We start from the raw sequence: 72089 nt of genomic DNA on the forward strand, positions 1-72089 counted from the left end.
CATTACTTGTTTTTTTGTTTAGGCTAAATAATTTTTTTTTAAATAAGTCGAACCACTAAAAACTTACAAAGCTACATAGAAAACGAACACTTAGAAAAATCAATTTTATTTTTTTATAACAACAGTAAACAAGTGAAAACATATTTAAAAACTATTATGGGATGTCTATTCTCTTTTTAAAACAATATCTCCTTCAAGTTCGGTCATAGAATGTATTTTCAATCGTTATTTATTCAATAATGGACCAGTTTTCCTACCTAGCGGAAATGGGCGAGTTTTCTTTGGACGAATTTTCCGGCGACGTGTTTTCCGGTGACGAGTTTTCCGGGCACTATATATATATATATATATATATATATATATATATATATATATATATATATATATATATTCATCGCAATAGATCTCAGATTTTCCTCCCCCACATCTATACTATTCACTCTCTATCGAACATAACCCAATATTTCTTTCCTTAATGTGCCTATCGCTATCGATACCTAGCACGCCATCTCCTCTTCTGATGAGAAGCATTAGGCTTTAAAATACTTAAGTATTAACAGCATTTATTTATATCCCTTACTCTTATTGATGTAATCATTTATTTGATTGATGATTAAATCTATATCCACGAGAATATATATTTTCTATTGCTGACATTTTCATTTTGTGTGTGTGTGTGTATGTATATATATATATATATATATGTGTGTGTGTATGTGTGTGTATGTGTGTGTGTATGTGTGTGTATACATATATGTGTGTGTCATTTTTGCTGTCGGGCTGATCAGACCTTTTCTCCTAGCTCTTGTGTGGAGCAAGTTTATCGCATGTTGTCTGGTGGGGTCTTCACCGAGGAATATCTAGGGATTTTTATCATCAGCTCCCCCAAATCAACAGAGATAAGACCAGTGGTCGGTAACCTTTTGGAGAGTGAGGGACAAACAGCTCTGGCTCGAAAGTTATAGAGGAGAACAATGCAAATAAATGTTCTTGGCGTTTAAAGAAAACAAGAATTCAATATGATAGAATTGTATTTATACAATAGCCCTTGTTTTGCAACATGAATAACAATAAAAAAATAAAATACAAACACATTTTGTAAAAATAAAAGCTCCTTATTTCACTGCATGAATAAAAAAATATCACAATCAACAACAAAAAACAAAGAAGCAAATTTCTTGCTACAAACGAAATAATCTCAGAAACAGTAAATGCTTTAATGAGAAACCTTTTTCTGCTTATTGTGTGATAACTTCTCTAAATCAGGTGAAATATTTGTCAATGACAGGAGCAAAACATCAGGTGGTCGTCACGCAATCTTGTTCTTAAATGACTTTTAGTATATTTCATTTTGCAAAAAGTTGTTCACAAGCATATGTAATTTCAAATAATGACATTATCAGTTTCGCATTAGCCATGATATTTTTATATTTTCTGCTTGGCAATATATATTTCTTGTAGAACTCAGCAGTGGATTCAAAATGAAATTACGATTTCAAAGATTCGTTGCACTGTAGGTGAATCAACTCCATTCAAGTCAATCAACTCCATTCAAGTCAATCAACTCCGTTCAAGTCAATCAACTCCATTCAAGTCAATCAACTCCATTCAAGTCAATTAATTCCATTCAAGTTAATCAACTCCATTCAAGTCAATCAACTCCATTCAAGTCAATCAACTCCATTCAAGTCAATCAACTCCATTCAAGTCAATCAACTCCGTTCAAGTCAATCAACTCCATTCAAGTCAATCAACTCCGTTCAAGTCAATCAACTCCATTCAAGTCAATCAACTCCATTCAAGTCAATCAACTCCGTTCAAGTCAATCAACTCCATTCAAGTCAATCAACTCCGTTCAAGTCAATCAACTCCATTCAAGTCAATCAACTCCATTCAAGTCAATCAACTCCATTCAAGTCAATCAACTCCGTTCAAGTCAATCAACTCCATTCAAGTCAATCAACTCCGTTCAAGTCAATCAACTCCATTCAAGTCAATCAACTCCGTTCAAGTCAATCAACTCCATTCAAGTCAATCAACTCCATTCAAATCAATCAACTTCATTCAAGTAAATCAACTCCGTTCAAGTCAATCAACTCCATTCAAGTCAATCAACTCCGTTCAAGTCAATCAACTCCATTCAAGTCAATCAACTCCATTCAAGTCAATCAACTCCATTCAAGTCAATCAACTCCATTCAAGTCAATCAACTCCATTCAAGTCAATCAACTTCATTCAAGTCAATCAACTCCGTTCAAGTCAATCAACTCCATTCAAGTCAATCAACTCCGTTCAAGTCAATCAACTCCATTCAAGTCAATCAACTCCATTCAAGTCAATAAACTCCGTTCAAGTCAATCAACTCCATTCAAGTCAATCAACTCCATTCAAGTCAATCAACTCCATTCAAGTCAATCAACTCCATTCAAGTCAATTAATTTCAACTGATATTCTTCTGCCACTTGTTTCGTAATGAGTACCAAAATAACTCAAACAAAATTCAATATTTCCGGAAGTCAGCAAAACGAGAGGAAAACTAATAGAACTCACAAAGATATCTGGTATTATATCTCTCTTGTGATTTTGGAGATTTGGGAAATGAGAGTAGTTACCTTTTTGAAGCTGTGATTCCCACAGTTGAAGCTTTCTCTCAAAAACAGTAATTTGACCAAACATCTCAAATACAACCTTTTCCTTTCCTTGAAGCTTAAGATTCAAAGTGTTCATGTGGTTCGTGATGTCCACTAAAAAGCTAACTTTACAACCCACTGTGGATCTTGAAATGAGAATTATCTTGTTCTTAACTCTATAAAAACATGAAAATCTCTTCTCTCAATTCATGCACTCGTTTTAGCATTTTTTCCGCGGGTAAACCATCGAACATTTGAAAAATATGTAAGGTCACCATACTCTGCTTCGATTTGTCTAAAAAATTCTTAAAACTGGCGATGATTTAGTCCTCTTGACGATATAAAATTTACTGTTTTTACAACCACTACCGTATTGTCCTTAACATTCAGTGATTTTGCGCTTCTTAATGAAGAATGCAATGAAGTTTGATTATTATTTTATCAATGCTTTAATAGTTTTGAATCAATGGAACAAAATCCTTTTTCTGGTGCTCCATCTGTGATTACTCCAGAAAACTTTGATAAATCCAGATTCATCTCAGTAATCCATCTTATTATGCTTTGCAAAATATCTGCTCCAGTGTCTTTCATAGGAATCAATTTCACAATTTTTTTCACAACATCAAATGTTGGTGTTAACCCCCCCCCACAAACACTCCAAGCTTATAAGTATCCTTCATATGTTTGTTTTTTGCAATGAAATAATACTCAAGATTGTTTAGAATTTATAAGTTACTTCTTACATTTGCTTCCAGCTCTTCAATACGTTCAATGTTACTGTTTTTGCCGACAAGCTGAGAGTAGAAAATAATTCCCTTTTTTCTGGACAAACAACAACTTCTACCTTTGACAATAATTCTGTGAAGAACTTTCCATCAATAAAATATTTCCTCCTTTCTTCGACCATTTTTTTTTTAGAAGAAAGGATGGTTTCTTTGTTAAATTATTTCTCAGCCGTGCAACTTCTTGCTTTTGTGCTTTTCCAGCAAAACTGTTGTAATAATTATGATGAGTTTCATGATGGCGTTTAATATTTGCAACTTTTTTCATGGCAATGGTTTCTTGACAAATTAAGCAAACACATTTTGCAAAATTCTCTTAGTTTCCATGTGTTTTTGTCCAGGCAAAAAAGATTTCTGGAAGAGAAAAAGAACAAAAAGTACGGTAATCTCCATGCAAAAAAAAAAAAAAATAGTTTTTTTTTGTGTGTGTTTTTTAAAATTTCGATGTGATAATGTCAGGTTCCCAACTGTCACTTTGCTTTAGTTTGCCTAAATATAGATCCTGTCCAAAATTCACTCGTGGGCCAGATGTGGCCCGCGGGTCGGAAGTTGTCGACCCCAGGATTAGACCATTTCTGTAATGATCCGGTCCCTGTTGATTTACAGTGGGAGTTTAGTTCTGTTCAGTTCTAAGAGGTCCACCCTCGCAGGCCTTGTCTTCTTTCTTTGAGAAGGGGTTAATTTATTGCTTATCGCCTGAGAATCACTTATCGGGGAATGCCGACTGGTTTGCAAAGACATTTGTTTCAGGTCATAGTGGCTCTGTTTGGGGCGCTGGCTTCTTAATCTCTCTAAGTTTTTGTAGTGAGAGAGCAAAAACCGATTCAACGGAAAATGATGACGAGGCGAATCGGACTTATTTTTGCGAGGCAGGAGTGCTTTTCCTTTTGGGGCACTGGCTCATTCATACCACCTTCTGACCTTGTGTCACAGCTTCCTCGTGGTGGGAGAAAGGTAAATACTATGTGTGTGTGCGTTTGTGTCTGCTCTCGATTTAGTTGCATAATTATACATGGTCAAGTAGACAAGGAAGCAATTCTTAATATGGAGGTATGGGAGGCTATCACATTACGTAAGAGAAGATAATAAGTAATCATAACATCATCTTGCTTGTCAATCATAACTGAAAATAAATGTTAAATACTTGTTTCAGTCAAAATGGTAAGCTTTTTTTTTTACGGAAGCCACGCGCGATTATAATCCGTTAGTTTCGTGTGTTTGTCTTTTGTGGAGATATTCCATTTGCTGTTGGTAACAGTATCTGTTTTCTTCGTACTTTCGTCCCACCATACTTGATTTAAGGAAATAATCTTGATGTTGTAACGGATTCATTACAAACAAACAGAACAAATAAATAAATACTTTCGCCTTTTCGGGACAAGATCAAAGTGTAGTATCTGTTCTTCAGATGCTGCACTTCTATTTCTTGTTCTCTTTCGGTGGAGGAGAAATTCTTCACGACTGAGACAATTTTTATTTTTGTACCTTTTCTCCACGTTAAAAAACGACCCTGGTGTCTAACTCCGCCCCGTAGGGAGGCATAGTAAATAGGTACTATCCTCTCCATCTAGCCCATTGCTCGCTGGAAACATACATACATACACACATACACACATACAGACAACTCACTTTTATATAATAAATTCTTGACGAAAAGTCCGCATTTTCTTTCCGCATTTTCTTTCCAAATTATTACATAAAATGAACGAAAACCAACCTTCTTTGATAGATCAAAAACATACCACTTTTGTGAGTGTTTATTTTGTAGTTCTTAATTTTTACCTGCATATACATACCCATACACACATCTACACACATACATATGCTCACAGAAAACTGCCCTCTATATAATAGATTACGCACCTTTTTCACAGTGCGCCATCTATAACTATGCAGTTCCTCTAGCTATGCACTTAGAAAATAGTTATTAAACTTGACATAGTGATATGCAGCAAAGAGGAGGCAACTTCAGTAGAAGTTAGCGTCCTTAATGATACTTGGTTAAACAGAGCTGAGACGGAAAAACTAAAAAACGACATGAAAAGAAACTGGAATTTAAGGATGAACATCATTCCAGTTTATTATAGGAGCAACCGATCTTATGAAAAAGAATTAAAACAAAACTACCTCGCAAATATACCCGGTTAGCTAAGTACAAGAGAGATGCAAACAACTGCACTTAAATGGACGGTTAGAATCTTTAAGAGATCTCTCGATTGGAATGAATGAGATAGCGGGTGAATGCCTTACGCGCAGTAGAATGCTCCATCCCCAGCAAGAACATAAGATAAGAAAATTAAAGTCGGAGTCGACCGTCCAAACGAACGAAAGCCATTTCTGTCTCGTGACGAAGCCATGGCGGTTAGTGCCATCTGTTGCACGAGAAACGCGGATGGAAGCGGATGGTAAGTGAAGCGGAGAACTGGAACAGGGACAGGGACGATGGTGGAGAGAGAGAGAGAGAGAGAGAGAGAGAGAGAGAGAGAGAGAGAGAGAGAGAGAGATCGCGTAGTAAGGGGGGAGTGGTTAAGCTTGGTGTCGTTAGAACCGAGGCCAATTGGAGCAAGTGGATCAATTCTATTATCTGATTGGCGAGGCTCTAATGACGACGGCAAAACAAACAAAAAAAAAATATTCACAAAAAACTCACACGAAAAATAGAAAACAAAAATAAATTCACACACAAAAAAACTCACACACACACTCACACAAAAACTCTCTCTCTCTTACACACAAATTTGACACAAATCTTCCCAAAAACTCACAAAAAAAAACGTGATTCGCATTCTTGGCGGCCATTTTATGTTTCAAAATGGGTCGTTAATCGCGAAAGCCCGCGAAGTTCACTTCGTCGATTCCATTTTAATTGTCCCATTACGTGTTAGCAAAATGATAACAACAAGCACACACATTTTTGATATATTGTAATAATCTTAAGAAACAACTTTACATGTCTGTGTTTCCTGCGTCAACATAACTTTGATAATTAATTCGATAAATATCATTTCTTTTTCATCTACTATTAATCGAATATTTATTAAAATAATAACAATAAAAAATAATTTTTGAAAATCCTACGCAAAAATAATTTAGATAGGAAATTAAATCCACCATAATACATTTCTTGTCCTTCCTAGCCGACAACCATTTTAATTTCACATCGGTGTAAAAATTTTCGCCGATTTAAAATTTCAGTTTGAAAATGATAAACTGTGTTTTTGAAAATCTTTATTCATCAAAACAACGACCTTTGCGCTCTATAACTTGATTCCATCTACCAACAAGCTTATAAATGCCTCGCTTGTAAAAATCTGTAGATTTTGATGTGAAATACGAATCTATCTAATGTCCAATCTCATTTCGTGGTATTTATCTAAGGCTATCAAAATTGTTTTGTAATTCTCGAAATAAGTGATAATCCGAGGGTGTTAGATCTGGAGAATATGTCGGGTGGGGCACGGTTTTCCAACTAACTTCTCCTAAGAGATCTTTGGTCGGTAGTGATGTGTGAGGACAAGCATTATCATGATGGAAGATGGCCCCATTTCTGTTGACTAAAAGAAGATCATTCTGGGGTCAATATTAATGATAATATTGCAGAAAATATGAATGATGGAATAAATAAATCATGCTAAGTAACAACAATATGCATTAAATGAATTTCGACGGTTTAAAATGCTCCTCCTACTAAACAGGAAAAAAATTTTTACATGCCTCGCTTGTAAAATTCTATAGGTTTTGCTGTAAAATATGAATCTAGCTCATGTCCAATCTCCTTTTATATCGACCTGATATTTTGTTAATAGTCTGAGAAAAATGAAGTACTTCACGAAAGCCACATTTTTCATGGTCATGGTCATTATCTATATATCTATGAAAGTGAGAATGTATATGTGTGTAAGGACACTTCTCAACCTATATACTCAATGAATTTTTATCTACAGACTAAAAATTTTGGTATATAGGGTATTCAGACATGTGAAAAACGTTTTTGCAATTGTGTTTTCTTTTAGTTACGTCATCTTTGAATTTTAATGTAGAGTCATCAACGCTAAATCTATTGTAATCAATAAATTCTTGTCATATTGTTGTAATTAACATAAATTATCTTATTTAATACTAGCATTTCAGCCCGGTGTTGCCCGGGTGTTTGGATGTGTATGTTGAGCAAAAAAAAAAAAAAGAAAAGAAAAAAATGGTGGTAGTAGGAAGGCAGGCTCGAATCCGTACCGCAAAGGAGGAAAAGAACGGGGTAAAACCTAACATTTATGCTGTTACGACCACCGCCAAACCGGAAGCGACATTTTTTTAAAATTAAGGCTAGACAATCTAAAGGAGAGGATAACTTTAAAAAATATCGGCGAAAAAAGTGACTCCCCCTGTAGAAAAGTGCCTAGACACACAGATACACAGATACACAGACAGACACTTTCACTTTTATATATAGAGAGATAGATTTTATTTATGTATTATTTATAATTAGGTTATATTTATTTTCTTAGGTAATATTAATAACACGACGGATCAAAGCGAATGCTATGTAAAACTTTAACGTGAGAGACTTAGATATAATGCTTTTTCAGACTTAAGCATTACAGACCAAATAGTATGTTATTTTAAACTTAAACATGACAGATCAAAGAGAAGGTTATTTGAAACTTAAGCGTGACAGACCCAAGAAAATACTACTTAAAAACTTAAGCGTGAGAGACCAAAGAAAATGCTATTAAAAAGAACTTGACCGTACCGAACCAAAAACAATGCTATTTAAAACTTAAGCGTGACAGGCCAAAGAGAATGTGATTTCAAAGTTAAGCATGAGCGACCAAAGAAAATCCGATATCAAACGTAAGCGTGGCAAACCAACGGAAATACTGTGCAAAGTTAAGTATTACAGAACAAAGAAAATAGTATTTTAAGTTAAGCTTGACATACCAAAGAAAATGCTATTTTAAACTTACGTGTGATAAACGAATCAAAATGCTAGTTCATACTTAAGCGTGATAGGTCAACAAACCCACCGACCGACGGCCAGAGCATCTGATAGAACTATGTGGGCACATCAAATGGAATGCAGTCGAACGGTCTGAATGTTATGATGAGAATCTCAGGCTGAATTTTTGTTCCATCTTCTGAAAACCGTTTCAAGATTTTCGTGTGCACCCCACCCCTTTTCACCTTCAGTAATCCTGACCAATGGAATGCTGCCAATTTTTCACACATTCAAAATGGCGGACTCTTCGCGAAGAACATAAAATCGAGAGACGCTAAACTTTCTTTGGTTGTTTCTCGTTTGATGACCTGATTTTTTTTATTCCTATGGAAAGGTGTTTTTTTAACTTTTTTATTTTTAGTTTATTTATTTATTTATTTTTTTTAGTAAACGTGAAGTTTTGAAGATTCACTTATATGAGACTGACATGCGTCTCCATGACAACATATTTGTTGCAGATCAGTTTCGACAGCATCTTTCATTGTTTTATAAAAATTGCGACTCTCTTAATACTCATTAAATGGCCTTAGCAAATTAAACTTATTCGCTGATTGACACCACGCTCTTTAACAGGCACGAGGGAAAAATGAAATGACACATATCTAAGACAATGGCTGAAACTCTACAGAAAGATCTTCAGTCTGTTGTGGAATGAGGCGCGTAAATGGATGGCAACAGTCAATGCTGCCAAGACTAAGCTTCTTTGCTTTAAATACGAGGTGCCTTCAATAAGATTCCAGATTCTATTTTTTGTATAGGAACTTTTATTGATAGTACAACACATGAAATCCTATATGCACATGGTTGCAATAGCAGTAAAAACTTGAAAAATAAAATTTATTCATCGTAATTTTTGTTGTACTCTCAAGAAGAAACATTATAAAAAAAAAGCTAAAAACGGGGAAAATAGAACTCTTTGGTAATTTGGATTACTTAAGGAGACGGTTCATCAAAAATTTGTTTATGTTGAACTTGAATACTACCAAATTGTAGTCAGCTGGAAAACAGGAAAACGGAAGAGAGTTCCGCAGGCGTGCAGTTCTGCGAAAGAAGCTTTCTTCATGGAATCTACGTTTTTTTTTTATTTTACATAGGAGTCATTTTATCAAGGCCCAGAGGCCACTCGAGGATAAGGGTTAAACAGTGCACAGTAGTCAACAGGACAATATCACAGTAATAATTAATTTGGTAAATTGGATTACTTACGAGGAACAGCTCATCAAAAACTTGTTTACGTCGGACTTGAAGACGACCATATTGTAGTCAGTTGGAAAGCAGGCAAACGGAAGAGAGTTCCACCGGTGTGCAGTTCTTAGAAAGAAACTTTGTTCATGGAATCTACGTTTAGGTTTAGGCACAGATAAAGAATGGGGGAAATTATTGATAGTATTTTCAGCTAGATGAGTGTTTTTCTTTAAAGGTTGACGAGGGGAACCATAGATTGGAGCTCAGCTGAGCACTTGCCATGAAAATAACGATAAAACAAAGACAGGTTCGCAACGTCTCTTCTGTGGTAAGGAGGCTACAGGGAAGTGAAAAGGGCACACCCTACTAGGCTACAAAGTCTATTTAAAACTCTGTCAAGGTATGATAAGCTACTTCTAGCAGCTCTTGCCCAGACGTGGCAACAGTACTCCATCCTTGGACCTACTTGACTTTTATCTAGATAGAGAATTGTATGAGCAGTGAGATATTTAATGGAGCGGTAGGAGGATCCCACCATTTTCCCAGCGACCCCGGCAACAGATTTGATGTACGTGTTCCATTTCAGATCAGGACTAAAGGTTAAACCCAGAAACGTGTCAAAACATGGCGCCTCTCCAAGACAAGAGCAATTCATTTCAATTAATACCAGATGGGGAGCCGACTGTCGATGATATAAAGATAGAAGCTTGGTTTTAGATATATTAAAAGTAACCAGCCACCTCTTTCCCCATTGCATCGCGTGCTCAAGATCAGAGGAGAGAGAATCAGAGAGAACTTGGTCATTTACGGCCTTTGACGTGTTGCCATTGTTGGTAGTGTCATCAGCATAAATTAAAAATTGATAAATTATTATCAACAAAGAAATTTTGCCAATTAGAGCCCTCCATAGATACTGAAGTTAATTGTTTTAGGTGTTGTCTATTTAAAACTTATATGATTTTTTATATATATACGCATCATTATATGTCTTTATATAATATTTCAAACTAATGGTAAAACCTGTACTGTTATATTTCAATTGACTAATAATTGAGCCAAAACTTTAACAAGTTATCATGTACTAAGTTTTTTCCTATATTTTTAATGTTTAATTTGGCTGTTTTCCTTACATTTATGGAAAAAAAATTACCGCCGTTATTATTTTTTGTTATTTTTTAAGGTTGAACCCTTCACATCTTAGAAGGAAACCAGACTACTGCTGCGAGATAGAAGGCTAAATAATATGGAATGACCGATCAAAAGTTGTTATGACCAAATGGCGCTACAAAACTGACCCAACCATCTGCGAATGTGGACAGGAGAACCATACGATGCAACGTTGTCTATATTCTACTGTCCAACCGTCGCATCTTGAAAGATCTTGCAAATATAACAATAACGCCAAGATCTGCGTGTCGGCAAACGACAGTTTCACACTTTTAAAAGTTTGACCATACGATGTAACGGTTAAACAATTTATTTTTGGAGAAGATCTTAACACTTACACTTCCTAAAAGGTTGCAATCTATACAAGTACACCCCCCCCCCAAAAAAAGGAAAACGATTTATAAAGTAAAAATTAACGGACATACTTCATATTTCATCCTATTTTGTTTAAAACCCCAAAATTAAATTTTGGCGCCATTTTTTTTTTTTGCAACGAAGCTGTCTTGGCGCTGTCTTGGTTCAGTTCGTGCAGCTGTTAACCGTCTGGCGTTCGTCCAACAGATGACATCATCTGCAAAGATGAAAGCGAAAACAGAAAACAAAATTTGGCTGCCGGGTGACAAGTGAAGGCTAGTCGATTTGTTCGAAGGTCCGAACGTTACGGTGATCCGCGTAACAAACATTAAAAATCAAACTATGGACGAGGTTGATCAGTGCAAAAGGAGAAAGTATTCTTATAAAAAAATCAAAAAGGCGTTATGTTTGCGTAATACATATTTGAATGATTTGTTTTGAAATGCGTACTGATCCGTGTAAGATAGAAAAAACTGAGTGAGAAACAGAAATGGTGTGTGTGTGTGTGTGTGTGTGTGTGTGTGTGTGTGTGTGTGTGGAAAGAGAGAGAGAGAGAGAGAGGGGGAGAGAGAGAAAGACGGAAGAGATGATATGGTAAGAAAACAGGAAGAGAGAAAAGATATAGAAAGCAAGAAAAATAAAGAAACGAGGGGCACGTGATAAAACAAATAAGTAATCTAATATATAAAAGCTATATGTCTGTCTGTCCGTATGTCTGTCTGTCTGTCTGTCTGTCTGTCTCCCTATTTTTAAACTCTATCTCTCCTGAAACTAAAAGTCTCATAACGGCGCTAGGAGGCCCAAATGGTTGGACTTTTTTACGGACAGTTCTGTTATGGGTCTTTAGCCGGTTAAAATAGTTTTTGAGAAGCCAAAAAATGAGTCAAAATTGAAAAAATCGTTATACATTTTTGTACATTCATCCTTTTTATTAATAATCTTTAATCAGTTCATATGAGAGTCACTTTGATACAGTGGTAACGTCACCAGCTTTAAATGCTGCAATTTTACTTTCGGTTTCGATTCTAGTTGATGGGACTCAAGTACTTTTTTTTACTTTTGATATGACGATTCTATAATAATATATATGAAATGTTGACAAATTAAAATATCATATTTAAGCGTATTTTACGACCGAGCGGCCACCCCGCTAGTTTATCTCTCTCTCTCTCTCTCTCTCTGTATATATATATATATATATATATATATATATATATATATATATATATATATGTGTGTGTGTGTGTGTGTGTGTGTGTGTGTGTGTGTGTGTGTTTGTGCTGTGTTTTCTAACAGGATCTGTCTGTCAGCATTGTCCGGGAAGGAAGAAGAATTGCTTAAGTATATATAAAAAAATACCCGTAAAATATTTCATAGTCGTCTCAAAAGTAACACCTATTTTTTTTTTATTCCGCACAAAGGGATCAGACAGGATTGAAAATTGCATTGTTATGATGACTGAACTCATGCATTCATGACATGAACGCCTCATCTCTGTGTGTCACCGTCACTGCGATTCATTGCCGTAGCTGAGTACGACAGGGTTCGAATATACGATAATCATATCTGTAGTCGACTGCGTTAACTATTACGCAAAATTAAACTGCTTCAAATGACATTCTAATTTACCGCTTATCAATTTATGTTGTAATTTGGAAAAATTCTTTTTAGTAATTACATTACTACCGACATTATTAACTCTCTTGAACCTTGACTGACGGAACAAGAACAACATACTGCGCTAATTCTGAGTTCGGCAGGAGGCAACAAAAGAATGACGCTCAAAATTTTATCGCTCAAAACGTTCTACGAGAACCATCTAACACGGACACAGTAGTCCGAATAATGCAAATAATTTTAATTGATTTTATCACAAAATGTTAAGAGTTAGTTTAGGCTAAATCGTGGCTGTTTTTTATTTGTCCCCCAATTTATAAAACTCACTGTTTGTATGTCTGTCTGTCTGTCTGTCTGTCTGTTTGTTTGTCTCCATATTTTCAAACTCTATCTCTACCGGAACTAAAGGTCGCAGAGTGGCGCTAGGGGCCGCAAATGATCGAATGTTTTATGGACCGTTCTTTTATGGGTCTTTAGCCGATTAAAATTGTTTTATAAAGGGTCAAAATTATAAAATAAATCGTTATGCATTTTGTACATTCATCTCAATTTATTTTTAATCAGTTCATATGCGTATCACATTGGTATAGTGGTAACGTCACCAGCTTTGAATGCTGCAGTTTTGCTTTAGGTTTCGATTCTAGCTGATGGAACTCAAATACTTTTTTTTTTGTTACTTTTGGAATCACGACTCTATGTCTCTAATATACGATATCTGGACAAATGAAAATATTCTATTTAAGCGTATTTTACGACCAGGCAAAGCCGGACGCCCCATCCCTGCTAGTTTATTTTTATTTTCTTACTCTTTATTAATCTCGAATGAAATCTCGAGACAGTGTCTCTTGGGATCATGTCTAGCAGTGGATGGTGGGGGTAGGGGTGGTGGTGGTGGTGAAAATGTGAGATGTGTGTTTCCAGCACATTTAAACTCTTGCAGGTTAGTAATAAAAATAAGATAAATAAATAAATAAAATAAAAATAAATAAATAAATGATTTTTTTTTATAATTCCTTTTTCGAAAACATTTTCATTGTATGTTTTTTTTTACACAAATATTTTCACGTATTAATTTTAATAGACTTTTTATAAACTTTCATTTTGTGCACATTCTAATATAGCCAAAAATTTTCTCATTTTGCTTCTTTTTATTATACTTAACAATATATATACTGTTTTAACAAAACCAAGACTTCAAGAAATGGGTTGAGAGCAACAAAAAGTGTATTTCATTGTTAGTTACAATTGTTTCAAGACCATTTCGACAAATTCAAACAATATGTCGTTTGAAAATTTTCACAAGAACAGCCTTTTTTCAGACTTATTAAATAAAAACGCTTTAACAATGAAGCATTTAGGAAAAGAAACATTTCCTTTATGAGGAAAAGAAAACACACGGGAACACTTTACCTCCGTCGCATTTGTTTATATATATATATATATATATATATATATATATATATAATTATTTTCTACTATAATAATTAAATACCTACAGACAGTAGTGTTTCATCCTTCCGGGAATCTTCAGTGCAGGGTGTCACGATTACTACCAGTCGAACGATTCGAACCCCGTATCACGAGACATCTCTGGCTCGATTAGCGGAGACCTAATCCATTCGGCTACCATTAACCGCTTGAAATAACGTTGAATTTTAAACATCTTAATTTTAAGTGTTCATTTACGTCAGTCAGACAGTGATCCAATCGTTATACGATGATCTACGCATAAGAGCTAAATTGACCGACTTTTAATTCAACTGAAAGTGCTCAACGATAAGAAACGAATTTCTTAAAGGGGCTGTCATAATTATTTTCTACTATAATAATTAAACACCTATATATATATATATATATATATATATATATATATATATATATAGTATATATATATATATATATATATATATAGTATATATATATATATATATATATATATATATATATATATATATATATATATATATACTATATACTATATACTAGCAAAAGTACCCGTCGTTGACTGGGTTCAAAAACAGCCTACAGAAAATGGACTCTGATTTATGAAAATATGATAGGTTATGAAAAGGAAGGGTTGTAAATTTGGGTTTAATTTGGGGGTATCAAAACTAAAGCAAAATATGATGAAAGTAAAAATAAAATAGATAAACCCCATAATTTATTATACCATACCTGTTCACACTGAAATACTTATCACAATATTATGTGGATCTATATTAAAAAACCTTGTTAAACTTTGTTACATATTTCCATTCTATGCAGGTCAGGTGCGAACGAACATCCATAATTTTATTATACCATATTTCTTCAAACTGAAACATAATTATCAAAGTATACTTACGCAAATAGATATGAAAAGTCTTTATTAAAGATTGTGTCTATTTCAATTCTATGGAGGCCAGGCGCGAACGCAGACGCCACAGTTATATTATACCATTCCTATTTAAGTAAAAACATACTTATCAAAGTATTATTATGTACATCTACATCAAAAACACTTGTAAACGTTTTTTTTAATTTTTAAATTTTTTATTTCCATTCTTTGTGGACCAGGCGCAAACGCAGACTCCACAATTTTAATGAACCACCGTTCTGCCAGATCAAACATACCCATTCCTGTGTCTCGATACATCTGCTATCATTATATGTAATAAGTTTTTAAAATAGTCAACCATATAGGAGCCTATTCGTGACCCACACACACACACACACACACACACACACACACACACACACACACACACACACACACACACACACACACACACACACACACATTCAACTTTAAAAAAAAAATATATATATATGAATGCATGAGTGTGTTACATGTGTGTATTTCAGAATGAAAATGCATAATTAAAATTATAAATGGCTTCAGTTTCATTTTTATAAAAATCAATTTCTGTCATTTTCCTTTTTTTACACTTAGATTTTTCTTTGGCATTTGAACAAAATTAAAAAAAATGTCGTCCTTTTGTACATGCTAAAATTTAAAGATAAAAATAAATGACATCTGGATTTATTTTACGTATCTGAATATATATATATATATATATATATATATATATATATATATATATGTATATATATATATATATATATATATATATATTTAAATATTTATTTATTTTTCAACATAATTAAACCTGAACTGAAAGGACTTTCCCATAATATAAAACAATAGTTGCAATATATTTGATACAGTGAGGAGGGTAGATATTTATTTACTTCCCCACGTAAGCAAAATATGACATAAGGCCGGTTTTGATGTGAGGTGAAGGGGGAGGGTATGGTACATTGTTGTTTTTAGGTATTGTTGTTTTATGCGTTGTTGTTTTTATGCATTGTTGTTTTGATGCATTGTTGTTTTTATGCGTTGTTCTTTTTATGCGTTGTTGTTTTTATGCATTGTTGTTTTTATGCGTTGTTGTTGTTTTTATGCGTTGTTGTTTTTATGCGTTGTTGTTTTATGCATTGTTGTTTTTATGCATTGTTGTTTTTATGCGTTGTTGTTTTTATGCGTTGTTGTTTTTATGCATTGTTGTTTTTATGCATTGTAGTTTTTATGCATTGTTGTTTTTATGTGTTGTTGTTTTTATATGTTGTTGTTTTTATACGTTGTTGTTTTTATGCATTGTTGTTTTTATACGTTGTTGTTTTTATGTATTGTTGTTTTTATGCGTTGTTGTTTTTATACGTTGTTGTTTTTATGCATTGTTGTTTTTATGCATTGTTGTTTTTATGCATTGTTGTTTTTGCACGTTGTTGTTGTTTTTATGCATTGTTGTTTTATGCATTGTTGTTTTTATGCATTGTTGTTTTTATGCGTTGTTGGTTTTATGCGTTGTTTTTTTTATGCATTGTTGTTTTTATGCATTGTTGTTTTTATGCGTTGTTGTTTTTATGCGTTGTTGTTTTTATGCATTGTTGTTTTTATGCGTTGTTGTTTTTATTCGTTGTTGTTTTTGTACGTTGTTGTTTTTATACGTTGTTGTTTTTATGCATTGTTGTTTTTATGCGTTGTTGTTTTATGCATTGTTGTTTTTATACGTTGTTGTTTTTATGCGTTGTTGTTTTTATGCGTTGTTGTTTTTATACGTTGTTGTTTTTATGCATTGTTGTTTTTATACGTTGTTGTTTTTATGCATTGTTGTTTTTATGCATTGTTGTTTTTATGTGTTGTTGTTTTTATGTGTTGTTGTTTTTATGTGTTGTTGTTTTTGTATGTTGTTGTTTTAATACGTTTTTTTATACGTTGTGTTTTTTATGCATTGTTGTTTTCATGCATTGTTGTTTTTATGCGTTGTTGTTTTTATGCGTTGTTGTTTAAATGCATTTTTGTTTTTATGTGTTGTTGTTTTCATGCATTGTTGTTTTTATGCATTGTTGTTTTTATACGTTGTTGTTTTTATACGTTGTTGTTTTTATACGTTGTTGATTTTATACGTTGTTGTTTTTATGCATTGTTGTTTTTATGCGTTGTTGTTTTTATGCATTGGTGTTTTTATGTGTTGTTGTTTTTATGCGTTGTTTTTTATGCGTTGTTGTTTTTATGCATTGTTGTTTTTATGCATTGTTGTTTTTATGCATTGTTCTTTTTATACATTGTTGTTTTTATGCCTTGTGGTTTTTATGCATTGTTATTTTTATACAAATTTGTTTTAATGTATTGTTGTTTTTATGCATTGTTATTTTTATACATTGTTGTTTTTATGCATTGTTGTTTTATGCATTGTTGTTTTTATACATTGTTGTTTTTATGCATTGTTGTTTTTATACATTGTTGTTTTATGCATTGTTGTTTTTATACATTTTTGTTTTTATGTATTGTTGTTTTTATGCATTGTTTTTTTTATACATTGTTGTTTTTATGTATTGTTGTTTTTATGCGTTGTTGTTTTTATGCATTGTTGTTTTTATGCATTGTTGTTTTTATGCATTGTTGTTTTTATACATTGTTGTTTTCATGCATTGTTGTTTTTATACATTGTTGTTTTTATGCGTTGTTGTTTTTATGCATTGTTGTTTTTATGTATTTTTGTTTTTATGCATTTTTGTTTTTATACATAGTTGTTTTCATGCGTTGTTGCTTTTATACATTGTTGATTTTATGCATTGTTGTTTTTATGAATTGTTGTTTTATGCATTGTTGTTTTTATGCGTTGTTGTTTTTATGCATTGTTTTTTTTATACATTGTTGTTTTTATGTATTGTTGTTTTTATGCGTTGTTGTTTTATGCATTGTTTTTTTTATGCGTTGTTGTTTTTATGCATTGTTGTTTTCATGCGTTGTTGTTTTTATGCATTGTTGTTTTTATGCATTGTTGTTTTTATGCATTGTTGTTTTCATGCGTTGTTGTTTTTATGCATTGTTGTTTTTATGCATTGTTGTTTTTATGCATTGTTGTTTTCATGCGTTGTTGTTTTTATGCATTGTTGTTTTTATGCATTGTTGTTTTTATACGTTGTTTTTTATGCATTGTTATTTTTATACGTTGTTGTTTTTATGCATTGTTGTTTTTATGCGTTGTTGTTTTATATGTTGTTTGATGCATTGTTGTTTTTATGCATTGTTGTTTTTATGCATTGTTGTCTTAATGCATTGTTTCGTGCATTGTTGTTTTTATGCATTGTTGTTTTCATGAATTGTAGTGTTTATGCATTGTTGTTTTAATGCATTGTTTTGTTGCATTGTTGTTTTATGGATTTTTTATGCATTGTTGTTTTTATGCATTGTTATTTTCATGCAATTGTCTTTTTATGCGTTTTTGTTTTCATGCATTGTTGTTTTTATGCGTTTTTGTTCAATGCAATGTTTTTTTATGCGTTGTTGATTTTATGCATTGTTGTTTTTATGCATTGTTATTTTCATGCATTGTTGTTTTTATGCGTTTTTGTTTAATGCATTGTTGATTTTATGTATTGTCATTTTTATGCATTGTTACTTTCATGCATTGTTGTTTTTATGCGTTTTTGTTTCATGCATTGTTGTTTTTATGCGTTGTTGATTTCATGCATTGTTGTTTTTAAGCATTTTTGTTTAATGAATTCTTGTTTTTATACGTTGGTGTTTCATGTTGTTTTTATGCATTGTTGTTTTTATGCATTGTTGTTTTTATGTATTGTTGGTTTTGTGCATTGTTTTGTTTATACGTTATTGTTTTCATGCATTGTTGTTTTTATACATTGTTGTTTTTATGAATAGTTGTTTTTATGCATTGTTGTTTTTACAAGTTTTTGTTTTTATGCATTGTCGTTTTATACATTGTTGTTTTATGCATTGTTGTTTTTATGCCTTGTTGTTTTTATGCATTGTTGTTTTTATACGTTTTTGTTTTTATGCATTGTAGTTTTTATACATTGTTGTTTTTATGCATTGTTGTTTTTATGCATTGTTGTTTTTTTACGTTGTTGTTTTTATGCATTGTTGTTTTTATAAGTTTTTGTTTTTATGCATTGTCGTTTTATACATTGTTGTTTTTATGCCTTGTTGTTTTTATGCATTGTTGTTTTTATACGTTTTTGTTTTTTTACGTTGTTGTTTTTATGCATTGTTGTTTTTATGCGTTGTTGTATTTATGCATTGTTGTTTTATGCATTGTTGTTTTTATGCATTGTTGTTTTTATGAATTGTTGTTTTTATACGTGGTTTTTTATATATTGTGATCTTTATGCATTGTTGTTTTTATGCATTGTTGTTTTATACGTTGTTGTTTTTATGCATTGTTGTTTTTATGCCTTGTTGTTTTTATGCATTGTTGTTTTTATACGTTTTTGTTTTTTTACGTTGTTGTTTTTATGCATTGTTGTTTTTATGCGTTGTTGTATTTATGCATTGTTGTTTTATGCATTGTTGTTTTTATGCATTGTTGTTTTTATGAATTGTTGTTTTTATACGTGGTTTTTTATATATTGTGATCTTTATGCATTGTTGTTTTTATGCATTGTTGTTTTATACGTTGTTGTTTCATGCATTGTTGTTTTTATGCATTGTTGTTTTTATGAATTGTAGTTTCTATGCATTGTTGTTTTAATGCATTGTTGTTTTTGTGCATTGTTGTTTTATGCATTTTTTATGCATTGTTATTTTTATGCATTGTTATTTTTATGCATTGTGATTTTCATGCGTTTTTGTTTTTATGCATTGTTGTTTTTATGCGTCGTTGTTTTTATGCATTGTTGTTTTAATACGTCATTGTTTTTATGCGTCATTGTTTTTATGCGTCATTGTTTTTATGCGTCGTTGTTTTTATGTGTTTTTGGTGTATGTGTTGTTGTTTTTATGCGTCGTTGTTTTATGTGTTTTTGTTGTATGTGTTGTTGTTTTTATGCATTGTTATTTTCATGCATTGTTGTTTTTATGCATTGTTGTTTTTATGCGTTGTTGGTTTTATGCGTTGTTTTTTTATGCATTGTTGTTTTTATGCATTGTTGTTTTTATGCGTTGTTGTTTTTATGCGTTGTTGTTTTTATGCATTGTTGTTTTTATGCGTTGTTGTTTTTATTCGTTGTTGTTTTTGTACGTTGTTGTTTTTATACGTTGTTGTTTTTATGCATTGTTGTTTTTATGCGTTGTTGTTTTATGCATTGTTGTTTTTATACGTTGTTGTTTTTATGCGTTGTTGTTTTTATGCGTTGTTGTTTTTATACGTTGTTGTTTTTATGCATTGTTGTTTTTATACGTTGTTGTTTTTATGCATTGTTGTTTTTATGCATTGTTGTTTTTATGTGTTGTTGTTTTTATGTGTTGTTGTTTTTATGTGTTGTTGTTTTTGTATGTTGTTGTTTTAATACGTTTTTTTATACGTTGTGTTTTTTATGCATTGTTGTTTTCATGCATTGTTGTTTTTATGCGTTGTTGTTTTTATGCGTTGTTGTTTAAATGCATTTTTGTTTTTATGTGTTGTTGTTTTCATGCATTGTTGTTTTTATGCATTGTTGTTTTTATGCATCATTGTTTTTATGCGTTGTTGTTTTTATGCATTCTTGTTTTCATACTTTCTTTGTTTTATGCATTGTTATTTAAGCATTGTGGTTTTTATGCATTGTTGTTCTTATGCATAGTTGTTTTTATGCATTGTTATTTTCATGCATTGTAGTTTTTATACGTTATTGTTTTTATGCATTGTTGTTTTTATGCATTGTTGTTTGTATACATTGTTGTTTTCATGCATTGTTGTTTCTGTGCATTGTCGTTTTTATGCGTTGTTGTTTTTATGAAATTTTGTTTTCGTGCATTGTTGTTTTTCTGCATTGTTGTTTTTATGCATTGTTATTTTCATGCATTGTAGTTTTTATACGTTGTTGTTTTTATGCATTGTTGTTTTTATACAATTTTGTTTTTAATGCAGTTTTTTTATATATTGTTGTTTTTATGCATGTTTTTTATGCATTGTTGTTTTATGCATTGTTGTTTTATGCATTTTTGTTTAAATGCATTGTTTTTTTATGCATTGTTGTTTTTTTGCATTGTTGTTTTTATACGTTGTTGTTTTTTTTCATCGTTGTTTTTATACATAGATTTTTATACATTGTTTTTATGCATTGTTGTTTTCATACATATTTTTTATGCATGTTTTTTATGCATTGTTTTTCATGCATTTTTGTTTCATGCATTTTTGTTTCATGCATTGTTGTTTTTATACGTCGCTGTTTTTATACGTTGTTGTTTTTATGCATTGTTGTTTTCATGCATTGTTTTTTGATGCATTGTTTTTTCACGCATTGTTGTTTTTATCCATTGTTGTTTTTATGCATTGTTGTTGTAATGCATTGTTGTTTTAATGCATTGTTGTTTTTATGCGTTGTTGTTTTATGCATTGTTATTTTTATGCGTTGTTGTTTTTATGCATTGTTGTTTTCATGCGTTGTTGTTTTTATGCATTGTTGTTTTTATGCATTGTTGTTTTGTATGCATTGTTATTTTTATGCGTTGTTGTTTTTATGCATTGTTGTTTTATACGTTGTTGTTTTATGCATTGTTGTTTTTATGCATTGTTGTTTTTATGCATTGTTGTTTTTGTGCATTGTTCTTTTTTACGTTGTTGTTTTAATGCATTGTTGTTTTCATGAATTGCATTGTTTTGTGCATTGTTGTTGTATGCATTTTTTATGCATTGTTATTTTTATGCATTGTTATTTTCATGCAATGTTGTTTTTATGCGTTTTTGTTTTCATGCATTGTTGTTTTTATGCGTTTTTGTTTAATGCATTGTTTTTTTATGCGTTGTTGATTTTATGCATTGTTGTTTTTATGCATTGTTATTTTCATGCATTGTTGTTTTTATGCGTTTTTGTTTAATGCATTGTTGTTTTTATGCGTTGTTGATTTTATGCATTGTTGTTTTTATGCATTGTTATTTTCATGCATTGTTGTTTTTATGCGTTTTTGTTTCATGCATTGTTGTTTTCATGCGTTGTTGATTTTATGCATTGTTGTTTTTATGAATTTTTGTTTAATGAATTGTTGTTTTTATACGTTGGTGTTTCATGTTGTTTTTATGCATTGTTGTTTTTATGCATTGTTGTTTTTATGTATTGTTGGTTTTGTGCATTGTTTTGTTTATACGTTATTGTTTTCATGCATTGTTGTTTTTATACATTGTTGTTTTTATGAATAGTTGTTTTTATGCATTGTTGTTTTTATAAGTTTTTGTTTTTATGCATTGTCGTTTTATACATTGTTGTTTTATGCGTTGTTGTTTTTATGCCTTGTTGTTTTTATGCATTGTTGTTTTTATACGTTTTTGTTTTTATGCATTGTAGTTTTTATACATTGTTGTTTTTATGCATTGTTGTTTTTATGCATTGTTGTTTTTTACGTTGTTGTTTTTATGCATTGTTGTTTTTATGCGTTGTTGTATTTATGCATTGTTGTTTTATGCATTGTTGTTTTTATGCATTGTTGTTTTTATGAATTGTTGTTTTTATACGTTGTTTTTTATATATTGTGATCTTTATGCATTGTTGTTTTTATGCATTGTTGTTTTATACGTTGTTGTTTCATGCATTGTTGTTTTTATGCATTGTTGTTTTTATGAATTGTAGTTTTTATGCATTGTTGTTTTAATGCATTGTTGTTTTTGTGCATTGTCGTTTTATGCATTTTTTATGCATTGTTATTTTTATGCATTGTTATTTTTATGCCTTGTGATTTTCATGCATTGTTGTTTTTATGCATTGTTGTTTTTATGCGTCGTTGTTTTTATGCATTGTTGTTTTCATACGTCATTGTTTTTATGCGTCATTGTTTTTATGCGTCATTGTTTTTATGCGTCGTTGTTTTTATGCGTCGTTGTTTTTATTCGTTTTTGTTGTGTGTGTTTTTTTTATGCGTCGTTGTTTTTATGTGTTTTTGTTGTATGTGTTGTTGTTTTTTGCATTGTAATTTTCATGCATTGTTGTTTTTATGCATTGTTGTTTTTATGCATTGTTGTTTTTATACGTTGTATTTTATGAATTGTTATTTTTATGCGTTGTTGTTTTTATGCGTCGTTGTTTTTATGTGTTTTTGTTGTATGTTTGTTGTTTTTATGCATTGTTATTTTCATGCACGGTTGTTTTTATGCATTGTTATTTTTATGCATTGTTGTTTTATACGTAGTTGTTTCATGCATTGTTGTTTTTATGCATTGTTATTTTTATGCGTTGTTGTTTTTATGCGTTGTTGTTTTTATGCATTGTTATTTTTATGCGTTGTTGTGTTTATGCATTGTTATTTTTATGCGTTGTTGTTTTTATGCATTGTTGTTTTTATGCATTGTTATTTTTATGCGTTGTTGTTTTTATGCATTGTTGTTTTTATACGTTGTTGTTTTTATGCGTTGTTGTTTTTATGCATTGTTATTTTTATGCGTTGTTGTTTGTATGCGTTGTTGTTTTTATGCATTGTTATTTTTATGCGTTGTTGTTTTTATGCGTCGTTGTTATTATGTGTTTTTGTGGTATGTGTGGTTGTTGTGATGCATTGTTTTTTTCATGCACGGTTGTTTTTATGCATTGTTGTTTTTATGCATTGTTGTTTTTATGCATTGTTGTTTTCATGCATTGTTGTTTTTATGCATTGTTGTTTTAATGCATTGTTGTTTTTATGCATTGTTATTTTTATGCGTTGTTGTTTTTATGCATTGTTGTTTTTATACGTTTATTTTTATGCATTGTTATTTTTATGCGTTGTTGTTTTTATGCATTGTTGTTTTTATGCATTGTTGTTTTTATACGCTGTTTTTCTGCATTGTTGTTTTTATGCGTTGTTGTTTTTATGCATTGTTGTTTTTATGCATTGTTGTTTTTATGCATTGTTGTTTTAATGCATTGTTGTTTTTATGCATTGTTATTTTTATGCGTTGTTGTTTTTATGCATTGTTGTTTTTATGAATTGTTATTTTTATGCGTTGTTGTTTTTATGCATTGTTGTTTTTATACGTTGTTGTTTTTATGCGTTGTTGTTTTTATGCATTGTTATTTTTATGCGTTGTTGTTTTTATGCGTTGTTGTTTTTATGCATTGTTATTTTTTTGCGTTGTTGTTTTTATGCGTCGTTGTTTTTATGTGTATTTGTTGTATGTGTTGTTGTTTTTATGCACGGTTATTGTCATGCATTGTTGTTTTTATACGTTGTTGTTTCATGCATTGTTGTTTTTATGCATTGTTGTTTTTATGCATTGTTGTTTTATAAGTTGTTGTTTCATGCATTGTTGTTTTTATGCATTGTTGTTTTTATGCATTGTTGTTTTTATACGTTGTTTTTTATGCATTGTTGTTTTTATGCGTTGTTGTTTTTATGCATTGTTGTTTTTATGCATTGTTGTTTTTATACGTTGTTTTTTATGCATTGTTGTTTTTATGCGTTGTTGTTTTTATGCATTGTTGTTTTATACGTTGTTGTTTCATGCATTGTTGTTTTTATGCATTTTTGTTTTTATACATTGTTGTTTTTATGCATTGTTGTTTTAATGCATTGTTTCGTGCATTGTTGTTTTTATGCATTGTTGTTTTCATGCATTGTAGTGTTTATGCATTGTTGTTTTTATACGTTGTTTTTTATGCATTGTTGTTTTTATGCGTTGTTGTTTTTATGCATTGTTGTTTTTATGCATTGTTGTTTTTATACGTTGTTTTTTATGCATTGTTGTTTTTATGCGTTGTTGTTTTTATGCATTGTTGTTTTATACGTTGTTGTTTCATGCATTGTTGTTTTTATACATTTTTGTTTTTATACATTGTTGTTTTTATGCATTGTTGTTTTAATGCATTGTTTCGTGCATTGTTGTTTTAATGCATTGTTTTGTGCATTGTTGTTTTATGCATTTTTTATGCATTGTTATTTTTATGCATTGCTATTTTCATGCAATGTTGTTTTTATGCGTTTTTGTTTTCATGCATTGTTGTTTTTATGCGTTTTTGTTTAATGCATTGTTTTTTTTTATGCGTTGTTGATTTTATGCATTGTTGTTTTTATGCATTGTTATTTTCATGCATTGTTGTTTTTATGCGTTGTTGATTTTATGCATTGTTGTTTTTATGCGTTTTTGTTTTCATGCATTGTTGTTTTTATGCGTTTTTGTTTAATGCATTGTTTTTGGTATGCGTTGTTGATTTTATGCATTGTTGTTTTTATGCATTATTACTTTCATGCATTGTTGTTTTTATGCGTTGTTGATTTTATGCATTGTTGTTTTTATGCATTTTTGTTTAATGAATTGTTGTTTTTATACGTTGGTGTTTCATGTTGTTTTTATGCATTGTTGTTTTTATGCATTGTTTTTTTTATGTATTGTTGGTTTTGTGCATTGTTTTGTTCATACGTTATTGTTTTCATGCATTGTTGTTTTTATACATTGTTGTTTTTATGAATAGTTGTTTTTATGCATTGTTGTTTTTATAAGTTTTTGTTTTTATGCATTGTCGTTTTATACATTGTTGTTTTATGCATTGTTGTTTTTATGCCTTGTTGTTTTTATGCATTGTTGTTTTTATACGTTTTTGTTTTTATGCATTGTAGTTTTTATACATTGCTGTTTTTATGCATTGTTGTTTTTATGCATTGTTGTTTTTATACGTTGTTGTTTTTATGCATTTTTGTTTTTATGCGTTGTTGTATTTATGCATTGTTTTTTATGCATTGTTGTTTTTATGCATTGTTGTTTTTATGAATTGTTGTTTTTATACGTTGTTTTTTTATGTATTGTGATGTTTATGCATTGTTGTTTTTATGCATTGTTGTTTTATACGTTGTTGTTTCATGCATTGTTGTTTTTATGCATTGTTGTTTTTATGAATTGTAGTTTTTATGCATTGTTGTTTTAATGCATTGTTGTTTTTGTGCATTGTTGTTTTATGCATTTTTGATGCATTGTTATTTTTATGCATTGTTATTTTTATGCATTGTTATTTTCATGCATTGTTGTTTTTATGCATTGTTGTTTTTATGCGTCGTTGTTTTTATGCATTGTTTTTTTCATACGTCATTTTTTTTTATGCGTCATTGTTTTTATTCGTCATTGTTTTTATGCGTAGTTGTTTTTATTTGTTTTTGTTGTATGTGTTATTGTTTTTATGCATTGTTATTTTCATGCATTGTTGTTTTTATGCGTTGTTGTTTTTATGCATTGTTGTTTTTATGCGTTGTTGTTTTTATGCGTTGTTGTTTTTATGCATTGTAGTTTTTATGCATTGTTGTTTTTATGCGTCGTTGCTTTTATGTGTTTTTGTTGTATGTGTTGTTGTTTTTATGCATTGCTATTTTCATGCACGGTTGTTTTCATGCATTGTTGTTTTTATGCATTGTTGTTTTTATGCGTTGTATTTATTATGCGTTGTTGTTTTTATGCATTGTTGTTTTTATGCGTCGTTGTTTTTATGTGTTTTTGTTGTATGTGTTGTTGTTTTTATGCATTGTTATTTTCATGCACGGTTGTGTTTATGCATTGTTGTTTTTATGCATTGTTGTTTTTTCTATAATCATGATTCATATCACAGAATTTCTTGTAAAGGCTAAAGAGTTGTTTACAATGGGACATAAACCTCAGCGTATTATAAAATATGAAGGGTATAATACCTGGAACACCCTTTTTTAACGGAAGACAGATGCGTGAAAATTTCCCAAATAGTGATTATTATGCCAGAATACTTTTTACGTACTGAATACATGGGGAAAAGTAGAACAACTGTCTCTGTCTTCAATGTTCCGTTCTACGTGGAGGGTTAGCACCTTGGCGAATTCCTCCTTAAATTTAGTGAAATAGTGGCCGTGCCAAATGAGGAATACCAAGGCATTTGGATGTTTGATATTTTACTAAATTTTGCTAAAATTCCTTATCACTTGGATGTTGATGGCGAGAAACCTCCCATCATCATTGGGGGCAAACGGCAGCTTTGTTGGGCGTGTGGTGAGATAGGGTACATCACCATGGAGTACCCCCAAAGAAGACTAGAGTGGGACAACACTTGGGGAGTTTACCTGTTCTTGAGAGAACCCCCGCCCCGGAGAATCTCGGTCACGAGCTTTGGCAGATTCTATCCGGGAAGGAGACCCCTGACCGCCTTACTTCAGACCAAATGCGAGAGGATGACATGTTAGTAATTTTAATGGACTGGGTAGGGACAAGGATGTCGAGATTGTTAACGCTAAGAAGAAATTAGATGACTTGAGAATGGACACTGCTGAGTCCCCCGGCAAACTGCAACTCTTCCCCCAAAATTTCACAATCACCAGCAAAACTGTCAGCATCTAAAGACTACACTCAGCCCCTTTAAACCAAAACCCCGTTCACCTACAAGGGTTGTGCCGCCTCCTGTAACAGCTCCCAAACTTCAGAAGCTACCCAAATTAATCCCCCTTAATCCCATAAAAAATAAAATCCGCCCATTCACTGTTCCGAATATTTCTGTAACTCCTTTAAATAACTCTTTTAATATTCCTGCCAGTGGCTCAGATCTCTAGGAATACTGAAAAGCCCCCCCCTCTCTCTCTCTCTCTCTCTCTTTATGCAGTGATTGCAGGTGATTAAATGACTTACTGACTGGATGGTTTTCTAACGAATGATAAAAAATATTTTTTTGTATAGTTTTAAAGGTTAAAAACTTCAAAGACTATATATATAAAATAGAAACGTCGCAGTTTTTCCCATCTGGACCAAAATACTGTAGAGTTACAGCAACAAATGGCACATACAGATTTATTATCTCTACACTATTAGCCAATATATGATGTAACTATAGAATGACATATTAATTTGTTATAATAAAACCCTAGAGTTAATCCTATGCGTGACATCATTATCATTGCAATAACGTACTGGCGAAGTAGTTCTCAATTTTCACCCTAATCACAAAGTTCTCCCAACGTTCCCCACCTACACCGCATAATTTTACACAAAGGGTACTTATACTTTTATGATTCCAAAATGAAACTAATCCTGTTATTTAACGAATTCTTTGAGAACTTAACATTATTGTCCTTGCTTACCGCTACATAAATCCAACTACATTTTAACCAATTAAAAAGCATTCACGAGTACTTAGCAACACAAAAAATATAATCAACATTTCTTTTATTTTTCGTCTCTTTTTTTTAAATGTACAATAACGTGTTTCCTTATTTTCGTTATTGAAAAGACAACGAATTCAGCGAGGGTCGCAAAAATTGTTTCTTTTTACAGACTCTTTTTACTAGCATTCTTTCTTTGAATAGTTTAAATAAGCTAAAAGACATGACGTTGTATTGATGACGTCGTCGTGGAGTAGTGGATAATTGGACAGCATCGTTACCTACGGGTTTCACTTTTGCACCCATGTAACGGATTGTTTTTTTTTAGTTTTTTGTGTTTTGCTGAAAGGTTAAACATTTAAATGGGGTTATTTATTTGTTTGTTTTCGTTCGCTTCTTTATTTTCCTGATTTTATCTATTAAAAAAAAATTTCCATGCTATATTTTTACGCTCCGCCCTTGTTCAATATCCTCACTATACCACCTCTACACACCCGAGCAACGTCGGGTACTGCCGCTAGACAACGTGTTTCCTTATTTTCATTATTGAAAACACAACGAATTCAGACACAACTGTGACTTGTTCTCCACGTTTCTTTGTTTGTTTTTTTTTAATTGTCGAATTCAAACAGTTTTATTTCTTTTTCCTTTTTATTTTATTTTTATTATCGAAATGAAACGAAAACCTTCATTTGTTTTTAAGGTGTTTTCTTTTTTTCTTTTTGGTTTATTTAAATTTTTTATGTTGGCTTTTTTTGTTACAGTGAACATAATTGAAACCAAATATTGCAGTAATTATTAATAATAATAATAAATGATAAATGCACGGAAGAAGTTTCGTTTCATTTCCTTGTTTCCATGTTTTCGTTCTAAAATAAATTCCTTCTTCTTAATGAAGCTTTAAGACGAACTATTTTTAGTCGCGGAGACCGGCCAATAACCAGTTAACATTACCACAGCTTCAACGGCTAAATGTATGTTTTATTTTTCATTTCTCTCTACCCGGGCTGCCTACTGCGTCTAATGTTTTTTCTGTTTCCCTTCGCTGCTATTTTTAAAATTCTCTTTGACAGCTGGGGGTTGCTCACTACCCTTACTACACCATCTCTCTCCATTCGTTCTTGACATTACGATAGCCGTTCTTATCATGAGGAGTTAGGTGTGTCTATTCCGAAAGCCGTTCGTAACATCAGGAGATTGAGGGTGTAGAAACAACAACAACAACAACAACAACAACAACAACAACAACAACAACAACAACAACAACAACAATAACGACAACAGTATTTAATTTTTTCCGAGGGGGTGTGGGGCACGCTTCCACCGGCACCTTGTTAGCGGGTACTGCTAATTGAAAATAAATAATCATAATGTTCTCGTGTCAACACGAGAAGGATCTTTTGCTCTTTTGCAGCAAAATTATAACAGTGAATATTTTTATCCAGGACTTGTACAGAATAGCTACCCATCCAAAATTGTTCTGGAATTAAACAGGGCTTCCAATTTAAGATTTATACTGCATTAAAATTTCAAAAGAAATAACTATATAAAAATTTCAAAAGAAATAACTATATAAAAATTTCAAAAGAAATAACTATATAAACAAATAAAAACGCTCTTTCTGTCGCCGTGATTAAGATCTGTAATGAATCTTAATTTGACGAATGTTTTCGTATTGTATTTCTTTGCGACATTCGTAATGGAGTTTCAAGGTCAAACCAAATTGTTTAATTCACGAGGAATCAATGAATAAATGATGGCGAGAAGAATTGATCACATCCGCTAATGCAGGGAATTCCTCAAATAAAAAGGGAACTTGTGCAAAACAGTTTTATTTGTTTTTCGTTTTGGGTTTATGAGATTTTCAAGCGACAGTTGACCCCTGGCAATGTCGATCGATCGTAATTAGAGTCCCCCCCCCACACACACTTGTATTCATTCATGATGACGGCGGCTGTGGCGGTGGTGGCGACAGGCGGTCCGGTTTTGCCAGTTAACAAAGTTGCACCTGCGGCTTTTTGCACCGACGGCAGCTGTCATTTGCAGTCGAGTCTGTGCGAATATCACAGCTGGACAGAATTACAGAAGAGAAACCGTGTGCAATCCACGACCGCATTCTCCTACATACACACCAACTAGCACACACACACACACACACACACACACACACACACACACACACACACACACACACACACACACACACACACACACAGAGTTTCACATTTACACACAGATACACACACGCACACCTCGGGCACCTGCTACATAAGGCGGCAGATTGGATTTGAGAATGTCAAATTACAACATTAAATTCATAACATGGACTTCGCGCCGATACAATTTAGTTTTGGGGGTGAGAACCAGATGCCGAGTTGGCGATGTTCTTTGCAGGATGTTCGTTCTGATGAATAAACATTTTGAAGTGCTTAAGAATGCTTTAAAGAGTGAAAGACGCTTAGGTTGCGTCCGTTCAATTTGTGCGTTTAGCGATGAAAATGATATCTTTTTATGGAAATCGATCCAGACAAGGTATGAAACCACTTGATGTAAGAAATGAAAACAAAATACAACTTCAAGGTAAAAAACTTGTCAACGATGAGTGTTAGATGGGACAGATTCTCACCAAGAAAACAGCAATTTTTCCTTCTTTGTCAGAAACATCGCTTATGGAATGTGAAGACTAGAGGACAAAATAAGGGACTGAAAGTTACGCGGCTGTCGAAAGAAAATCCAAAATCAACTTTCTATTCACCTTAAACACTAAATGCGTAAAACTTACAAAAATTGTATATTAAACATAACCGTGACAGACCCTTTAAAACTTAAGCATGACAGACCAAAAATTTCATTCAAACATAACTACGAGAAACCTAAAATACTATTTAAAAATTGACAACCAAAATTACAAATTCAAACATAACAATCACAAATCAAAGTATAATTCCAAATTTAAGCCTGAGAGACCAAAAATACCATTTAACACTCAAGTCTGGTAGATCAAAAATATCATGTAAATCTTAAGCGTGCCAAGCCAAAGAAAATGTCATTTTAAACTTAAGCGAGACAAACTAAATAAAATACTTAAACTTGAGTCTGACAGACGGAGGAGAATGCTATTGCAAACGTAAGCCTAACAGACCAAAGAAAATGCTATTTTAAAATTAAACATGGCAGTCCAAACAAATTACCATTTCAAACTTTAACCTGACAGATTAAAAATGCAATTTCAAACAAAAAAATGACAAATCAAGACTACAATTTCAAACATAATCGTGAGAGGTTAAAATACTGTTTGAAATATAAAAGTGATAGTAACAAAAATACTGTTTAAAAAATAACCCTGACACACTAAAAGTACCGTTTCAAACTTAAACGTGTGGGAGCGACAAATTGATATCTGAAACATAACTAATTCAAGTAAAACGTTGTTGAGCTGTTCTATTGGATAATCAATGTTCCCGCCAAATCTATTGTTCGCAATCATCTTGTGGCGGCAATTATCGGCCAATTGACGATCTCTCTTTGCTTTCTTTTTCATTTTCACCTCAAACAAGACGCAGTGCCACTTTGAGGTATAGGACATAATTTGCAGGGTTACTATGTAGGGAGTTGAGCTGCAAAATGTCTGTTTACATTACACTTGGACTTCTGCATGTCAGTACAGTCAGGGAAGCAGGGATCCGGAAGGAAAATCCAAAGTCTAGCGGTCACAGGAAAGAAACTATTAGAGTAGAAGACTTTCTGGTATTTAAGGTTTCTACTGTGTATGCATCGGATTTTGATGCTTGTCAAGTGTGTCGGGGGAGGGGGCATCTACGTCGAGGGGGTACAACGGATACATTGGAGCACCTACCATTAAAATATTTGTAAAACAGGCAGAAAGATGCAACATTTCGTCGGTGGGACAGTGGTTTAAGTCTCGCTGACAGTACAGGACCTAATAGGTTGATGACTCTATTTTAGACTCTTCTAATAATGAGAGACTAGTAGAAGATATACCAGGCTAAATGTGACAACGATACCCCATACATAGGCGAATGGTGGAATTGCACAAGTACAGAATACTTTCAGGCGTAAGTAACTCTCTAGCATGGTAGAGAGAGCCCATCTTCTTTGCAGTAATCTTCAAGTGACATCCCAAACTTTGAAGTGTTGAACCATCCAGCAAACGAAAAGTTGAAAATGCTATGACAAACTTAAATACGACAGATCAAAGAAAATTCGATTTCAAACATAAGAGTGGCCCACCCACAAAAATGCAATTTCTTTTTTGAGTATATTTATGAATAGTATCTCATATTACCTCTCGTCGTTTTCCGGTATCCTCTCTAATTTCGGTTTTTTGCTTGTACCATTTTCCTGTATATTTAAAGCGCACTCGTTTGTCAGAGTTCTCCGTGAACAATTTACTAAACCAGTCATATCTATTTTTATATAATTTTCAGATAGGCATGCTTCATTTACTTAAAATGTGGTTTACGATTTTATTTCTTTGTGTACAGCGTCTACATTTACTGTTTTACTCAGTCGTAATTCTACCTATAGAGACGTGAGGTCAAACTATTATGCAGCGCACACACGGACACAATGCACAACACTTTCAGTTTGAGGAATATACGGTGATCGCCCCTTATTTCCAGTAGTTACATGTTTCAGCCCGTAGGTGGCGATATCAACTTCCTTTTCCTCCTCTCTATTTCTTTCTTTCTGTCTCACCCCCTTTTCTCTCGCTCTCTTACACCTGGAACGCCGTCCTGGACGGACATGTTAATGACACACTTTTCCTGACTTTCTTATACAGGGTGAACAGAAAGTCCTTGGACCAATTCAAAAGTGGTTTATTAATAGAAAATTACAAAAATATAAATTAAACATGATTGAAAATTATAAGTTAGGAAACCAAGAATAAATTCAAATTATTTATTTTCAATGTGATGTACCTTCCTTTCGATTAGACGTTCAATTCTCTGTCTGAAGTTACCAACCGAGGCACGCAGCATCTCCTGAGGTATTTTAGCCCATTCACTCAGAAGAGATGTCTTCAAAGCATCAACACTTGGATGAGCAACAGAACAGACCTTTGCCTCCAACAAAGACCACACCGAAAAATCCATGGGATTCAAATCAGGCGATGCAGGAGGCCACATCTCCTTACTCCAGAATCTTGGGAAATGACGTTGGCACCAGTCCTGAGTTTTTCTGGAGGTGTGGGATGGTGCTCCATTTTGTTGGAAGGTGAAAGGCTGATCTTTGAAGTGTTTCTTCATCTCTTCAAATGCTGGAACCAAAATATCGTTAATGTAGCGATCTGTGTTGATCTTAACCCTCTGTTCCACGAAAATCAGAGGCGACTTCCAAGATTTGGAGACTGCAGCCCACACCATGAGGGAAGTCGGCTTTTGTCGCGGGAAAACTATTCTCACGGAGTCATCAATGTCTGCTGAAGATTTTGTGTAAACTCTGTCGTTCTGATTGTTAACAGTCGCTTTAATTGTGAAGAGTTTTTCATCAGAAAAAAAAGATCTCTCGCTCTGCCGTGCCAGCCTTCAGTTCTCCAAGAAGAATCTTTGCTCTTTCAAGTCCCTTGTGCTTTTGGGCAGGTGTGAGGTACTGTCTCTTTCTCATCTTGTAGGGGGACAACTGGAGATCGTTTTTTACGATGGTTCTCATCGAGGTCACGCTCACATTCATGTCTTTAGCCATTTGTCTTGCAGATCTCTTCGGGTTCCTCCTTACCCTCTCTCGGACAGCTTTAATCACCTTCCTTGTTCGAGCAGTGCGAGGTCTTCCACTCCTAGGATGGTCTTCAGATGTACCAAGTTCCTTAAATCTGTTCACAACATGGTACACGGTGAATTTAGCCACTTTCAAGAGCTTAATAATCTCTGAGTTTGTCCTTCCCGCGCAATGAAGCTGAATTATGGCCTCTCATTTGCTTATTTTTCTGAAAGTTTAAACAAAATTATTTTAATATTTTTGTTGAAAATAATTAGATCAATAGTTAGATTAAATACTTACTTTATTCGAAAAAAGAAAAAGTGATTTCTTGTACTTGCTACTCGTAATAAATTCACACGGTTTATAAGTTACTCAAGTTTATAAGCGTTACTTCTTTATTTGTTATTCATCTATGAATGTTAACTTTTCGACGTAATAGACAATATTCAACCGCTCCACTATATACTTGTCATGTCTTTTATATAGTTTGTCCAAATCTCATTGTTTTGTGCAGCTAGCAGTACTGATTTCGTTTCTCTTTTAAAATGTGTGTCGTTTTCTGCATTGTATTCTGCTTCTTTGATTCGTGTGCATATAAATAACGTATGTGTTACACAACAGAGTGTGTATATATACGGAACGCAACAAAATGTACAAAATGTATACGTCATATATCGTGTGTATATATACGTACAGTGTCTTTTTAAATCTGTTTATAAACATATCTCTTAAATGTATACACAACACGTGTTCATGTAACAGCGTATGTACATTGTGTGTGTGTGCGTTTGTTACATATATAATAGTTCAATAAGCAAGACAATTAACGTACGAGAGACTGTTCTTTAACACGTATATATAGCATCCTCTCTGCGTGGCACAAACAATGGGAAACACCTTCTTCCATTGTTCCTTTTCTCTAGCGGTAGACACTTGATTTGAAGGTTCTGTAAAGGAAGATATCTCCATGCGAAGGAAACATCATAGCACTCGAGTTATATTTTATATAACTTTATTTTTACGTATCCACGCTTCCCTCGGAGTTCAGCAACGTCTCTAGATTGCTACATCTTCTAAAATGCGTCCATTAGAGCTTTCATGAACGCAAAAATGAAGACAAATCGCGAGTCCGATTTCCAGAAACTGACAGCTTTTCCGATCTAGAAATATCTAGATATTAGAAAATCATCGTTTCTGTTTACGTCACCTTTACGCCAAAAAGTCAATCATTTTGTTATTATTCTGTAAATATTTATCGGCTTTAAAACTGTTTATATTATAACGTTTTTATTTTGTTTAATTTTCAGTCCTTTTTTAATATAACCTATTTTCTGTTATTCTTTTAAATATTTATTTTCATAAAATTGTTTCACGTTCTTTCTGCTTACGAAAATATTTGAAATTTGAAAAACATTGTACATTATTTCGATCTTCCATCCCTGCAGTTTCATAGAAACACTAGAACTAGCCTGTATGCTTAAAATACTTTCCTGCGTGTCTATGACCGTCTAGCGTTGTGATCGTCTAATCTAAAGTTCGTTGTGTGTGTATGTGTATTTCATTACAGTTCATGACGGGACAAGATTATGCATAAATACCTTTACAATACAAAAAAAAAAAAAAAACGAATAACACTTATTTGGGGTTTACATCAACCAATGGAGAAATATAACTGGTTCATCTTTGATCTTGTTTTGAGGAATCCACGGATAAGCTGCAAATGAAAATTCGTACAACTCGAAGTCTTGATGATATTTGTATACAGTTTGCTGTTTTACCGAGTCGTATTTCAACATATCGTTTCATATAGTTTAGCACAATCTCATTGTTTTGTACAGCTGGCTTTTAAAACTTTCTGTATCTTTGATTTCACTTCCTTAATTCTTCCTTTACGTCCAATTTATGAAAGGTCCTGCGTATCTTGTCGGAACAACTGTCCAGGTATTACTCCTTTCTTTGTATTACTTATAACGAGTGTTGGTACGAGTAAAAGACGAGTGTTGGTACAATTAATCGGAACTGAAAATCGGAATCGGGAATCGGAAAAATCGGAACATTTTGGGAGTATCGGAATAGGAAAAAAAGTTGTGCATAGTTTCCTATGCCAAAAACTGTTCTTTTATATGTGTTGTTTTGTTGGGTGTTTAAAATTAATTTTCCATTGCTGAAAGCAATGATCAATATTTCTTGGTTTCGGACTACCGGTAAACAGAAACTACCAGTAAAACGAAAATCTATAAATGCGTTAACGAAAATATATGCACGCATTAGTTTTTTTTTCATCTTATCCGAAAATGAAAAAAACAAAAAAAAAACAAAAACAAAAAACAAACAAACAAACAAAAAACAAACAAACGCACACATACAAATTAATAACATTTCATCTTATTGTTTGAGTAACATTGTCGAGGGTATATATTATGTATACGTGTGTCTTCTAGTGATTAGATTGTATGAGAGTGTATATACATTTCTATATACGTGCCACAGTAATCTATATGACGTGTGTATATACGTGTGTTCGTCTATGACCATCTAGGGTTGTGATCGTCTAATCGAAAGTTAATTACAGTTCATGATGGGACAAGATTATGCATAAATATCTTTACAACACAAAGGACGAATAACACTTACCTGCTCCATCTTTGACCTTCTTTTGAGGGATCATTGGAAAAGCTGCAAATGAAGATCCATACAACTCGAAGTCGTGATGATATTTACAGTAACTTTATTTACCGAAATTTTCCCCCATTTGGAAAGTTGCAACACTATTTTTTACATTCTACATCCCCCCCATCCTACTCGGAGCCATTACCGTCCATGGACTGTCTTTCTTCCTCTTGATACCGACTTGGTTTGCTCTCTCTGACTCCCAACTGTTGACTAAATGATACGTATCTTTCAAGCTCTCTCCTAAGATCCACGTCATCTTAAGTGACCTCTACGTCGGACTACGTCAAACTCTAGAGGTCAGACCTATTTGTTTGTATTCTAACATTCTTTTCTATTATAACATTTTAATATAAATAATTTTATCTGTAAATATTTGTTTCTGAATGATAACATTCATTTTGACATACTATTTTAATAAATTTTATAACGATCATTGACCGGCACGTATTTCGTCATTTCCCAGTCAATATCTAACAACTGACCGTACTGGCTATTGCAAACACACACACACACACACACACACACACACACACACACACACACACACACACACACACACACACACACACAATCTCTTATTACACTGAGGAGTTGGCAGAAAGCGAATATTTAGACAATTTGTATACCTATACGTTATCAAATAAGAAATAAAAAATTGTAATTTTTTTTTTTACATTATATATATCATTCAAACACGGTAGTGTTTGAATATATTGTTAAGTGGCAGTTTTAGTCATTTAGAACTGCTTTAAAGCTTCACCGCTGACTCTCTGATTTTCGATCAAGTTTCAAACAATTATTACAGTTTAATGATCACTTTCTTAGCTATATTGTAAAAAAAAAAAAAAAATTCGATTTTCGTTCAGTAAAACAAGCGTTATGATGAATTTTCTGTTGTTCAAAATCGTAAAAATATGTAAGGAGGTGACCGACGCTTTTTATGACTGGTTTCCATAGAAACCGCGTCGCTTTAGCGACTACTGCTGCTACTAATTCACTGCTGTTGTGACAAAAAGTAACAAATAGAACGGAGAGATTGATAGAATAAAAGGGAGATAATTGGGGAATTTTATTGAAAGCTGACGAGTGCCGTAGATTGTTATTACATACATGTTTATGGGGGCAAAAAATGAGACTGAAATTAAACAAAGAACAAGTAAATTTTTTGAAAGCCTGAAAAAACATGGATTACAATAGAAAAATGAGAGCATGAAAAGTAATATGGTTAAGCTTAAACGTGGAAAAGTAAAAGGACTAGTTGTTTAAAGTGGAAAAGAAAACGACAATATATTCTAGTTAAAAATATAATAAATTTATAACTTAACTTGAAGCATCAGGAAATTTTTTTAAAAATTCAATTTATAACATTATACAGGGCGACCCCCAAAAAACGAAAGCTAAATGGAGGCTATGTAGAACATATGCTGTAGAACGGAGAAAAAAGGCCAAAACCCTAGTGTTTTGATGTGATGTTTTGAACATAATAAACTAGTTATGACCAAAGTTTCATTTCATTCAGACAAAACACTAAGAAACGGGGCCTAATTAGAGTTGGGACCCGTTTTTTGGGGGTCACCCTGCATAATCAATTCTTAATGCTTCAATATTTTAAGTTATAAATGTCTTTTACTAAAATATCTTGTCCTTTTGTTTTCCAGTTTTAACAACTAGTCCTTTACTTTTCCATGTTTAAACTTAACTATATTACTTTTCATGTTCGGATTTTTCCATTGTAATATATATATATATATATATATATATATATGACTACTTCATTTACTCACATAAAATTAATATACGAAAGTATAGATTTATGCATAAACTTTAAGTATTTACTTCAAAAGTGCTCAATACGTAGGTAGAGCTAGTTAGTAATTTATAAAATATATATGGCGATTAAGCTACACTGAATATTCGGTGTTTCATCCACTCTAGGATTCCTCAGCAATATATATATTCATAGTTAGTTGGTTGGTTGGTTGGTTTTGTTTTATGGCATATAAAAACACTTTTCAGGTTATTTAATGCCAAATCCAGTGATTTTGAAGAAAAAGTTTTTTAATAAAATATATTTGTTTTTTTTTTCAAGTCGGTTTCTATTTGACGCATAGTTGGGATCATAACAGTTACTACAACTCTGGGTCAGAGCGAATCTGGGAGCAATGGTAATTAAAGGATGACTCCACACTCTCCAAAGCCCGTAAGCATGAGCCTCACCATCGGATATAGTTTAAGGTCATATCCAGGACCTATATATTCATTATATACATATACTATATATACTATATATATATATATATATATATATATATATATATATATATATATATATATATATATATAGAGAGAGAGAGAGAGAGAGAGAGAGAGAGATTGATTTTACGCTACGAAACAGATACGGTCAAGAATTGTAGATGTCAACAGAATTAAAAGAATAAATTATAAGATAGTGAACATCATGAACTTTGGAATATAGCCTGTTGTTATTCACTATATATATATATATATATATATATATATATATACATACATATATATACATATATATACATATATATAAACATATATATACATATATATACATACATATATATACATACATATATACATATATATATTTATATATGCATATATACATACATATATATACATACATATATACATACATATATATGTATACATACATATATATGCATATATATATACATACATATACATATATATATATACGTATACATACATATATATACATACATATATATACATATATATATATGTATACATACACATATATATACATACATACATATATATATGCGTATACATACATATATATACATACATATATATACATATATATATGTATACATACACATATATATACATACATACGTATATATACATATATATATATGTATACATACACACATATATATATATATATATATATATATGTATGCATACATATATATATATATATATCCGGCCACGCGTTGCTGGGGCTTTGTGTATTAAAATGTAAAAAAAAAAGACAATATATATGTTATATATTTATATTGGCAATATTTGTAGGTACAGAATATTTTGAGGTTTCCCTTTTTATGTGCAGGTGTAGAGATTGTCTGATTTTCGACTGTAGAACACGCAACATATACTTATCCACGTGAGAAGCAACCATGGTGTAAGTCACACAAATGTAAGAATTGTTTTTGAATCTTGTTAATCGTTATTGACAACGCCAAGCGAATTGTCAAGTGCAATATTTAAGTTTAAATGGTGTATCCGTTTAAATCATTCAATGTACACCCACTGCCCGTTCTTCTTGAGGTTGACGGAGGGAAAACATGAGGACTTAATTTTACTATAAACATGTTAACACGCACTGGAAAATTCCGTATAGTAAAGAATTTATCCGCTTTTCTTTCTGTATGTAAGTATAGTCTTTTATGAAAAATAAATCGATGGAATAATTGAAAATAAAACTGGTTAAAGAATTAACCAACAAAGTAAGTGGGAGACCAAAGATAATTCAGAATAAAGAAAAAAAGAAAAAAAGAATGTACAAATGTCGAAGGATGAGTTAAAAAAAAAATGGAAATAGTTTAGCAAACTGTTTTTTCATTCAAAGAAAATATATTGCTTTCAAATATTATTAACGAGAATATTCGTATACATTTTAGTGCTTTTTGTTTATTTTTGCGATATTCGGACATCGAAATATCGATTTTCAAGTGAAACCAATATTATCTACTGAATTGTCATGTCACAGTAATGAAAATAACCAAAACTTACGAAAAACGATTAGGGAGAAATTAATGATTAAAGGAAATATTTATAGAAAAAATGAGAAATTTTAGCTATTTCCCTTGTGTTTACGTCACATGTCACGTGACGAAACAAACTTTGTCGAAATCATTTTTCGTGTAAGTATAAAAGACCGAAATAATTGTGACATGACAATTAGGTAGATAACAATGGTTATTGTTGAAATTGACAAAAAATGTAAGGAGTTATCATGGTTTTTTAAAATTAAATATCAACTTTTAGGCTGACCGATTTCATTACAATAAGGAAGAAACACCCTTTTTATCGGCCGACCAGAACAATGGGCATCCCGTATATATATTTTGGGTACTCTTGCATAATTTGACCCGGATCGTTCGGGATTTTTCCTCAATTATGGTTCGGGCTCGACCGGCAGCCACCGAACTAAGCCGAGTAAAGCCATAGACGCTGACGAATTTCAAAACAAACCAACCAGAAAAAATAGAAATACAATAACTAAAAAATAACAAAAACCTACTGTAAATTTATTGAATATATATATATATATATATATATATATATATATATATATATATATATATATATATATATATATACTATCAAAAGTACCCGTCGCTGATTGGGTTCAAAAACAGCCTACAGAAAATGGACTCTGATTTATGAAAGTATGATAGGTTATGAAAAGAAAGGGTTGTAAAGAGATAGCTTCGAATTTGGGGGCATCAAAACCAAAGAAAAATATGATGAAAGTAAAAATAAAATAGGTAAACCCCATAATTTATTATACCATACCTGTTCACACTGAAACACTTATCACAATATTCTGTGGATCTATATTAAAAAACCTTGTTAAACTTTGTGACATGTTTCCATTCTATGGAGGCAAGCACGAACGAACACCCCATAATTTTATTATACCATATGTCTTCAAACTGAAACATAATTATCAAAGTATACTTACGCAGATAGATATGAAAAGTCTTTATTAAAGTTTGTGCCAATTTCCATTCTATGCAGGCCAGGCGCGAACGCAGACCCCACAATTTTATTATACCATCCCTATTTAAGCTAAAACATACTTATGAAAGTATTCTTATGTACATCTATATCAAACTCCTTATAAACGTTTTTTTGTTTAATTTTTAAATTTTTTATTCCCATACTTTGGGGGTCAGGCGCGACCGCAGACCCCACAATTTTAATGAACCACCGTTCTGCCCGATCAAAATACAAATTCCTGTGTCTCGATACATCTTCTATCATTATATGTGATCAGTTTTCTATAATAGTCAACCATATAGGAGCCTATTCGTGACCAGACACACACACACACAGACGTTCAGCTTTATAATATATATATATATATATATATATATATATATATATATATATATATATATATATATATATATATATATATTCCTCAAGAAAAAATGCATTTTTTATTTTTTTCTGCAATTTTATATCAATGAAAGTTTTTTTTTTTCAAGAAAAGATAAATTTTTACCATAAATTATTAGGTGAAAGTTGTTTTTCAAGAAAAACTAACATTTTTTGTTTTATAAAGAAAATTAGCAGTAAGCGTTTCTTTTTGAAACCAGAATTTTTATTTAAAATAAAGATGAATGCTTTATATAAAAACTGTAAATAGTTAGGTGAAAGTAGAAAAAAGTTTGATTTTTTTCAAGAGAATGTACAAATTATTTTTTGTCAACAGATATTAAGAAAATAAACAGAAAAATTACCCCCATCATGAATTAATTATGCAAAAAAGCAAATAAAATGTTGATTAAGTGTTTCAACATTTTAACAACGCTCGGCCGAATCCGGTGATTGCCGGTCGAACCCTAGCCATAATTGAAATCACGAGGATTCGGGTCAAATTCTGCATGAGTAACATTCGTTTTAATTTCGTCTTTTGTTCAATTTTTGGAGTGGACTCTCGGCGAATGCAAACTAATAAATTTAACCAAAATGCAAAAAAAAAAAAAAAAAATAAAATAAATAAATAAATAAAAATAAAAAAATCAAGAATTAAAGAATTTTAATAAGTGCTCAGCTTCTAATACAAATCCTAGTAAATCAATTCCCCTTATTGGAAACACTCAAGGGAAGGACGAAACTTAATTATTGCCAGTATGTTTGGGAGAGGTTTCATTTTTCTTTTTTTTTCTTGAATATTTTAAGCAGGTTTGACACTCAGCTACCAGATTTTTAGAGGTCGCTCGGTTTCTAATATAACGTAAGTAGATTTAGATGTTTATAACTTACGATAAAACTTGCGAAGTACGCACTGCTTTTCGGTTGTTGTAAAAATGGAACGGAAATTGAAATTTTGTTGCGTTTCTATCATTTTTTTTAAACGAATGTAATCAAAAGAATAACATTCAGCAATTGTTCTTTTTATATATAAAAACGAAACAAAAGATTAAAAAAAAAAAGCAAAAACAATTTTTTAACGAAAGGGAAATAATTTAATTTTTAAACGAAAAAAGTCAGTTTGGTATCACTTTTTTGTTATTTTTTTTTTTTTTACATAAACAATGTTTATTAGTAGGCCGGGGGGGACCAAAAGTTCCTTATTGTGATGTCACGTGACGGCGGGCGGTGATAATTAGGTTTCCCCAAATAAATAAATAGCCACATCGATACAAAGAAAACCACCTATTTATTAAAGAAAAATTGAGTATAATGTTATAATTAAAAAGAGATATATAAAAACACGCATGAGTATGATGAAATTATTATACCAAAATGTCGAAGCAATCTGTCAAGTGGTTATTTAGATTATCAATTACGAACATACCAAAAGTTTCATTTTTATATATATAGATTTGGGATGGGACAATTCCAATATTTTTCCGATTTCGATGCTATTACCGATGCTGTTCTAAATCCCCCCCCCCCCAAAAAAAATAAATAAATAAAAAAATAAACAGCATGGTGAACTGTGACTCTCCCCTTCGTATTTTTTCTCCTACGCCATTTTCATCGTCTTTTACATGGATGTTTAATTTAATGGTACTAGTGTACTTATTGATCTGTGCTGAATTAATAACGTTATTATTTAAAAAAAACCGTTCTTAACATGGGGAGGGTAAGGCGTTTTGTAACTATTCTATACTTTAAACTTACAATTGAATAAAAAAAACATATAATAAAACTTTAATTAAACTTGGAAATACGATTTAAAAAAAAATAGCGCGGATCAGTAAGTGCACAAGCACCAATTTAATTGTTTATTTCAATCAGTCCTCGCGCTTTAAATTATCTTCAGTGTTCTTTATTTAATCATATTATTTTAAACTAATGAAGGGTAGGGGCAGCCTTGCCAGGTCGTACAATACGCTTAAATATATTTTAATTCAAGCAGATTACTTATTTATTATTATAGAGTAAATCTTTATTGATTAATATATTGAACCCAATATATAGGAGTGACTTCAAAATTAAAAAAACAGTAACTTGAGCGTCATCGAAGCTATAATACCTAGCACTCGATCGTTAGTCGTCAACAAAGCAAAATCTTTTACCGCTGATGGTAAAATAATAAAGTACGAGTAAAACTAAAATCAATAGATCATACCTTACCAACCCCTCACAAGTGTATTTTTACGCTTGAAATATATCTGCACATTTAATACATGTTTTTACGATGATTGTGAAATAATAAAATCTTTACTGTTAAATATTTAGAGATTTATAAAGGAACGGAATCGAGATTGGTAATCGTATCGGAATCTGGAAAGATACTGGAATCGTCACATCACTAATATATATATATGAATTTTGATATATCTATATATATATTAAAATACACACACACATATATATGGTACGTGCATTTTAATGGCGGAAATTGATAGAGGGCATGGGTTGAAAGCCATCTTATCATTTTTTTGTAGGTTTCCAATTATTTTTTTATTGTTCTTGAACGATTAAAGCGTAAAACTATTCTCTAAACGGGGGAAAAAAATCTACACATGAAAAAAGAAAAAAAAAATTAAGAAAAATATTTTCACGGCGGCGTCTGAAATCGACAAGTTCAGCTAAATTTTAAAGTTAAATAAATTTATTGTAAAACCTGTGAAAAATAACTATTAGTTTTCCGGAACTATTTCAATGCTTTTTAAATCAAAGTAAAGTCTTGAATAAAAAAAAGACGCCTTGTTTGTACAAAAAAAAAAAAAAAAAAATAGCCTGATTAGCGCCCAAAAGCGAAAGTTTAATAACCGATCCAGTTTCGCACTATGAAAACTGATGAAAACGCGTCGCGAATGTATTCTACGGAAGGCTAAAATGTCAGAAACTAATTTTATTTTTAAAATTGTAGAGGAATTGAAACCTTATTAATTTCTGTATTTTTGAAGATTACAATAAATATTCATTTATTTAGGCAATCCTAATTCATTTTGGCAGCCATATTTGTTGTAATAAAAGGAATTGCTTATTTAATTAGAATATTTACTTTTGTACGCGATGACTCGCTTTATTCCCAAACGTATTGCACTGACAAATTAAGTTAATCATTTTTAAAATAAAGTAAAACTGCATTTTAAGAGTGAAAAAAGTTAATTAAAATCACCGATTACACTGACATGTGTGTGTGTGTGTGTGTGATTGAAAAATTAAGCAAAAACAATTTATTAATTATTGAAGAGATTTTTTTTTGTTTTTAGTTACAATTTTGCCCATCCGTATTTGTCTAAATCAATCGTTATTAAAAATAATACCATTTTTAAAATTATGTTTTTCTTAGTGATCCTGGATCTCAATTGTTTTCAATTTTTTTATGATGAAGATGAAATTCTTACGCTTATATTTACACCATCATACATGCAAGCAAGAAATATTATTACATTTGAAATTTTTGTGAGAATTGTTATTAATACAATTACAGGAAATATTTTTTCAGTTATTTTTTGAATAAAAATATTGAATAAAAAATGGAATTACGCATTGTTTATTTTTATTATTGTGATAATATTGATAGTTCGAGAAATTAATTTTTCTTCGTATTGGTTTCATTAACACGAACTTTTTGGTCTTTTTTCGTAATGCTCCTGATATATATATATATATATATATATATATATATATATATATATATATATGTATATATATATGTATATATATATAAAGATTATTAACAGCTACAATGCTTTATTTTTATATATAGAAAAGCTAACAGAAATTCATGCGTGCTTTTAGTACTTAAAACTTTAGATGTTTTTTGTTTACAAAAATAAGACGTTTTCACTAATATCTATAATATAAAGCTGAACGTCTGTGTGTGTGTCTGGTCACGAATAGGCTCTTATATGGTTGACTATTATAGAAAACTGATCACATATAATGATCGAAGATGTATCGAGACACAGGAATGGGTATGTTTGATTCATTAAAATTGTGAGGTCTGCTTACGCGCCTGGTCCACAAAGTATGGAAATAAAAAAATTTAAAAATTAAAAGAGAAAAAAACAACAACTTTACAAGTGTTTTTGATATAGATGTACATAATAATACTTTGATAAGTATGTTTTAATTAACTGAGGATGGTATAATAAAATTGTGGGGTCTGCGTTCGCGCCTGGCCTTCATAGAATGGAAATTGGCACAAACTTTAATAAAGACTTTTCATATCTATCTGCATAAGTATACTTTGATAATTATGTTTCAGTTTGAAGACATATGGTATAATAAAATTATGGGGTGTTCGTTCGCGCCTGACCTCCATAGAATGGAAATATGTCACAAAGTTTAACAAGGTTTTTTAATATAGATCCACAGCATATTGTGATAAGTATTTCAGTGTGAACAGGTATGGTATAATAAATTATGGGGTTTATCTATTTTATTTTTACTTTTATCATATTTTGCTTTGGTTTTGATACCCCCAAATTCGAAGCTATCTCTTACAACCCTTTCTTTTCATAACCTATCATACTTCCATAAATCAGAGTCCATTTTCTGTAGGCTGTTTTTGAACCCAGTCAGCGACGGGTACTTTGGCTAGTATATATATATATATATATATATATATATATATATATATATATATATATATATATAGCTTGATGCGTTAGAGGAAAAGAGTGAGTTCAATTCTATAAAAAGAGACTTATCTGGACAATACAAAGCTCAACAAGTATCATTGGAGCTTATATAGGAGAACAATAGGAATGGGAAATGAAGTTACAAAAACTTTCACCAATATATAGTTTTGTGACTTCATGTCCCATTTCTATTGTTCTTATATATATATATATATATATATATATATATATATATATACCCGTACACCTTTCACGATAAAGCTAGAGACTAGAATTAGATAGAATCGAGCAACGGACAACGCCAGACCCAAAGTGTGTTTTGATGTACTGCATCTCATCAGTGACGTGCGCCGACATAGGCGCGAACCCAGGTCATCGCACTCATGAAGTGTGCAATACTGACGACCTAACCATATGGGCCACGGCGCAATCTATTGGCTATGCCTCGATTTTTTAAATTCTTATATTTTTTATCCAGTTCTACATTCTACGATGTGACAAGCAACGCGTCCTATACAACTAAGTTGGTATGCAGGTGGTAGATATCACATCTACAAACATTAACTGAAATTAGCAGTAACTATACTGTAGAATGTAGAACTGGATAAAAAATACAAGAATTTAAAAAATCGAGGCATAGCCAATAGATTGCGCCGTGGCCCATATGGTTAAGTCGTCAGTATTGCACACTTCATGAGTGCGACGTATATATATATATATATATATATATATATATATATATATATATATATATATACACACTTGTGAGCAAAAAAAAAAAAAAAAAATGGGCCAAACAAATTTTATACATTTTATTGCACTGAAAGTTATATTGAACAAAGAATAATTCAACAAGGAAACTTAAACGAGACTAATAGCACAGAACAAGACGTTTAATTTAATAAATGCATGGAAAAGTATGGAATCGCATCCCCTTTTGCTTTCTTTAAAAGATCAATCCTTTTAGACATGCTCTCAGTCAAAGTGGAACACTGTGAAGAAGAGATGCTATTCCATTCGCTTTGCACAGCTTCCCACAGTTTGCCATTGTTCGAAAAAGTTCTTCCGGCCAATGCACGAGATATTATGGATCAAATATTCTCGATTGGGTTTAAATCGGGGCTTTGACATGGCCAAAATATCACATTAATTGAATTATCAGAAAACCATTTTTTGTGACTTAAGCAGTGTGTGCAGGCGCATTATCATGTTGAAAAATAATGTTCTGAGACATTTACAGCTTCTAGATACTTGGTAACAGTCCTGTTTCTAATATTCGAATGTATTCCTTTGCATTGATTGACTTCTCACATCTAATATGTTCCTCAACTCCTGCTACAGTAAAAGTTCCCCATCGTGTTTAACTGTTGTTTTTATGCAACTTGGTGAAAATCTTTCTCCAGTTCTTCGATTGCACCGTTCGGGAGCATCGGGAGCATCACTAACAAAACAAAATCTTCAGTCATCTAACCAGAAAACATTCCTAAATCAGTCTGTATCTTTCTTGTCATAATATGAGAAAGATCTCTTTTTATCATTGATTTTCTTCTTAGATAAAAATGGCTTCTTTGCACACTTTTTGGAAGAAAATTCCATTTCTTTTATTCGTCTAGATATTGTATATCTAGAAAGAGAATTTCCAGACCCCGTTTTAATTTTTTGCTATGGTCAACATAAGTTTTCTTTCAATTCTACGAAACAGTTAATTTAAGCCTGCGGTCGTCCTTCAAAATGAATGCTCTAGGGCGATCAGATCAAGATTTCCCTTTTACCAAGCATTCGACTTCGAAACTTTGACCAATTCACTTCACTACAGAAAGAGATGTTTTAACTTTTTCTTTTCTTAAAATATAAAAAATCTGCTTTGCTTGCAAGTCATTTTGGACTGCCTTAATCCTGCAATTCGGATTTTAATATCCTCGCCAAGATGCAGTCCTACCATGATTAAAATCAAATTTTCCACTTGTTATTATATGCTATAATAATAATGATCTTCAGTTAAAATTAACAAAAAATCATGGAAAAATATTGAAAAATCGATTTTTTTTCTTTCACTCTTAGCTCATTTTTTTTGCTCATGAGTGCATATATATATATATATATATATATATATATATATATATATATATATATATATATATATATATATATAATGGGTGCTTTATAATTCCGTGATTGTTAATTAATAGATACTGAAAATTTCATTACAATTGGTTAATTTCTTGAATTTTGGCGAATTTTTACATGAAGGAAGCAGTTCAAATGTTTATGCATTTTAGGGATTACCAATTCATCATAATATATATATATATATATATATATATATATATATATATATATATATATATATATATCTTCACACACACACACAAACATACACACATATATATATATGACTTTGCCAGTTCATATATCTGTATCTCTCTCGCTCTATCTTTCTCTCTCTCTCTCTCTCTCTCTCTCTCTCTACACACACACACACACACACACACACACACACACACACACACACACATTAGGTTGGTGCAAAAATATTGTCGTTTTTTTTGACGTTCAACTTCATGTCAAAAAATGACATTATTTTTGCACCAACCTTTGAAAGAGAGAGAGAGAGAGAGAGAGAGAGAGAGAGAGAGAGAGAGCGGTAGGTGGGTGGGTGAGAATTCAAATTATAACAAAGTTGTAGTTATATCAATGTAGGTAATTGTAAAGAGCTTATGTACGCTTATATGTCTGTTGACATGCTTTTGCTGGTATATGTTTGATATGCAGGTGTTTGTTTTAATGCTTTCGTAAAGGCAGATACGTGTGTGCGTTTCTGAATACTCGTGCATATAAGTGCGTGCTTGCGTACGTCGATAATATTTCGGGTGGAGGTGACGGTGCTGACAAAGGTTCTTTTCTCACTCCTTTGCTTTCGATAGCTCTCCACCCTAACATCATCCCTTTCGCGACGTCTCGCTATCTCTACCGCACATCGTCAAAGATACTCACAGTTCAATTGACTCCCCCTTCTCCTTCTCACTGTTTCTTTCTGCTACCCCCCCCCCCACACACACACCCAGTTAAGTGGAAAGAGATCCGAAAGCAATTTCCGGTATACGTAACGCATGCGCACATCTATCTCATTTGCGATAATTTCCGGTATGCTAAGAAGACAATTTCTCTCTTGTTTTTTCTTTCGCCAATTTTACATGGGTTTCCGTTTTCTTTGCTTTCTTTGTTTATTTCTTCGCGATTAGCATGAATATGGGGTTGTCTTGTTTAGGGTGGGGAATGTATTAATGAAGGGTGGAGCAGGGACGGAGTGTCGACTGCAAAACGGTACCTTTGCGCGTTTAAGTGTGACTTAGGGGAAAAGATTGAAAACTAATCGTGCAGAGTTGAACGGATGATTTCTGAAGCATTCAAATTAATTCGAAGACATAAACATCGGAAAAATGCGTGCACGTAAAATCCTCTCCCCGACCCCTCTCTCTTTTCACGCCCTCCTCCCCCTCTCTCTCTTTCTCGCTCCCTCTCTCTCTCTCATACCTTTCACATTCAAGATTTGTGATATACCGAGGTAAACGTTTCGATTTCCGACGTGATAATCTTATCGAAAAGGCCATTATATGCAGTAGCTCAGAAATTTGAGATAAAAAAAGACAAAAAACAAAACAAACAAAAGAAAGATTATAACATTCTGAACGTATTAGTTTTAAAAGCAATTCAATATTAAGTAGAAATTTTTTTTTTAATTAATAAACAAACAAAAATAAATCGACATACTGACATATTTCAACATGGTTGCATGTTATGCTAGTCTATATAAAAATTATAATGGAACGAAAAACATGCCAGACGAAACGAAGTAAGGTATTTCAATGAATTATATATAATAATTTGTTTATAACACAACAATTATGCTGTAAAACTGTTATATTGTAAAAAAGAATAATCTGAGCTGGAATAATTATATGAGGTGCCTTCAATAAGTTTCCAGACTCTTTTTTCATATTGCCACTTTCATATTTTAGTATACATATGAAACTCTAGTCTCCTTCGAAGTAATCTCCCCCGAATGCAATGTACTTGTGGTAGTTATAGAGAAATCCTCTTGTGTGAGCGTGTCAATGAGCCTCGTCAAAGCCTCTTTCATGTCCTCAGTTGTCTCATAACGACAGCCTCTTAGGTTTTCCTTGAGCTTAGGGAATAACCAAAAGTCACGAGGAGCAAAGTCTGGATTATAAAAAGGATGAGGAATTGTTTTGATGCACATCTTGGTCAAAAAGATAGAGCACCGTTGAGACAAACTTTGTGCAAATCTGCATCTTCAGTTCCTCGTGAATAATTGCGTGTACAGTTCCTAAACTGGCTTTAAACGGTGCACTTATTACCTCTATAGACACACGGCGGCCCTTATTTATGAAATTCATTATTTAGCCAATCAACTTTGATGTTCTGACTTCCCTACTCCTCCCGCACCTCTCATCATCCCTTACAGATTCTCTGCCACCCTTGAATCTCTTCTATCCACTTAAAAACTGACGCTTGATTCATGCAAGATGGTCCAAAAGCAGTCTGAAGCGTTCCATACGTTTTTATGCCATTTTATTATAGTTTAGTACAGCATTTTATTGCATGCCGTTCTTCTAAAGTGTCCTCACGTTCAGATTACATTTTTGAAATTCAGCATCTGAGACAATCAGGTTTTAGTAGAGTGTATTCCAATTCCTGCTGTAGCTGTTCATTTGAACCTGGAATTGGCCAGTCATCTCATATGATGTATAGCAATAACATACTGAAGTTTCAATGCAACAATTTTAAATGTCTGTACAAAAAATGTCTGGAAACTTATTAAAGACACCTCGTAATGTTTGACTTGAAATCTGCGTCCGTGTTATTCTTTTTACTAAGCTATGGTCATAAGAACCAGCGAATTTATTGAAGGCATCTCGTCTAATCATACAAACAGTGACTGGGGTACGTAATAAGGTTTATTTTACGATCAATAAAAAAATAAAATAAAATAGAGCCAAGCGATGCTCTTTGTGTAAACAAATACAAGCTTAGGTATTTGGACGATGTCAAAACATCGTTAATTCACTACCCGCATAGCAGCTGCTGATTAGCGTAATGGTTCGTACGAGCGGTCGGGTTTCAATCCTGGCTTGAGGTAGTTGCCTGTCTAGCCGCACTGATGAGCTGTGATACAGGAAAATAGTACTGTATGTGGATGGCTATAATGGATTGCTACGAATAACTCGGACATACCCAGGGTGATGAACACAATGTTTCCGACCATGATTATGGTGTTTGGTGTGGTTTCAAGTGAGGGCCACATCATGCCACCTCACATCTTTGGAGTCGGCTTGAAAGTCAACATCAAAGTGTACCTGGATGTGCTTAAGAGTGTGGTGATCCCCTGGTGCAATCACGTGGCCGCTGGCAGAACCTGGGTGTAGCAGCTGGACTCGGTGCCTGCACACAAGCCCCGAGAGACACAGGAGTGCTACGATTTTGTACCCTTCTCTCACTGGTCCCCCTCCTACCTCGACCTGATCCCACCTGACTACATCGTTTAGTCATACGTCGAGAATATCATTCATTCAACTTATTAAGAGCATAGTGTATCATGTAATTATTAAGTGCATCGTGTATACTTCTTTTTGTATAGTCGGCAATCTTGTCTGCATATCACTAAGTTTATGGCATAAGAAGTAAATTGGTTTTAAAACCTCTATACTGCCTCTGATCGTTGTACAGTCTGTAGTCTTTCTCAGGATTGGGATAAGCCAGTATAACAATATCTGCAAGCTTCATTCTTAAGCTGAGTGTCTACCCTCTCGGAGATTTAATTCTATTGATCATCAAGCATAATAATCACAGTAATGTTACAAGATACTCTACACTTAGCTATTTGGCAACCCGTTCTCAAAGTGACTGGTTGGTCTTGTTTTTTTTATCTTATGCGCATGTTGTTTTTTCGAGCAGAAACAGGAGGGTTAAAAATAGAATGTCACGTACCTTATTGTTTTATTTTTTGCTTTCCTCAACATCACAGGACACTTCTTTGTCGTATGTTTCTTCCAGGCCCTTTTAATATCACCAACATGATCTCCCACAACACTAAATCAGCTTGATAACCGCCATCCGCCGAGTATTCGCCAAGCATTCGCCTACGCTTGTGGAAAAAAGGCATGTTCTTAGTTCCGTATTCGTATAGAGGCGCTGATTAAGGCTGAAGGCGGCTACATTGAATAGATGTCAGCTCTACTACATAATCAAGTTATCTGAGTTAATTCTTTTCAATAAAAGTTTTAAAATGAAGATGTAGTGTTGTTTTCTTTAGGGCGAGACTTTTATTGTTCCATCCTGTATCTTTCTAACTAGCTAGCATCTATCTATCTATCTATCTATCTATCTATCTATCTATCTATCTATCTATCTATCTATCTATCTTTGTCTTTCTCTATCTGTCTGTCTTTCTATCTATTAATTCATCTATCTATCCATTTATCTTTCTCTCTGAATATATATATATATATATATATATATATATATATATATATATATATATACATAATATTTCTATATTTCTCCTTTCCTGTTGATCTATCTATCTATCTATCTATCTATCTATCTATCTATCTATCTATCTATCTCAGTGTTTCCCTTATCTATCTATCATAGCCAATCAGTATTGTGTATTTCCTTGACAGAATTTTCGATGCTCATTTACAATTAGTTTGTATATTAGAGCTTATGCCAGAGGTGCACCAAGTTTTCCCGATGCTAAACATCTATGTGACAGGGTTAAAAAGAGGGAGGGGGGGGGCTCATCTTGATCGATTTTTGCATATTAAAAAATTTCTGATTTGTTTTTAATACCTAAGTGACTAATCAATTGCACTATGCTAGGTGGGACTGGTTGGAGATCCGAATTATCGACACCCCCGATTCGGAAGTAATGATGGGAAAAGTTAATTAACGTTTTATGAATTCAACTAAAATGGAAAGGAACAAAGAAAGAAAGAAAAAATGAGAGAGAGAGAGAGAGAGAGAGAGAGAGAGGGGGAGAAAGAAAGAAAGAATGCATTGGAGAGGAAGAAAAAAAGAGAAGAATAAATTAGCTACTAACGAATTACGTAAAAAAATGGTTAGAAAAAGAAGAAAATAAAAAAGGAATGAAAGAAAGAATATATATATATATATATATATATATATATATATATATATATATATATATATATATATATATATATATATAAAAGAAAAACAAACAAACAATGAAGCAAGAACGAAGTGATATGAAGATGAAACGGTCAAAATCAAGCAAAATTAGAAATCGTATTCATTGCTGATTTAAAATGACAATGTCTCAACGTTTTTTTTTTTTTTTTACTAATAACGCGTAATCAAGCGTCTATGTATGAATACTACAAGAATATGGCAACATCCGACATCACACAGACACGAGAAGACAAATACTTGTTATGTCTAGTTACACCAATGAGTCGTCTTGGTCTTCGGGCACAAACTAACCCCCATTCCTAACCCACAAAATTTTCTTTTCTTTTCTTTTCTTTTCTCCAGTCACCCCCATCTAGAGTGTATCCCCACTTAGAGACTGACCCGCAGAAGCCAGGTTCCTTTTACAAACCTTGTGGAACGGGCAGTCTATGAACTAGACGGGGTTGGGAGGGTCCTACTAACCCCCTCCTTTTTCCCCCTACCCACGACACAAATGAATTATTGTACCATTTTTATTGTTATCTTGTTTTGTTTTTACACGTCAATAAAAAATGTTTTAAAAAAATTGGGAGTTAAGTAGGATGTCCCCCAGTGTGAAAGAGTGAATGTGGTATTATGGTGAAAGATACTAGCTGGGAGAAACTTTTGATTTTGTTTAGTTCTGGAGTGACAAGGATGACCAACGACACCCACAATCCCCCCTTTTGAGTTGGCCATGTGCCTAAGTTTTTTGTTCATTTTCAATGTATTTTTAACATGAATAAAGGATTTAATATCTCAAAGTGTAGTATCTGCCGGAACAGATACTGCAAGCAAAGACCCTATGTGGGGGCGACCCCACAGATAAGACCTTGGTCAATGTAGGGGCAACCCTTCATACCAATTGTCACTATCCAGCTCCCCTACTCCCCGGGGAGTTGGTCCCCATTTCCCCTTCACTCCTCACATTAAAAATCGGCCTTGTGACTAATTTGCTCAGTGGGAGAGCAAATAAATACCTCAAAGTCTAGTATCTGTTCTGCAGATGCTGCGTTTAAACGCTCTATACTGGGACAATTATTATTTTTGGTAACCAGAATGCCCCCTTTTTGCCTACTTTTAGGGGAGCTGGTTTTTACCCCACATTAAAAACGGCCTTGTGCCTAATTTGCTTTGGTGGCGAAGCAAATAAATACATTAACTAAATGTTTGGAGGTACAGAATTTATATAAAGTTTTAAATAAAATAGGCGGAAGTTTCTCTAGAGCTCTTTCGGCTATCATCTCATCAGGAGGAAATCGATAGCATAAAAAATAATATCATGTCGAAAGTTTAAAGAGTTATAATGGGGAACTATTGAATGTTCCAAAAGTACGGGGACAACTAAAATTAAGTTTATTAACGTTTAAAACCGATTAAAATATTGGCACAACGAAGGGGGGAAAAAGCGGGAGAAAAGATTCAAAGTTCCCCAAAGAGAAACAATGCGTTTGCTGTTTCTTTTTGCCGGCACAAAGAAGGTTTACGCATCGCGATAGAGACGGCCTCCAAAATCTTTAAATGGTTTCTGGAGTCCGCTCTATGTAGCACCTCGAACCATTCTATTTTATATCTTTCGGCACAGCACGGGCTGTCAACCAAATGCTGGCCAATAGCAGAGTCCAAGGCTGCAGAAGAAGGGAGACTACCAGACCCATTTTGAAACTGATTCATAATTTACAATTATCAATATTTATACTAATTATTATTAATATATATATATATATATATATATATATATATATATATATATATATATATATATATATATATATATAGTTTAGTGCGTTAGAAGAAAAGAGTGAGCTCAATTCTATAAGAGGAGACTTATCTGAACAATATAAAGCTCAACAAGTATCATTGGAGCTTATATAGGAGAATAATAGGAATGGGAAATGAAGTCACAAAACTATATATTGGTAAATGTGGATTGGTTAATTTATTCAATAATGGAATACAAACAATTAGTTGGGGGATAGAGCAGACTCTTTATGCCAAAATAGAGAATATGTTAGATAACATAGCGGAGATGCGGCGTCTAACGTGGGATTCATTAGGAACGAAATACATTAAATAAAATTATATATGATGTTGGGGAATTTTATCGAATTCTAAATAAAGGATGAACGTATTATATATAGTATAATGTAAAAAGGTGTATAGGGTCTTTACCATAGTCTTACATGTATGGAGTATATGTTTTAGGGTTAAAGTGGGGTTATAGCGTGGATAGGTGGTAATTCTATTTTAACGGTGTGTAAAGTGTCTATTATCTATGTAGGGGCAATTTTTACCAATGCAATCGCCTTGGCATAAGGACTCCCTTCTATCCCCCAACTAATTGTTTGTATTCCCTTATTGAATAAATGAACCAATATATATCCACCAATATATAGTTTTGTGACTTCATTTCCCATTTCTATTGTTCTCCTAATATATATATATATATATATATATATATATATATATATATATATATATATATATATACCCGTGGATGGATATACCATTCCATTGTAATTATCCCCATGAGTAATAGAATATCCACCCAATTTCGGATATACTTTGTCAACACCGTGAAAGCATTTGGACCACATCAAATAACACACAATCAACGCAAAAACGAATAAGGTAGTCTGGTATACTTTTTGAAATATCAAGAAGGAGCAGTACGCTTTCGCTATATGGGAATATCACCTTCTCACATGGACCTATTTTCTACGCACCCGGATTTATAACCCCGAATTACATTGGACTCCTTCCGATAATGGACTACCCATGTTGTATCAACTTCTCTTTTTGTATAATCTTCTCCATATAATTATCCACAACCACTCAAAAAACTATTTTCAATAATTGTGCTGAAAAGCAAGATAAGCATCCATTCGCAGCTGAACATTTTGCTAACTGCATTTCATTTCCTCTGATGATATGAGCCATTGTAAAAAATCCATGGATTAAGGAAATTAAAATAACCCTTTCTATATATTCCTTTGTCAGGTAATAACTTCTTAAATCGAATATATGTCTGTATATGTTGTTTTTTCAGAATTTAAAATTGAACCACGAAACTTATATATTGCTCTATTCTTAAATATTGAGCTTTTCCTTTTTGGCTAGGATCTCCTTGAAAGTATTACTTCAAGTAATATCTATCAGGATTTTTCATCTGAATTCTATCAGTGTCTTATCTCGCTTATATATATATATATATATATATATATATATATATATATATATCTGTATGTATATATATATGTATATATATATATATATATATATATATATATATAAGATAAAAAAAGGCTTTTATATCTGGTTGAGATTACTTTATAAATATTAACTCTTCAATATTTATAATATACTTTAGTTTTGCCATCTTGGATTATTTTGGTAAACTTAATTCTTATTTTATTTCATATATATATATATATATATATATATATATATATATATATATATATATATATTATTTTTAAAATATAATATAATATCAGTGGATAATCATATTTTAAAAATTATATTTTATAAATTATATTTTAATTATATTATATTTTAATTATATTTTAAAAACAATATATATATATATATATATATATATATATATATATATATATATATATATATATATATATATACCGCTCTCCATGTGGAGGTACCAAATTGGTTAAAGGCAAGTTATTCCCAACTCGCATTTAGGTAAAAATGCACTTTCGTAAATAATTGAATTCATTCAAAACATATGGCTAAAACCAAAACCAACAACATCTCTCTCTCTCTCTCTCTCTCTCTCTCTCTCTCTCTCTCTCTCTATATATATATATATATATATATATATATATATATATATATATATATATATATTCTTCAGAATTGTGTAATACAATAAATCTAGTTGTATAGAAATCCAGTGATTATTGGTCTTACAAAATACTATTGGCTGTAATATTTTATAAAGACAATCCCATCTAAATAAAAAAAATTGTTCAATATACCAGATAAAGCAAATAAATCATAAATTAGTAATTTTAATTCTATGACGTAAAATGGTTAAGTTTCAAATCTGGAACTTTCATTATGTGCAAGACAAAGAATACATTTCAATAAGTGTATCTCCTTAACCTATAGGTTTTCGATGTCTACTCATCTCCCCAGAGGAAAAAATCTTAGCAAATTATAATGGTTTATACCTAATTTGCTAAATACAGCAAACATAGAAAATCATAATTAAAAGTTTTTGGAGTTTTTAAACTTTTGATTATGATTTTCTATGTTTATTGTATTGTATAGCCACCTTTGACCCCGTTTGCTAAGCCTCTACCTACGGGCCTCCAAGGAAATGCCACGCGAATTAAGAACTAATAAACGCTTAATTCGAGCGCAGCGACTAGACAATCCATAGTGTTCGCACGACAGGAAATCGCGAACATTGCATATAGGTTAACTGACTGCCTATTTTTGTTCATACTTACCAGATATTAATTTTAGAGGTTTTGAAAGTTTAGGATTTCAAATTTTTCATTCAGGCGTAATCTGCACGGGTCGTATAAATTTCAACGTGCACTGGCATGTCATACTATTTTCCACTCGACTACTGGCAAGCGCCCGCTTTCTTTGAGTTTCAAGTAATGAATCGCTAGTGTTGTTCTTATTCGGTGTTTTTCGTTATGCGCTGTTATGTTCGTGATATCTGGTTTAAAATCAAGGGAGCTCATACACTCGTTGACACACCGGTTCTCATTAGATCACTGAAGTTAAGCAACGTTGAGCTGGTCAGTACTAGATTGATGACCAATTTGGGAATACCAGACGCTATATGTAGGGAGACGTCGACACCTTCCTGCAAGCGAGGAGATAGATGCGATTGGGGACTGTTTGTGAATTTCATACTCCCATGAGACTTTTTTTCTTCGGTGAAAGTTGGTTCAACTTACGTGCCGCAGTTTTCTCTTCTTGTCATTTCTTGTTAATCGAGTTTTCTTTAATAAATATTGTTGCTTGTTAAACAGTGCTTTTGGTTAGACATTTTTTTAGTAAAAAAGCGTACAATTTTTTTACAGTTAAAACTTTTCTCTTCATTATTAGTTTCCTGCTTTCTATTAGAGTCTGGGTTACTATTATTTCTAGTCGTTAGAGTTGTTGTCCTTTTCAGTGATATTTTTATTATTATATTAGCCACTATTTTTACATATTTTGTGTCAGTTTTTTTCATTTAGTTTTATGCTCGTAAAATAACAAAGAAATTTGCCCAGCAGTGTGTTATACACTTACCCTCTAGGTAAAAAAAAAAACAGTATTGCAAAAATTGTGCAAATTCATCAGATATTTCTTTTAATCAAATAAAATCGCATTTTTTCGGTGAGAGTTTTCGATGGCCATTTTTAGCCTTAGGTTAATGGATAAAGGGAATAAATCCAAGTTTAATTTGTGAAAAGGAAAAGTTAACTAAATCAATCCACTATCCGGGTTATATAATTAATTTTTGAATTTGCACCGGGGTTGATTTCATTATGTAATAACAAAAAGATTAATGATGAATTTGTGCATTTTTATGTAGTTTTTCTTTTTGACTTAGCAGATAAGTACATAATAAAGTTTTTATGTATTTCCTTTTTTTTAATTATTATTTTAGATATTGGCGTTAAGTTGCAGAAACATCGGCGAATAGTTGTGATTCTGGTATGAGGAGTATCTATTTTGTTGCAACTCCTCAACGAATTTTGCTTAATTCAAAACATCTGTTTCCACATTTCCATGACATTTCTCCAGTTCACATCGCACGGTCTTCAAGTTATTCAGTGTGGAATGAGCTGCAGGTCACTTTCTTCAATCTTCCGGTGGTTTAAGTAATTCTTATTTTGTTTCGTCTTCTGCCTCTTGTTCTTGTTCTTGTGCCCCCCCTTTTCTTCTCATTCTCGCCGTTTTCTAATCGTTCCTTTGAGGTTCTTCTCTGTCCTTTTCTCTTCCTCGGCACCTATTTTCTTCTTTTTCATATTAATGATGATGATGATGATGATGATGATGATGATGATGATGCATCACAAAGTCGCAACACGAAAACTAATGTAACAATCGGAGAGGAACTTTTGCAAAGTTCCTTATTCCGCGCAAAACATTTTGCCTCCTTGTCAGTTCCGCCAAAATTATATATATATATATATATATATATATATATATATATATATATATATATATATATATATATATATATATATATAAATAAATACGACACCTATTATGATTATGATGCATCACAAAATCGCAACTCGAAAACTCATGCAACAATCGGAGCGGAAACATTTTGCCTCCTCGTCAGTTCCGCCAAAATTATATATATATATATATATATATATATATATACACACACACACACACACACACACACACACACATATATATATATATATATATATATATATATATATATATATATATATATATATATATAAACAAACAGCTTTATTTTCTACCTCTTCTCTCTCGTTAACTAGTTGGCCCGCTGAAAAGCAAAATTTGTCATATAGGACGACTTGTTCGGTTGGGAGGGTGCGAGTTTGCCCTCGTCCTACGCTCTATAGCAAACAACAGAAATTCGCTGCGTTCTTATTCCTGGCAATGTCGCTTCTATACCTAGCGACCCCTTTTCTGTTTTTCGTATTTTTTCACACACCCTCTCACGCCGTTGTTTCGGTCTGTGAATTTCTAAACTGACTGACAAATTGAGGTTGGAGAGAAGAAAAACTTTTGGGGAGGTGGAATGCGGATAAAGGGATGCGGGCAGGGAAGATGCTATGAGGATCTATTTTGTCTCCACACATTCATTTCCATAGAAGTTATCTTCGTGCTTATTATTTTTTATGCTATTGGGCCACGACTTAGCAAGGTCTAGTCATTTGAAGATATGTGGTTTTTGTTTTTTCTTTTTACAAATGAGTAACCGTTTATCAAGGCCTCACGGCTACTCAAGGATAAGAATAATTAAGTTTCATAAGTAGACAGTGATTTGTAACGATCACTGTTATTGATCAGAAATTGATTATTTAAGAGAACGACTCAACAAGAATTTGTTTACATTGAACTTGAGAACGGCACTATTATAGTTAACTGAGAAGTATCTTGGTACACAGAGGGAGAATATAGATATATAGACAGTGGTTGTAGTTAGACGAGTATTTTACGCTTTTGATCTATCAGTAAATAAGAAAGCTAACAAACAGCATCGTAAAATGCACATAAGATTATGACATTACTGATTCTATAGCAAGCAATGGAAGCCTCTAATGACCACTTTATAGAATGAATACATTTATTCAAAAAGAATACCTAATAATATGTCTTTTTTATTTAGTATTGTCTTATATTTCCCCAGAAAACGCAAGAAAACCGGTCGTGCTAGTATATATAAGCTTTCTCGACACCCCCTCCATATATATATATTAAGAAAAAATTTTTTATGACAACTCATCCCCGTATAGAATCGTCAGACTAAATTATATGTCATGGAATTCGTGTTACCGAACTTTTTTTTTTTTTATATATATATAAACGTGTTGTATAGACAATAGCAGGACTTCTCTAAAACAAACGAGAAGCTAATTTTTATTTGTTCTTTTGTCTTCTCCCTCCCTGCCCCCTCTCTCTCTTTATATATATATATATATATATATATATATATATATATATATATATATATATATCGATTCTAGAAAGTTCGAGGTATTAGACTTCAAACAAAGATACAGATCTTAAGGGCTGTAGTCCTCACAACGCTCTTGTAGGGTGCAGAGTCTTAGACACAGTACGGGAGACAAATTCAATAGCTTGATGCTTTTCACAAAGTTTGTTTTTTTAGGACGTTGTGGAGTTAGTTTCAGCGAGAGGATTGCAAATGCTGGCCTTTTCACCGTGTGACATTGATAGTATTGAGTCGTTTCTCATTAAAGCACAGCTGCGCTGGACTGGCCATGTGCTGCGTATGCAAGAGGAAAAAATCCCCAAAACGTAGATGTTCAGTCAACTTCACAGTGGTTACTGGACAGTAGGTTGACCATTACTTAAAAAATAAGTTAAATTAAAAAGCAATCTCCTAGCTGCTGAAATGAATTTCGCTATTCTCGAAGACTCTGTGATTGATCGTAATGAATGCAGGTTTATATGCTTCAATGGCATCATGAAAATTGCAGCATCAAACATTATCAAACTGCGTCAAACATTATCAAAAATTATCAAACATTATCAAACTGCGTTAAGCTAAGGAAAGAAATTAAGTATCATTCGCCGTCAAAGCTATATACGCGAATGATTCATACTTTTGAATTATTTGTGGACTTCTTTATGGATCGTTCGCTGGACTGAAATACAATCTGCGATTTAGATACACGGTTAAATAGACGAAGTTGCATAAATCTCATCGAAATCGACGGGTTCGTCTTATATATATATATATATATATATATATAAATGGTAAGATATTAAAATATATATCAGGCTTAAGCCTGGCAAATTCTCACGAAAATGAAACGCAGAATATTCTGCGTAGCTTAATTGCCATATATATTTTCATAACTTACTACCTAGATCTACCTATGTATCGAGTACTGTTGAAGTAAATATTGAAAAATTATGGATAAAAATATATATTCGTATATTAATTTATGTGATTAAATGAAGTAATTATATATATATATATATATGTGTGTGTGTGTGTGTGTGTGTGTGTGTGTGTGTATCGCATTCATCAACCGTTCCTGCTACTACTAACCACCATCCGCCCGTCATCACAACCAATCTTATATATTCTCCTAACCATGTCTTGACTAACGGCGAAAAACAAAAAATCGCGAAAATGCGTCGAAATGAAAAATCCAACTATATGACATTTATTAATATCTCTGATCACAAAAAAATAAAAATAAAAACAAAATGTTATATATATATATATATATATATATATATATATATATATATATATATATATATATATGAACAAATGATTAATAAAATATGTTAAAAGACATCTTGAAAAAGAGTTAAAGACATATTTAATTTTAAAAAAGGAAGCACAAGATAAGTGGATAGTCCTTAATCCGCGGAGTTTCGAAGAAATACTCTCCTTCTCATCAGAGGGCAGGAATTAGCAAAATGCAGGATCGGATTTTGCATATAAAAGTATTTAATGAAACTACAAGTAAGTCACAGATCTTACTTGGTTAAAAAAAGGGTGAGGTAAGGGGAACAGGAGGCAAAAGAAAAATAATAAAAAGATATATATATATATATATATAGTCATCCACATACATGTATCACAGCTGATCAGCGCGGCTAGACAGAAAACTACCTCGAGCTAGGATCGAAACCCGACCGCCTAAACGACAGTTAAGGCTTGTTACCATTACGCTATACAGTTGCAGTGGCGCGGGTAGTGAATTACCGATGTTTTGACATCGTCCAAAGGCCGAAACTCGATTTGTTTACACAAAGAGCTTAATACGCTAATGGCAGTTTGTATATCACTTCCCAATATGCTCAACCCAAGAAAGGGAGCATTATTGTCATTCACATACAGTACTGTTTCGCTGTATCACAGCTTATCAGTGCGGCTAAACAGCCAACTACCCCAAGCCAGGATCGAATCTCGACCGCCTAACCGACAGTTAAGGCTTCTTATACGGTTTCTGCTATACGGTTGTTGCTGTGCGGGTAGTGAATTAACGATGTTTTGACATCGTCCGAATGCCGAAGCTCGATTTGTTTACAAAAAGAGCATCGCTTAATGCATGTTTCGTATTCCTATGTCGTTATGTGTATTTGTTAATGCACGGCACTTGTGATTCATACCCTTAATATACTTAATGTCTCCTATCTAATAATCCCTCTGGTGATTCTTCTTATATTTATAGATTATGTTTTAACGGCCCCAGTATATATATATATATATATATATATATATATATATATATATATATATATACTAGCATGGGTTCCCGGCGTTGCCCGGGTGTTTGGAGGTGTATGCTGAGCAAAAAAAAAAAAAAAAAAAAAGACAAAACAAAAGAAACGGCCAATTTTTTAAAATTTGACCCCTTTCATGACCCCTTGACATTTATTGTCTTGGGCTCAAGTCAAGTTATCAAGTTGAATCCATGCCCAAGGAACCTATATCTAAAATTTCAAGTGTTTAGAACCCAAATTTGTTTGAGGAGTTTGGTAAAGTTTTTAAAGGTCAAATCGTTGAACTTTGACCTCTTAACAGCCAAATTTCTGGCCGAAATCCGATCTCATAGATTTTCCCAAATTTCAGTACCCTGTATATCAAATTTCGAGTGTGTAGACCAAAAATTGACAGAGTTATTACGCAGGGAAATGTACACAGACACACACAGGCACACAGACAGACGGACAGACAGACACACAGACACGTTCACTTTTATAGATATATAGATATAGATAGATAGACTAATAGATTAAACAAAAATATATACGTATGCATAAATATATATGGAAACAATTTTATGTTTACTGTAAAGACTTTTTGCAAATATTATGCAAGTATAAATCATGTACAATATGTGCATGAATATAATTACACGTAATAGTTAACTGTAGATGATCATCCCATAAGAAAACCAAAAAAAAAAAAAAAAAAAAAAACCCAACAAAACAATAGGGAATTAATTAAAATGAATGTTTTAAAGAATATGCAAATTAGCTAGATCTTTTGCTAGTGAATGCATTTCCACAACCCATATATAAGAAAATTGTATTTTCTTTTTAAATAAATAGAAAAGAGGGGGTTTAATATGAATATGAATATGAATATGAACATACACGAAAGAAAAACGAATTCATAGGAATATAAATATATATATATATATATATATATATATATATATATATATATATATATATATATATATGAAATAAAAATTTCAGTTAAGGTTACCAAAATTATATATATATATATATATATATATATATATATATATATATAATAAATCCGTATTCCTGCCTATTTGTTTGCTTACAATGGCATCACATCATATATATGTATTATAGTATATATATGCTATGACGTCATACATGAATAGTAAAAGATACCCCGAGCAACGCCGAGCAGCCTTCTAGTATATATACGTACGTGACATTGTCTATCGAACTACGGAACTATTTCTACCAAACTATTCTGTAAATTTTTGTATCTCCGAACTTTAGACTTTTTATGTAGGGCATTCGGATTTGTGGAAAAAATGTTATTTTTAAGTTGGTAAAAATAGATTCTAAGGGGTCAGAATTGAAAAAAAAAATGGAGTTTAGCAGGCGTAAGTCGACTAAACGTGTATATTCTACCCACACGCAAATATACATTTATAGTTAAAGGTCGGTAAATTTTAAAAGTTTCATTGTGATTAGCTTTTTAAAGTTTCATCTGTGGTTAGTTTCTTAAAGTTTCATCTGCGGTTAGCTCATACAGTATCGAATAACACTGGAGTGTTAAATGTTTTGGTTTCGATTCTAGCTTATGGTACCAAAGTTATATTTTGTTTTATGACTTTTAGATCATTACTATATTGGGTAGAATATGATAATAAATAAAGTATTCGCTCTATAATAATAAATATGAACTCCATATAAATTCAAATATCATGTTTATGAGTATTTTACGACTGTGCCAGTATATATATATATATATATATATATATATATATATATATATATATATGTATATATATGATAGTTAAAAAAGCATTTGAAAATTCTTATATATATATATATATATATATATATATATATATATATATATATATATATATATGCAGGGTTAATCCCCCCCCCAAAAAAAACAACTGGCCCCAACTCTAATTAGGCCCCGTTTCTTCGTGTTTTGTCCGAATGAAATGAAACTTTGGTCATAAGTAGTTTATTATATTCAAAACATCACATCAAAACGCTAGGGCTTTTGCCCTTTTTTTCTCCGTTGACTGTAAAATGCTCAGAAAAACAATTGAATGTCCTCTGTTTTTTTCTGGTCACCCTGTATTAACAGTTAAAAAAAAAACATGTGAAAATTCTGATTATATATATATATATATATATATATATATATATATATATATATATATATATATATATATATATATATATATATATATAAACAAATATAAGAATACACAATGTCTTTATTCGTTTCAATCCGTTCATTAATTTAAATAACTGTTTCATTGTTCAAATTTTGTACAACTGGTGATTGATTTGCTGTGCTTTTTGTCTTCAATATTTGATTAGACACGTGATCTATCATTTTTTTTTCGAACCCAATATCGTCTTTCTATGAAAAGCTTTGTCCGTCTGTCATATAGATCATCTATCTTTTCTTATCATCTCAAAACGCGTAAATTGCATTTAATTGCGTCGGAGCATCTCTCTTAGGGACTCGGTTAGTTGGTCCGTCTGTCATACTAAGATTTCAAAATAACATTTTCGTTGGTCTGTCACACTTAATTTGTTAAATGGCATATTGGTCTCTCCCTATTTTGTCTTTTCCTCCTCACGAGGACAAACTTAAGCACAAGCTCATTTTTAATGTGAAGAAAATCAAACTCCCCCAAAAGGGAAACTCTGGATTAAGACAAAATAAAAATTTCTTTAGTCTACAACAGTGATGGGACGCTCTCAATATTTTTAGTGATTCCGATACAAATACCGATTCCGATTCTGGTTCTTTAAAAATCTCTAATTATTTAGCTACTTATTGTTTTTATTTTTTATTTTCGGATTATCTTAAAAATTAACGTTTACAAACATAAAAATATACACTTGTGTAAGTTAATCTATATATTTGTGTTTTATTAGTGGTTTAAAATCAATAAATATTTATCATTTTATTTTTACTGAAACAACAATGAAAAATGAGGTTAAAAAACAACAAAACAATTAAAAGAATCGTTTTTGGCATCGGAAAATAGGCACAATGTTTTTTCGATATCGATATGGACAACTAGAAAGGATTCGAATTTTTCGATTTCATATTCCGATTAATCGTCCGGACACTGGTCTGAAAGGTTTTCTATCTTATAGATTATTGACATAAAAGATTAAGTGTAGTATGAGAACAGATACTACATCTGGATCATAGCCAAAAGGTCAAAATTGGGTCTTTGAAATGACAGTTTTTGTTGGTTTAGATAGTTTGGTTTGCTTTGGTTGATCTTATGCGCTTAAGTTTAAAACAGATTTGTCACCGTTAAACGCGTAGATTGATTAAGGAATGTTTTTGTTAATGTTCTTGTCTCTTCGTGAATGGTGTGGCTAAGAAAAGTGAAACTCGCTGTCAAAATTGAATTGAATGTTCGATCAGATAAATTCATTAATCGAAGTGATTGTGTCATAAAATCAACATCTACCTCTACCACCTTCCTTCTTCCGCTCTTTTTCTTTCTCTCTGCTACCCAGCCTTTCTCTCTTCCTCTCTGTCTCTCTCCCTGTGTCCCTATCTCTCTCTGTCTCTCTTTGTCACCTTCTCTACCCCTGTTTATCTCTGTTTTCTCCTTCTCTTTCTCCCCTTCTCCTCTTTATCTGTCTGCCTCTCTTTCTTTCCCTATCTACTTCTCTTTTCCTTCTCTTCCTAATTCATATGTCCGTCACTATTCTCCTCCATCTCTCTTTTTTTCACTCTCTCTATCTCACTCTTTCTTTCTCTCTCTCTATCTATCTATCTATATCTCTATCTCTATCTTTCTATTAGTATGTCGTTCTCCGTTTCTTTTCACCACTCTTTCGCTACGTGTCTCTCTCTCTCTCTCTCTCTCTCTCTATCTATCTCTCTTGTGCTCATCACTCTATATTTTTCCATGTCTAGCTCTTCATTCGCTCCCTCCCCATCTCTCTCTCTATCTCTCTCTCTCTCTCTCTCTCTCTCTCTCTCTGCCTAGGAACAATTAATTTTGCTATCAAAGTTCAAATACCGAAACTATTCTGACAGACAGTGTGTGTATGTGCGTATATGTGTGCATCTGTGTACGTACTGCACGAGCGTGTGTTCACAACCAAAGAATTATTGAAGAGACATCACGACCAAACGATCGGAACCAAAGTGAATCCTAAAATACATTTCAACGTAAGACAAAAACAAACAAACAAAAAAAAACAAAAAAAAAATAAAAAAACAGAAAACAAAAAATGCTTGGAAAATCAATTTTCTCATCGAAAAGATTAATTTATAAAGAAAAAAAAACGTAATTTTCTGTTCGAAAGTTAACAAGAACATTTTTAAGACACGACCATTCAGTTTGCGCGTTTTACGCAGAAAATTATATTTGAATTTGAACATGACAAACCGATAGACGGAAATGACACATCCCTTTTTCTTTTTACGTATGTAAAACTAAGGCGTTGACCCATTAGCTTCCATTGTCCTTTTCTGGTGTGTTCTCAGCATATCTAGACATATTTTAGGCAGTGAATGGTAGTTAGTTGGCCCTTCTTTTTTCGGAACAAATTGTGGCACTTGTTGGTCCCTGAAGATGCATCTTCCTAAGCTATACTCTATTTTTTAAAGGGTTATTTTATTATCTTAGACGTCCACACCTGCTGATGGCGCTAAGTAGGCTATTTATGAGGTGCCTTCAATAAGTTTCCAGACTGTTTCGTATGGGCACTTTTATTGATAGCACACACATGAAACTCTAGTCCCCTTCGAAGTAATCTCCTCCGGCTGCAATGCACTTGTTATACCATTCCAACAACTTCTGGAAGGCCCCATGGAAGTGCTCTTTTGGGAGCGTGTCAATGACCCTCGTCACAGCCTCCTCCTTTTCCTCAATTGTCTAATAACGACAGCCTCTAAGGTTTTCCTTGAGCTTAGGGAATAATCAAAAATCACAAGGATCAAGGTCTGAACTATAGGCAGGGTGAGTAACTGCCTTGATGCTCATGACAACGTCTTTTTTTCTGATCTCCTCTTGGGGCAAACTTCGCGCAAATCTTCTGTATTTTCAGTTCCCCTCGAATAATTGTGTACAGTTCCAACACTTCAAACTGTGCACGTATTGTCTTTACAGACACGTGATGGTCCTCATCCATGAAATTCTTTATTTGGCTAATCAACTTTTGTATTCTGACTTCCTTACTCCTCCCATACCTCTCATTATCCCTCACAGACTCTATACCTTTCTTGAATCTCTTATGCCACTCAAGAAGTGATGCTCGATTCATGCAATATGGTCCAACAGTAGTCTGAAGTATTCCATACGTTTCTGTGGCATTTTTTTCAGCTTAAAACAACATTTTATTGCATATTGTTCTTCTTAAGTGTCCTCGCGTCCAGATTGCATTTTTGTAATTCACCAGCTGTGACAATCAGGCTTTAGTAGAGTGTATACCAATTCCTGCTGTAGCTGGTCATTTGAACCTAGATTCATAACAATTGGTCAGTCATCTCATAAGATGTATAGCAATAACATACAGAATTTTCAAGAGTCTACGACAATTTTAAATGCCTGTACAAAACAAAAAAAGTCTCAAGATTTATTGCAGGAACCTCTATGTAGAGCCAAAAGGTACACTTTCTTGCTCCGCTGGCTTTGCAGGATGACGATGATCAAAGTTGCGCGTGCGCGTGTGTAGATTCCCTATTTATCTCTGTAGTGCAGTTTCGATCTAATCACACACACACACACACACACACACACACACACACACACACACACACACACACACACACACATTTTTGCTTCTTAGTGGAGTATTAGCCTGCCTTTTCTTAGAATTCCTAGAATCCGATCCGTTTCATATATATATATATATATATATATATATATATATATATATATATATATATATGCGTGTGTATATATGTGTCTATCTATCCATCTATCTATCCTGCTAATATCAGGCGATTTTTGATTCTTCACAAATACCTTTCACTCATCTAAGGTTGAATTGTCGTGATGCAAAGAAAAGGATGGTAAAATGTTTTCTCCTAAACAAACATAGTAATACGCTTGGCACAGATTTTGGAAAAAGCGACGATTCTAACGTTAGTTTGATTCCCTCTTTGGCGCGCGAAGAAAAAGCAACTTCTTTTTTTGTCAAGATAGCGACACTTGACCGATGTTCTTGAACAAAGGAAAAAAAAAAAAACGGTTCGTGGGTGGACGTCGATGAAAAGCAGACAATGGTTTTTACCCAGAACAAATACAAGACCAGTCGAACATTTTATGTTCGTCTTTCAGCACCTGTTCTGGATACTTGCCCAATTGAAGGCATCGTTGCTTTTTTCGGGGAAAGCCAGGGTGAGCGACACGGCCTCATTGCCAGTAACGGCAGGACATAAATCACTTTGGGTGCAAGAGGGAAAGGTGATGAAGGGTTTGGCAATCGAAACCCATTCCACACCATTGGCAGAGAACACCACAGAAGAAAAACATGCCTTCGATACAATCGAAAGCTACAGTTGGAGAATAAATGTATCTTTTTTCGCTTTTCCTTTCACGAAAATCTATGACGAAAGAATCAGATTGTAAAATGTGCGCTATCCAAAGTGATTAGATGTGACACGGCTATTTCTCATTTGGATATTTGTGCTTTTGTCTGTCCGTAGACTGATCATCCAGTCAGTTTGGTTCGTTTTTGTCAAGTTATATATATATATATATATATATATATATATATATATATATATATATATATATATATATACACGCATGGAGCACTTTGAAAAATATTTTTCATTTCAATTAATTAGAACTTATTTAGAACACACACACTAACACACACACACACACACATATATATAAATGACGAAAAGTCTATATTCCAAATTTCAAGATGTTGTTCATCTTACCATTTATTTATTTCAGCTGTTCAATTATTGACAGCACCTGTTTCGTAGCACAAGAAACAATCGTATAATTGTTATGTCAATATTTGAATATTTTCCGCCCGGGCTCATCAGAAGAGTAAGAACTCATTAACTTTTAAAAAAAGACGAAAAAAAAAAAAACCCCAGAATTTGGGCATGATTAATTAAATCCGACAATATCCGAAGAGTAGTTGCATAGCTTTTACGATATTTACGCCATTTTTGATTTTTCTAAAAAAATCCAAGATGGCGCTAATATAAAAATAACGCAACTAATAATAATTGTAGACAAATTAGATTAAGTATGAATTATGCTAAAAATAAATTAAATAAATCAACTTTAAATAATATTTCTAAATAGAACAATTAAAACAAATCTATTATAATAAACGATTAATGAGATCAAAGTAATTATAAAAATAGATTTTCTTTAATGTAAACATGGTTGCTTATTGAATGTAAATTTATTTTGAAGGAATAGTATATGCAGAAATCATGCTGGAATGAAATGCTGTAAACTCTTATTTAGTATTAAAAATTGTGATCCTATGTATCTTTTGTACATATTAATCAAATTTTGAACAAACAAACAGACAAAAATATCACTTTAATATATATATATATATATATATATATATATATATATATATATACACACACATGTTAGAAAAGCATTTCATCCAAGGCATGAAAATTGTTAAACAAAATGTTTTTACTATAGGCTTTAAAAATGAAGGTACAAGATTCAATTTGAAATTTATTTATCTTCAAAGTGCACTTTCATAAATTTTACAAAGTAAGGTATAAAAATGTAATTTAAATTGAATCAAAAAATTACCTTGGATTTATTTTATGTAATGTACATTCTGTTGCACTTAAAAAATCATTGAAATTTTTATATCTATATAATTAATTTCTAGAAGAAAGATAGTTTTCATGTATATATATATATATATATATATATATATATATATATATATATATATATGTATGTTGCAATTAGGAAGGGAAGACTTTTATGATTCATGATTAAAAGTAAATGTGTATATATATAAATAAATATATATTCCTTTAATCTTCTCTTCAAAAACGGGGGGGGGGGGACAGGAGAGGAAAAAAGAGAAATGGGGAGCAAGCTGATCGGTTTCGACCCTCGCTTCTTAAAGCTGTATCGAGGGAACTTTTAAAACAAAGAATGAAAAAACGATTAAAATTGCGTTTTATTCAATTTACGGGGAGAAAACAAATAGTGGGAAAACGATTAAAATAAAACAGCGTTATGGTCGAATACCCTAGAGATTAATCACGTTCAAACTCAGGAGGCATTCCCTTTGCTTGCAAAGAGAAGGTTTTCTAAGTCGGTCGTGAATACTCTCCAAGATCTTAAGGTGATATAATGAATGAGCACGACTAAGAATAGAAAAAAGTCCGTGCTAAAGTTCATTGCACAAGACGGGTTTTTAAGTAAATGATCAGTAATTGCGGACCCATATGTGTTAGTAACAACGTCAGTTGCCCGG

This window comes from Euprymna scolopes, chromosome 23, assembly GCF_053919585.1.
Source record: "Euprymna scolopes isolate OS-2025 chromosome 23, ASM5391958v1, whole genome shotgun sequence".
In the NCBI taxonomy this organism is placed as follows: Eukaryota; Metazoa; Mollusca; class Cephalopoda; order Sepiida; family Sepiolidae; genus Euprymna; species Euprymna scolopes.